The sequence below is a fragment of the Panthera pardus genome, unplaced genomic scaffold (assembly GCF_024362965.1).
Source record: "Panthera pardus isolate Hobbes unplaced genomic scaffold, ASM2436296v1 HiC_scaffold_10, whole genome shotgun sequence".
Classification (NCBI taxonomy): domain Eukaryota; kingdom Metazoa; phylum Chordata; class Mammalia; order Carnivora; family Felidae; genus Panthera; species Panthera pardus.
This window is the reverse complement of record NW_026526655.1, coordinates 107,447,025-107,519,113: the sequence shown is the minus strand read 5'-3', so window position 1 is coordinate 107,519,113 and position 72,089 is coordinate 107,447,025.

Below are 72,089 nucleotides of genomic sequence, written 5' to 3'. Positions count from 1 at the left end.
GTAGCAGTGGAAAAATCACAAAAAGATGTTAGTGAGAAGAAAGGAATTAAGTTAAGCCAGGGCCAACAGAATGATGACTGAGCTTGAGGAAAAGGAAGAAAAAAATGTCAATCGTTTCAATGACTTGAGTGGTAGAGTGAATACTATTTTATTCTCATTCCTTTCACTCTTGGAGCCAGAGTTTGTTGTCATCTCTTCCCCTCCATCTCCATGAAAAGACACATTGAATGTTTGTTCTTGATATGATGGAGAGAAGAAATTGGCAATAAGCTGATGGTGTTTTGGAAATCACCAAGCCATAGGTGAAAGACAGAAAACCACTTTGGTACAATTACATGTATAGAGCGCTTGATGAAATGATGTGATCTTCTGCAAAGAGAATGCAGGTGGAAAAATTAAGGAAGATTATAAAATGTCATAGGTAAAGCCTTCCATGTAGAGCAGAGGAAGAAGGCAAGGGGCAGTGGGAAGAAAATGTCAGGAGTATAAACAGATTCCAGGTCAAGGGCAAAAGAAAAAAAAAAAAACTTTCAACAAGGGTTAAATCAACTCTAATGTTTTGACGAGTTAAAGATCAGATCTAGCAGGAGACCAACAGATTTGTGTGAATAAAATATATGGGTCATTCACGGCATGGTGGTTCAGGCAAGAATCAGGTGGGTGTGAGTGATGGAATGATGGGTGATTATAGAGAGCCAGGGAATGAGTACCACCAAAATTTTGCTAGAATAAGAAATATGAAGACAATGAATGCTATCCTGGGAAGACATGAAGATTTGTTGAACAAATCATGAAATTAAGAGATATCTATGTCCATAGGAGGATGAATAAAGGGAAGGAAAAAGAACAGTTGAAAATTTAAAACATGAACTCTAAATATTTTAGATGTTGGTTGGAAAATTGACTGGTCTCTGTGTTTGTGTAGATATTCATAAATGAACTGCTTTCTACATGAGAGTCTTTGAGCTCTCCTCTGTTAAAATAATTAAACAAAAATTGACATAATTGGGTATTGCACCTGTTTATGCCCAAAAGAAAGCTAAAATCCTCTAAAGCCTGTCATTTTTCAGGAATTAAAAAATATATACTTACAAAAGGGAAAAGAAATAAACCATGTTCTCTAAATGTCAAAATCATGAACAGAAGCATATCCACAAGAATCAATAGCACTGTTGTATTTATAGCCTGTGCTCTCATATGAAGAAACAGGTGGCAGGTTTATAGTGAACTTCATGCTTAGGCCATTTGTTACTTATCAGAGTTTTGCTGTATTTTTGCAAGAGGCCCCAAATTGTCTCAGCCAAGATTGTTAAACATAGAGGCTAAGACATTAAAGGTGTGTGGGCCGTGTCTTCAACTTGTTTCAGAAACGCAAAATAACAGGAATAACCTATTTACTGGCTTGAGAACAAAATGCTCTAGTCATTTCTACTTTATTTTTATTTTGGTTTAGACATCAAAATAAGAACTGACATTAGGAATGCAAAGCCTCAACCCTGCCTGTCTCTACGTTGCTGAATTGCATGCTGCCTGTCCCAAATTCCCAGTTTTGATTTAAGCTGGGGAAGGCATAATATTTAAATAAATACTGGGATTTGCTTTTGGGTTGAATTTCAGACACTGTGCATACCATTCATTTAATGTCCTACTTCATGTCTAGGGTGCAAACCTAAAGCAGTTACCTGATAGTGCGGAATAATACAGTGTTGTTTTTGCATGTAGGGTCACAATTCTTTCTATTATTATTTAAAGTTAAACTTGCATACTTGATTATTCAACAAGTGTACCATTGTCTTAAAAATGTTGTATGTCATCAACATTTCATACTATAGGTATTGATGAATTTCATCTCTGCCCCCACTTGCTACAAGTTAAAAGCAGACCATGGACGCTGTTAACTAATTGCGAACTCACGTGCCATTCCTACCTGGTTGTCTTCACTATTGACATTGGAGAAAGTCTTTGGAATGCTGTCGCTGTGCAGGGCTTGTACTAGAGACTGGGGACAAACACAGGAATGAGAAATACTTCCTGCTCTCTATGGCTCACGACAGGGACAGTCACTGTAGAAGATGAAGTGGAGAGGAATGCAGAAAACCTTCAAGAGGGAAGGAGAGCCATGAATGGTACTTTGAAATATGCTAGCTCGTCAGGCAGGTTAAGATGATTGCACATCCAGGAAGTTAAAACAGCATGCACGTAAGTCCAGACTCTGACAGTTCATGATGTGTCAAGGAGACTGAAAGCCTTCAGAATAGCCAAAGCTTAAAGAACACAGCTCCATGATTAGGAGTAGCAATATGGGGAAGGTGTAATGAGAAGAATGTTCTGGAAATTGAATTTGCCCACAAATAGACTACTAATAATTCTTTCTTCTTTCTTTCTTTCTTTTCTTTCTTTCTTTCTTTCTTTCTTTCTTTCTTTCTTTCTTTCTTTATTTTTTTGCATACTTTAATCTCAGAAGAAAATAAATAACAACACCAAAAACAAACAGAAACCCCACAATACACATCCAAACCCAATGTCAAATGAGGGAAGGGATAGGGCTTGGAGCTCTTATATCCTGCCTTAGGCAGAAAGACAGGAGAAAAAAACAGCCACTAGACATCAGCAGAGGGAACCAGCTGGGCCAGAGCCACTCACGGCTGCTGGGAAAACCAAGGAAACACGAGGGCACCAGGTCTGCAGGTGTAACTCCTCATCGACTTCTTCCATATGAGAGGCGTCCTCCTCAGCCTCAGGGGACATCAGAGGAACCGGACACTGCGGGGTTCCCTCATCTTTATCAGTGCCCAAGCCTAGCAGAGTTGTGTGATAGATATGGTTGGAGGGGGTCTGGGGATCCTCAAGTGAGAAGCCAGAAGAGAGCAGTGCAGTTTCAAACAGCAGTACTTCCAGATCCCCCACAGTTCTGTCATCCTTGCCCACTTCTGCCTTCTGTCACTAGCCTCCATGATGGGGCCATCAGGGTGGATCTCCAGGTGCTTTGGGCCATCATGTAGCCCATTCCGCATTAGTAAAAATTACTGAGAATGGCACTGGTTCTGACAGACAATATGAGAGAGAGAACAAAGGTTCACAGGCCTCTCCAGAGTCAGCCCCTGTGGCTGCCCCTAAAAACAGAATTTTACAAAAAACAAAACAAACAAACAAACAAAACAACATGCAAGAACTGAATGAGCTAGATCCAAAAGATCCACGCACCTGCAATTGTTTCCTGAGGTGGTGGGAGTCAGGCAAGTGTGCTTAGCCAAGAAGAGACATTGGCTTTGCAATCCAGTAGGAGCCTCTGGGGACTCAGCCCAAGTCATGCTTGGAGTGGTCCAGGGTTAGAGCAGGGACCCTTTGTTGAGTATTTTTTTTAGAATTAATGGATACAAAGATATTACTAAAATGAGGGCATGGAAGTCCTGGCTGTATAACAAGTTGGCATTTAATCTGTCTGCCATTGATCATGGTTTAATCATTTCTGTATTCAGGCAGCATCTTGTAATGAAGTCAGACAGGTCAGATTCAGATTACACTGCAGCCCTGTCACCAGCCACTTGACATGGGGCAAATTCTAGGACCTGCTTCCCTCCCTCCCTCTTTCCCTCTCTTCCTTTCCCCCATATTGAAAATTCTATTCTTAGGCATCTTTGATATCATTTGGTTTATTTTTCCAGCTATGCATGCAGATAGATTAAAGGGATCAATTCTATTAAAATTGCTATTAAAACCAAAAGACCCCCCCCCCCACTTTGCTCGTGCCAATTCCCATTTCTCCAAGCAAAAAAATTAACATTATTTTAGCTGACTCTTCTGGTTTTTATTTCTAAATACCTTGCTGAAATGTATCATTCTTAATTTTCATTTAAAATTGTTTTCTAGTGGCATCCCTCCATAAAACATGAGGATTTAGTCTTCTGTCACCTGGCGCTCTGCCTCTACGACATGCACACACACACAAAACACACACACCTACCCTTCTTCCACCTCCTCCATTTTGCCAAAACAGTTGGATCGTAATTAAATAAAAAAATCAGTATTTGAGCTTTTTGATACTGTGGCATATCTCAAAGCACATATTTGCACATGTTATGACATGTTTACTTGTCTTTTCCTGTATCGTTTCTCACTTTCCTGGATTTGAGGTTTGATTATTGTTGCTCTCTAGTTTCCATTTGCCTAGATTTTTGTAAACTTTATAGGCAGTTCAACCTTAAAACACCTCTCTTATGTAATTCTCCTGTCCATTTGTTTAATCATATTTGATGCTATGCTGCTTTTATCTTTTTGAATGAATGACTCCTGAGTCCTCCAGTAGACTTTGGTCTAGACTGGAAGCCTTAAGCATAACACAGAGCCATCCTCCTAGGCAGCACTGTCCAACTGAAATGGAATGCGAGCTACATACACAAGTTCAAAGTTCTAGTGGCCACATATATAAACGTAAAACAGGAAAATTTAATTTTCCTAATATATCCTACGTAACCTACAATATCCAAAATGAACACTTCAGTATATAATCAGTATAAAAATTTGAGACATGATATATTTCATTTAAATGTGTACTACATTTTGAAATCCATAGCATAGTTTATACTAAGAGGAGGGGTCAACACATCTGTTGGCCAAATTTTGTTTCTGCCTGAGTTTGTAAATAAAGTCTTATTGGAACAAGGTCTCCACCATTTGTTATTTACCATCAGTGGCTGTTTCTTATTACTATGGCAGAATTGCTTGGCCTGCAAAGCCTAAAATACTGATGATCTGACCTTTACAGAAGAAGTTTGCTAACCCCTGTCTTAGGGCACATCTCATTTTGGCCCAACCATATTTCAAGTGCTCAGTCCCCATATGTGGTATGTTAAAAATCCCTTCAACATAAAGGCGGTGATTTCACTTTTCTCTCTTGCCTTATAGTCCTCTGTTCTACTCTCTCCTTGCCTCAACCCGCATTTTTCTCCCATATTTTGGCAAATAGAGAACATCTTCTGGTATATTTCTGAAAAAAGCTACATGGAAAGTGAACACTTACGGACTTTCACCTGCTTACTGTGCCTTCAAAATAAATTGGTACACTGGTTAGTTAACAATTCTAGGTTAATTCTCTTTTTCTCTCTCCCTTTCTCTGCCCCTCCCCGATCTCTCTCTCTCTCTCTCTCTCTCTCTCTCTCTCTCCCTCTCTCTTTCAAAATAAATAAATAAACTTTTTTTTAAAAAGGAGGGAGGTGCTGGGTGGCTCAGCTGGTTAAGAGTCCAACTCTGGATTTTGGCTCAGGTCATAATCTCACAGTGTGTGAGTCAAGCCTTGCGTCTGACAGTGCAGAGCCTACTTAGGATTCTCTCTCTCTCTGCCCCTCCCCTGCTTTCTCTCTCTCAAAATAAATGAGTTAAAAAAACTTAAAAAATAAAACAATAATAAAAAAGGAATTTTAAATTGGGCAGTATTTGTCCTAAGCTTCAAATGTAGCTTCTTCCTTTCTTTCTTTCTTTCTTTCTTTCTTTCTTTCTTTCTTCCTTCCTTTCTTTCTTTCTTTCTTTCTTTCTTTCTTTCTTTCTTCATTCATTCATTTATTAATTAATTAATTTATTTTAGAAGCAGCAGTGAAAGAGAGTGGCAGAGGGAGAAGGAAAGAGATCTCAAGCAGACTCCACACTCAATCCAGAGCCCAACATAGGGCTAAATCCCACAACCCTGGGATCATGACTCAAGCCAAAATCAGGAGTCATATGCTCAACCAACTGAGCCACCCAGATGCTCCATAGTTTCTTGATTTTTTATCATTCAGAGCTGATGTTGAAAATCTGGCATCCCTTTTTATTTCCTGATTTTTTTATATGAAACTCTGTGTGTGCACGTGTGTGTGTGTGTGTGTGTGTGTGTGTGTCTGTCTGTCTGGAAGCTTATGTTGAGGGTTTTTATAATGTTTCATTTGATTTCCTATTTGCAAGTATCCATTTAAATTTCTCCCTTTAGCATCACTACCTTTACCTATGCCTGATGTCCCCAAGGCCAGAAACTCTCTCTTTTGTCTTCTCTAGAGGGTGAATATTTCCTCTTTCTCTTATGAAGCAATTGTCCAACTTGGAAGACTGAGAGAGATGGAATAATGCCTTCAGTTATAAGAAGTTATACTGTTCCTAGACCTGCCTTCATCCCTGTTATTATGAGTACCAGCTAGTACTAGATTATGGATATTTTGGATTTCATTACCTTCTTTCCTTCATTTCTTTCTTCCTTCTTTCCTCCCTCCCTCCCTTTTAATATAATTATCATGAGATTTGGGGATAGAATATGCTTAATCTACCTATTTTATTTTATTTTTTAATGTTTATTTATTTTTGAGAGAGAGAGAGAGAGAGCAGGGGAGGGGCAGAGAGAGAGAGGGAGACACAGAATCTGAAGCAGGCTCCTGGCTGTGAGCTGTCAGCACAGAGCCTGACTTGGGGCTTGAACCCATGAACTGTGCATTCATGACCTGAGCTGAAGTTGTACGCTTAACCCACTGAGCCACCCAGGCTCCCCTAATTTACCAATTTAACTAAGAAATCTTCCAATTGTTTTTAAACCCTAATATTCTCATCTTTTAAGTAGAAATAATAGTATCTACCTTACACAGTTGTTATGAAGATTAGATATGGTATTTTCCTGGAACGATATCTGACATCTACAAACTCCATAAAAAAAAACATAAAAATAAATTGAACAACTGTGTTGAATATCTTAAGGATAAGACACAGTAGAAACAGAACCAGATAATGTCAAACAGAAAGAAGTATTATAGTTTTTTTTAACGTTTATTTATTTTTGAGACAGAGAGAGACAGAGCATGAACGGGGGAGGGTCAGAGAGAGAGTGAGACACAGAATCTGAAACAGTCTCCAGGCTCTGAGCTGTCAGCACAGAGCCTGATGCAGGGCTTGAACTCACGGACCATGAGATCATGACCTGAGCCGAAGTTGGACACTTAACCGACTGAGCCACCCAGCCGCCCCAGAAAGAAGTATTCTAGATTGTAATACTCAACTTTCTCTTTCACAACTGAACTACAGATTCAATTGTAATATGCTTGTACTTTCTAATCTCAGTACTTTATAAAACTGTTTGTTTTCTGCTATTAATAGTTTATACTATGATGTATCGACTGATAGAACTCAAGAAAGGAAAGCAAAAAGTTTCATGAAGCTAGGAAATTTTTAAATAACTCTGGATTCTTTCAATTAGCCTGTAATCTTATGTTCGCACAAAATTTCAATGTCGATTCCTTCTCAAGATGTTTAGTATCAAACATATTCACTCTTTTCCAGTTCTCTGTCTCAGGTGCCAGAATGGGGAAAGAGACTGAGCAGACATGCAAGGCTATGCCACTACAAGCAGGCCTGTTAAGGCCGTTCTGCAGTGAACAGTCCAAAACAAGTATGGATTCAAAAACCAGAACATGTGGTATGATTGAAAAATGCACTAAAAGATGAAGAAACTGTTGATCCCTTGGAAGGGCCAACCAGCAGTGCTGAGCAGTCAAGTAGTCAAGGAGAAGTGGAGGTTCAAACAAAGATGGCAGAAACAGAATTGACATTGATAACTAGCAGCTAGATTCAAGACAAATTCCACTCATCCTGCTGTGGACTGTCCTGCTTTACTGATACACAGCAGAACCATAATTTACCCTCACATTCCCCCACTGTCCACTGAACAAAATCTAAAAGATATTGCATTGATTCTTCTGTTCAAAGTCTTGTTGGGGCTCCTGGGTGGCTCAGTCAGTTAAATGTTCAACTCTTGATTTTGGCTCAGGTCATGATTTCCTAGTTCATGAGACTGGGCCCCACACTGGGCTCTCCACTGTCAGAGCCCTGCTTGGAACTCTCTCCTTCTCTCTCTGCCCCTCCCCTTCTCTCTCTCTCTCTCTCTCTCTCTCTCTCTCTTTCAAAATAAATAAATGAACAATTTTTAAAAATTTTGCTAAAAATTCTTAAAGCTTTATTCTCCGTTCTTTCACTTTAGACCAGCTCCATAAAAAAAAATTATAATGTTTATTTGTTTTTAAGAGACAGAGAGAGACAGAGCACGAATGGGGAAGGAACAGAGAGAGAGGGAGACACAGAATCCAAAGCAGGCTGCAGGCTCTGAGGTGTCAGCACAGAGCCCAACGTGGGGCTTGAACTCACAAACCAGGAGATCATGACCTGATCCGAAGTCAGCGCTTAACCAACTGAGCCCCTTGGGCACCCCAGACCAGCTCCATTTTAGGGGAGATGCTACTAAGTCTTTCTGACTGGCCTCTCTTCACTATAAACCATCAGGTTAATTTTGTAAACACTGCTTTACTATGACATATAGTAAATAAACTCCCAGGGATAACTTACTATCAGAAAAAGTTTAAACTCAATCTCACATAGAGTTTCTTGGTATTTTTAGGTAATCAAGAGCCTGTTTCAATATTTTAAACAAACAAGCAAAACTTCACAGATGTTAATAGATGATTTTTAGATTATACTGAAAGTCAGTTCAATTTAATAGTTAAGAATACGTTTCCAGAAATTGATGTCCTATATTTGGATCTCTTTCCACCATTCACTAGCTATATATCCATCGACCAGTCACTTACTTAACTCTGTTATACTGTGATCTCTTAATCTCTAAAACAGAAATCTTAATCTCTAAAAGTTCTCAAAACAGAACTTACTTCGTAGGATCGTTTTAAGAATTTAAATGAAACATAAAAAAAAGACATCTAAATGCTGCTAACTCATTTCAAATGATCAACATATATTAACAATTACTATTAATTGAGAAAACATGCACTAACATGAAGACAGAATATACACTTGTATTTTGTTTACCATAGATGTATCTGCATAAAATTAAAAGAAGGAAACAATAGTTAATGAGCATATGAGATATTTGAACAGCCTGCAAATCATGTTTGTTGCACATCTGGATGCGGAGATTGATTTCAATATTTTTTTGGTCCCTTGGGCTTTAGAACACACATATCTAGCATGATTATATTCACAAACTTTTAATTTGTTGATCAGATTACTTTTGGAATCACTATTTTAAAATCATTTAGGACTTATTATAAAAGCTTGTAGTGCTCTCTCACCATGAAAATGCAGAAACATGAAGATATACAAAATTAGGTGCTCTGGGGCTTTCACTTAAATGAGTTAGTAGAGAGGTAGCATTTGAAGCAATGTCTGGAACACAGTAAAGGCATTAAATCTTACACATTAATTACCATTTCATGTTTAAGAGACCATGTAAAGACATTTCTGCTACACCCTGCTCATTAAAAAAAAATTCCAAAACAATTAGAAAAATAAAACAAAGGTTGAAACTTCGATGAAACTAGAAATTACACATAAAGTCTTGATAATTTTCCAGAAGGAGCTAGCTACCAAATGCACTGACAGTTACATAAAAGAGGGGAATGGGGTGGAGGGGACGGACAAAAAGGGGTGAAGAGGAGTGGACGGTACAGGACGGAATAAGTCATGGGGATGAAAGGCACAGCTTAGGGAGTATAGTCAATGGAATCGTGACGGCATTGCATGGGGACAGATGGCAGCGACACTTGTGGTGAGCACAGCATAATGCATAGAGTTGTTGGATCCCTATTTTGTACACTTGACACTAATGGAACATTGTGTGTGTGAATAAATAATTCCATCCTAAGCTAGAAAATATTTTGAACTCAATGGAAACTGAAATCGGACATCACAACGTTCATAGATTGCAGGCCAAGCGCTACTTAGAGCAACATTTATATTTCAAATGTTTATAGAGGAAAAAAGAAAGGATTTAAAAGTAAGCTGTCACCAGAAGAAAGTAGAGAAACACGAGAATACTGAAATCAGAGCAAGCAAAAGAAAGAAAATAACAAAAATTAGAGCAGGAATAAATGGAAAAAAAAAGTAGAGAAAGTCAACAAAACTGTAAATTGTGTTTTTGCAAATATCAACAGCGTTATAAACCTATAGCTAGTTGAGGGGTCAGCCAACTCTGGCCCATCTGGTTTATAGACTTTTTCTACACTAGTGTTTTATTGGAAACAGCAGTTCCTATTTATGTATCTATGGCTGCTTTCATTCTAAAATAACAAGGTTAACTGGTTGCAATTGAGACTATATGGTTGGTCTGTAAGTCCTAAAACATTTATTACCTATTTATTTACAGAAAGAGTATGCTAACTCCTGATTTGGACTGAACCAGAAAAAAAAAAAAAAAGACGCAAGTTATAAAAATGAAGAATGAAAAAGTTAATGTAATTACCAGCAGTTCGGAATATGGAATACGGGGAAAATATGCCAACAAATCAGACAATTTAGATGAAGTGATAAGTCATAGGGAAAAAAATTGCCAAAACTGACTCAAGACTATAGGAAAAATAGAAAAACAAAACAAAACAAAACAACAACAACAAAAAAAAAAAAAAACAAGAAGAAAAACAAAGAAAACAAATTGAATGAATGATTATATTAAAAACATTTCCCCAAAGAGAAAATCTAGACCCAGATTTCTTCAATGATAAATTCTGCCAGTTATTTAAAGAATAAATACCAATCACTCTCATAAACATGTTCAATGAACTGAGAATGAGAGAACATTTCCCAACTTACTGGTGAGCCCAGTGTTACCCAGATATCAAAGCCAGACAAAGAGATCACAGCAAATGGACACTACAGACTAACATCCCTCATGAACACATATATAACAATCCTTAACAGAACAGTAGAAAACTGAATATAGCAACACACACAAAAAAAGTTTACACCATGACCAAGAAAGTTTAAGATTTATCCTAGGGATGAGAAGTTAGCTTAACAATTGAAAATCAATTAATGTAATACATAAAGTTAATATAATGAAGGAAACACACACACACACACATACACACACATCAGTGTCTCAACTGATGCAGAAAAAAACTGACAGTAGTTCATACAAATTGATGATAAAAGTCTTAAACTAGGAATGTAAAGAAACTTCTACCTGCCAAAGTGTTATGTTATTATAACATCATACGTACTGATAAAAGACTGCTCTTATTACTTTTAATTAACACTGTACTGGAAGTTCTAGGCACCAAAATAACATATAAGGGAACAGAAGTGGAGGGGAGGGGAGGGGAGGGAAGGCAAGGGAAGGCAAGGGAAGGCAAGGGAAGACAAGGGAGGAGGAAAAAAGGAAATGTATCAATATGGGAAAGGAAAAAAGAATACTAAAAAATGCTAGAAAAAATTTTTTTAAAAAAGTTTATTTAGTGGCAGGATATAGGATCAATATATAAAAAATAAAATAAACTGTATTTCTATACACTATCAATAAACAATCTAAAAATAAATTTAAGAAAACAATTACATTCACAATATACTCCAAGAAGAATAAAATTCTTGGGAATAAATTTAACAAAAGAAACGTTAAAATTTATAAATTGAAAACTACAAAACGTTGCTGAGAGAAATTTAAAATAATTTCTGAGTAAATGAAACATATTTCACATTTATAGGTCAGGAGGCTAAAAATTCCCAAATCAGCAATTCTGTGCAAAACGGTCTACAAATTCAATGCACTACACATCAAAATGATATTTTTTTGTAAAAATTGACAAAATGCTCCTAAAATACATGAAACAATAATGTCACTAAAAAGAGCTGAACAGTTTTAAAAAAGTAAAGCAAATTTGGAGTTACACTAAATTATTTTAAGTAATTAAAAACACATTGTATTCAGGACAATGTGATCTTGGTTAATAGGTTTAGACAGGTCAATGGGACAGAATTGAGACTCTGGAATTGAACTCTTATGTTTATCATTTAATTTTGGACACAGGTGCCAAGACAATTCAATAGGAAAAGAAGAGTATACGTAGCAGATGGTGTTGGGATAATTACATACACATGTAAAAACATCCCCTTAGATTTTGGTGCCACCAATTAACCCGACATGTAAAATAGGCCAGCAAAAATATAAAATTTGTAGAGAGATAATGTTCTGACCTTGGGTTTGACAAAGATTTCATAGATAAAACACTAAGCGCATGATTTATAAATGGAAAAAAAATCAGTCGATTGGACTACATAATAATGAAAAAAAATATGTGATTCAAAAGACACCATGAAGAAAATGAAAAGACAAACCATGGTCTCCTAGGACTGGAGGAATAATTTTGTTTTCAAATTATATATTTGCCTTGTATCCAGAATATATAAAAACATACAATTTAATAATAATAAAATAGCCCACTTAAAAAATGAACACAAATTTTGAATAGACATTTCACCAATGGAGATACATAGATATCCCATGAGTGCATAGAATTATGTCCCAAATCAATATTAATTAGAGAAGTGTTAATTAAAACCGCAATAAGTGACCACTGTATGTCAATGATAATGACTATAATCAGACAGATGGAAAGTACAAAGTGTTGATAAGAATGTGGGGAAATTGGGCCCCTCATTCCTTGCTGGTAGGAATGTAAAATGGTATAGCCACACTGGAAAACATTTGATGAGTTTTAAAAAGCCCAAATATGAATTTTCCAAATGGCCCATCAATTCTATTTTAGGAATTTATTCGAGGGGGAAAGGGAATATATATGTCCACACAAAGGCACATTGATGTATATCATAACAACATTATTTATAGTAATCAATAACTAGAAAACATTACAGCAGCTGTCAGAGCATAAACAGATAACTAAAATGTGTATTCATACAATGGAATATTATTCAGCAATAAAAATGAACCAAGTTCTTACATATGCCATACATAGATGCATTTCAAAAATATCATAAATGCAAAAATCTAGGCACAAAATAGGTGACAGGAAGCTTTAAGTGATATGGAATCATTACTTATATGCATCATGGGAGTTTATCATTGTCCAATGTATTTTTCAATACATTATTTTGTTTTTAAGTACTTTAAAATATTTTAAATAATACAAACAATTTTTAAATTTAGGAATAAATTTAATGAGAAATATATTAGAGTTATATGAATGAACCCTTAAAATTCTAATCTGAGGACCAAAAGAAAGAAAAAAAAAAAAAGAAGGACAATAAGACATACTATTTCTTTACATAAGAAAATAATACCCTATTCTCCAATATTCCCTAAATTCATCCATAAATGTAATAAATTCCTAGTTAAATTTACAAGTGGAACTGGAAAGAACTAAACTATTCTTAATTAATACAAATTTTTAAAAAAAGCTCAGCACCTTAATAGCCAGAAACATTCTGAATTAAAGAGTTGTGAGCAGAAATTAGCCGTAGCTAATACCAAAACCAATTACACAGCTACAACAATTAAAAGTAGGATGCTAATGTAGAAATAAATAAAACATCAGAGTAACAAAATGGAAAGTCCAGAAATATAACTTAATAAATATAGAAATTTAGTGTATGAAAAGGGTAATGAAATGTTAGTGACTTAAAAATGCTTTATTAAATAAACGATTTTGAAACACTGAGCAGACATCCAGAAAATAAACATATAGCAAAATTAATTCCAAATGGAACAAACATTTAAATGTGAAAAATAAAGTCATAAAACATTTTAGGTAAAAATATTTTTATGAGTTAGCATGAAGACCTTTCAAACTATGACAGATTTACAAAATTAATGAAGTTTTATCAATTCGAAGCTTAAAAAGGATTCCACATATTTAAGAAACTCAGAGCCAAAAGACAAATTAAAAGTTGAAGAATACCTTTCCAATACATAGTATAGACAGCAGATAACATTTTTATTTTTTTAATGTTGTTTTAAAGGTTATTTATTTATTTATTTATTTATTTATTTTTGAGAGAGAGGATGTGTGAGGGGGGGAAGGGGCAGAAAGAGAACGAGAGTGAAAGAATCCCAAGCAGGCTCCGTGCTGTCAGCACAGAACCCAATGCCAGGATTGAACTCACAAACCATGAGATCCTGACCTAAGCCCAAATCAAGAGTCGGACTTTTAACCAACCGAGCCCCCCACACACCCCAGATAACATTTTTAATAAGTAAACAGCCCTAAGAGTTATTAGAGCAATTTAATGAATCCCCTCAGAAAATGGTAAAGGATGTGAACAAACAGCTCAGGGAATCAAATACAAACGGCTCTTGGTGGCTGAAAAGATGTAGAACTTAACTCAAAATCAGAAATGTTCAAATTCAAATTGTAATGGTATTCAGGATCACTTGGAGTGGTGACTTTCAAACAAGTTCATGACACACTTCATGGTTTGATGAACAGAAATTCTCCTACTTTTCTGGGTGAAGCATAAAACAATAATTCTTGGGACAATTTAGCAACTTTTCTCAACCTTTAAAATGCACATCAGCTTTGGTATGCACTTCAATTTCTATGTATGGTTACTGCAAATACATGCAAATTGACGAAGGGACAGGTCGCATGTGGAGTCTGCGTGTACATTACCAAAAATGAAAACAATCTAAATGTTCATCAGTAGAGTACTGGTTAAAGATGTTATGGTGAGGGACACCTGGGTGGCTCAGTAGGTTAAGTATCTGACTCTGGCTTTTGGCTCAGGTCACGATCGCATGGTTTATGACTTCAAGCCCTGCATCGGACTCTACACCGACAGCATGGAGCCTGCCTGGGATTCTCTCTCCACTCTCTGCACCTCTTCTGCTCTGTCTCTCAAAATAAAAAAATTTTAAGGAAAAAAATAGTATGGTAAATACATGTAACTAAAAGTCATGCTGCTGTGGAAAGGAATGAGGTTCCTCTACTGATGTGGGAGAATCTCTAAGGTATACAGTACAAACTAAAAATAAAACAAGGGATAGAATAATTTGTATAATATGTTGCATTGATTAAAAAACCACAAAAATAAATTTATATTCAATGCATAGAATATTCCTGGATAGACGCAAGAAACCAATAGGGAACATTACCTTGGTAGGAGGGAAGGTTGGGGCTGGTGCAGGGAAGGATAACTTTCTACTATGTATCTTTTCGAATGTACCAATTTTATAATATGTTCATGTATGACTTAAGAAATAAACTTGGGGTGCCTGGGTGGCTCAGTCAGTCAAGTTTCTGACTCTTGATTTCAGCTCAGGTCATGATCTCAAGGTTATGAGATTGAGCCCCTCATCGGGCTCTGCAGTGAGTGTGGAGCCTGGTTGGGATTCTCTCTCTCTCCCTCTCCATCTCTCTCTCTCTGTCTTTCTCTCTCTCTCACCTGCTCTCAAAATAAATAACCTTAAATAAAATAAATTAACTTAAAAATATGAAGGATGGATAATAGAATAAGAGTCTTAGTCCCTTGTTTTAGATGATAACGAAAGGTCTAAGACCAAGAATTTCCAAATATGCCCACATGCCAAAGCAATGTGTTAGACCACTGATGAAGTGACATTAATTTATATGGCTATTTGTTAAAGATGTTGCTACTTATCTCTACTTCATTCTGATGTTCTTCCCAATTTTTCAGTTGTCTTTGATTTTTTTTTCAGAAGACTGGCAGATATGAGGTGTTAGCTTTGTTTCCATGTCTGTTTTTCCCAAGAATTGTTGGTATTTTGTAGTATTTTGTAACTTCTCACCCCGCACAACCCCTCCTGAGGAACAGGAGAGGTGGTTTCCCTTCACCTTAATGCACCTGTGGAGAGTTTCACAACAAACCTCACAAAGCTTCACCTTTGCCCCTTGAAATTTGGAGTGTGTAGTAATGCCATCTTGATCCCTGAAGACTTTTATTTTTGAGAGGATGGTACAAGAGTCTGAAGGGGACTGACAGGGAGCAAGCAGCTCTTGAAATTATTTTGGGCAAAGGTAAATGTTTGAAAGAGGGCTGGCTTTGGATTCCACAGATGGAAGCTTGACTGGGTCATTTTGAGGAAAACTTCCAATTTGAAAAGAGGGTTTGCTGACAGTTAACCTGAGCAGAAATTGTCAGTCTGAAGAGGGTAGGCTTTCAGGTGTGGGAACTTAGGGGGTACGTTGGTAGCCATCAAAGAGGCAGCGAAGCTATATCCTTCCTGGAGCTCCAGCAGCCACAAAGCAAAGCATCCTCACTCAGAATCCAGTCTGCACAGTAGATTATATCTGTCCTAAATGTGTTCCCAGGAGCCAACTGGGAAACAGAGACCAAGGGAGAATTAGAGATCTGAGAAGCTATGTGGGCCACCGTGATAACAATAACTGGAAGCCACTGACAGTGCCAGGGGTAGTGGGAGGAGGTGGGGGCTTTGAGCCCAAGCTCCTGGGTCACTAGGCAGACTCTGTAAGCTCAGTGGTCTTGTTGGAAGGAGATGGGGCTACAGAAGCAATGTCACCTGAGCCAAAAATAAGGGAAAGAAACACTATGGGTTTCCCCCATCTCTTGTCCTTAATATCATCTCAGTGCCTTCTGATGGTCAAGCCCCACCAGAAGTCAAACCCTCACTGGTTATACAGTCAACAGGCTCTAGTACCCTGAATTTCAGTGCACAGAAGGCTGAAGAATGTGACTGAGGCAAAGTGTCCAGAACAACCACAGCAGTAAGATGAAATCTGTGTTCGTATATCTTCCCTGTGGTACCCAATATGGAAGGGAGGAAGAAGAACCTCAGAGAGGGAACACAAGAAGCCAGCTATTCTCATCCTCTCCCCTCTCACCCCAACCCCTCTCCCCACACAAACATAAATACACAGAGCTCCCCCAACCTACATGGAGGGAGCCTTATTTGTGTAATATTAGGCAGACTGCCAAGAATCGTCCAAGTGCACCTGACCAAGGCAGTCGGACCAAGTGCAGATTCTGCCACACAGGTTGGTTCTATCCACTAGACAGCTCATAGGTAATAATAGCATTTTTCTTAATGAACAATGATAAAAATTAGAAGTTGGGTGTATTCTAATGCAAATCTGGCTGTCTCTTCAATATTCACAATCTTTTTCAAGTTATTTAACCTCTCAGAAATGAAATGACTTCTTTGTTAATTCAGGATAGCAATAACAGTCATTTAGGCTTTCACAAGGTTAATGCTCCCCCCTGGGACCAGGTAGATGCTTGATAGCTATTGTTTTCTTTCCATAATTAAATTTATTGGAATATTCTGAATCTCCCCTCCATCTAGGAGAAGCTCATCTATTGGACAAAACCCACCTTAAATCTCTTTTTCAAGACTAAATCTGTGTCAAAGAGAATTTCTGTTTATCCATACATCTCTTTTTACCATGCTCATTCCTTAGCAGCCACATGATAGTTATTCAGAATATTAAACATGGAGGCTACGGAGGGTGAACAGTGGGGAGGAGGCATCATTTACATGATGGGCTCCAATTTTCTCTGCACCTTTCTGTATATAATCACCATTCCTTGAGCATTCACTGTGCACATCCTTCCAGAGCCCAGGACCAGAGACCAAATTGCTTTGCTTCAAAGCCTGGCTCTACAGCTTGACAACCAAGGGGCTTTGGGAAGATCATTTAACCTCTTACATTCACAGTTGTGAGAAGTGAATTCACATAAGATGCTTGGAACCAAGTCTTGCATGTGGCAAGCACTAGAGACTGAATTATTTTACCCTTCGGTTTCACAGAGAAACTTTTAGATTTCCCATCAAGTAAATTAATATTCATGCGGATCCCTTACTGGGATAATTTTCCGCCATTCATTCACTCATTCATTCATTGATTCTTTTACTCACTTTTAGAGATTATTTTGCATCACATTTATTGCCACGGAAGAATTCACATGCACGTACAGTTACCCAGATGCAGGCCACAAATAGTTCCAATAGGTCTTATCTATTTTATAGATGGCTTTCCTACAATAAATGGTAGACACCTGTATAAAAATAAACCCAGACTTGATTGAATCCCACGGGAAAATAGAAATCTTATCTATCACTGTGTATCTTTATGTATTTTAAAATACATACACTATCTTTGTGTGAATTCTTTCCTAATGTAATAAATGTTAGGAAATTTAAGTCTTTTTTAATTTAACATATGCCTTTTATTTTTTGCAGAAAATGGAAACTTAAATTTATATTTTAATATGTTTTTGATATGTTTTCTTTACTGTCTCTTCTTGTAAAGAACTTTGGTCCCTCACTGTTGCCTTGAGTAAAGTCTATGCAGTCCTGCCACTGTCATTCCATGCAATTGGTAGATTGCAAAGGAGAGAAATAAATTGTAAATGAGTTACCCTGGGAGAGTCCCCCATCACAGTGAGCAATCAGTCCTGAGCTGATAGGTCCACAGCCTCACCTCCCTTAGATTTGGCTTCCTATTATTTCACCAATGGTATGTTTTTCAAACTAAACCTTTATACACTCACCTTACAATGAAGCTGTGAGTTTGATTGTCTTGGCCAGTGTCCCTCAGGTATTCTCATGAGCACCTGTCATTTTTAGACCAATATACTTTAAAGCCTTATTTGCTTATTTTCCTTCTCCTCTTCCCCTTTTTTTAATAAAAGGTGATATCACTACCTACTACCCAATACTCCCCCTCCCCATACACACTCCTCTACCAACAAAGGCACATCCAGCCAGGCTGTTGTATGTCCAATTTGTTTATCATGATGAGAAATGTGGAAATCTTTGGCAGAGATCATTAATTTTATAGCTTGTGTTTCGAAAAGTAGTTCCTGGGCTATTTACATCTCTTCATATTAACACCTGAGAAAATGAGTGTGCTGAAGAAAGCACACTTGAACTTGAAAGCAAATTGTGTTTACCGTCTCCCTCTAAATATAATTTATGGCTCAGAACAGATCTTTATGACTCATGATCAAATATTTTCCTGGGGTGGCATTTGATGTTTGCTGCAGTGACACTGAATGTCTTTGGGTCTTTTGATTCCAAGACATTTAGCTTCCTGTTGGATTTTGATACTCAAGGTGAAATTATTACAATCCATCTTGGCAGGGACAATTACTCTCTGAATTAACAGATACAAGTATCATGAGTTGCAAAAGATTTCCAATTTAAGAAAACATTTTTTTTATTTCCTTTGAAAGGAGGAGCTGAAAAGAATCCCAGAAATTATATATTGCCGTCTTATGTATCTTAACTTTTAAATATCAGCATTATTGAGGTATAATTGACATATAAAATCGCAAGAAATTTAAAGTGTAAATCATGGTGATTTTATATATGTGTGCATTGTGATAGGATTCCCCACATCTACTTAATTAATACATGCATCACCTCACATATTTATCTCTTGTATATATGTGAGAACATTTAAGTTCTACTCTCCTAGAAAACTTCAGTTATACAATACAGTGTTATCAACTCAAGTCACTACATTTTACATTGGGCCCCCAGGATATATTCATCTTACAGCTAAAAGTTTGCACCCCTTTACCAACCTCTCCTTATTTTCCCTGCCTCTCAGTCCTCGTCACTGTCTCATCTATTTTTCTACTTTGTTTCTATGAGTTTGACTTTTTTTTTTAAGATTTTTGCAAACAAATGAGCTCATACACTATTTGTCTTTCTCTGGCTCATTTCATTTAGTATAACAGCTCAAGTTCCAACTATGGTGTCACAAAAGACAAGATTTCCTTTTTTCTCATGGTTGAATGATATTCCATTGTAAGTTTATGCCATATTTTCCCTATCCATTCAGCTGTTGATGGACAGTGAGGTAACCTGGGAGTGCAAATATCTTTTCAATATCCTGCTTTCATTTCCTTTGAATATACACCCAGAAGTGAGGTTACTGGATCATATGGCAGTTCCCTATTTAACTCCTTAAGGTATTTCATACTGTTTTCCATAGTGGCTGTACCATTTACATTCCCATCAAGAATATACAGGGTTCCATTTACTCCACATCCTAGCTGACATTTGCCATCTCTTATCTTTTTGATAGTATACATCCTAATAGGTGTGAAGTCATATTAATTTGCATTTCCCATATGATTAATGATGTGAGCACCTTTTCATGCATGAATCGGCTATTTCTAAATCTTCTTTGGAAAAATTATATTCAGTTCCTCTGCCCACTTATAGATTGTGTGGATTTTTCTGCCAATGAGCTATATGAGCTCATTATATACTTTGGGTTCTTAACCCCTTATCAGATATATGGTTTCTGAAAATTTTCTCCCATTCCATAGACTGCCTTTTCACTTGCTGATGATTTTCCTTTGTTGTGTGAAAGATTTCTAGATTAATGTAGTCCCACTTGTTTATTTTTACTTTTGTAGCATTTGCTTTTGCTGTCATATCCAAAAAATCATTGTCAAGACCAATATCAGGTAGTTGACCCCATGTGTTTTCTTCTAAGGATTTTGTAGTTTCAGGTCTCCCATTCAAGTCTTTGATCCATTTTGAATTTATTTTTGTGAATGGTGTAAGAAAGGAGTCTAGTTTTATTACAATACATGTAAATATCCAGTTTTCCCAATAACCATTTGAGGGAAAGAATATCCTTCCCTTGTTGTATATTCTTGATTCCATTATAACAAATAAACTAAATATGTATGAATGGGTTTATTTCTGGGCTCTCTATTCTATCCCACTGATATATATGTCTGTATTTATGTGACCTTATTGTTTTCATTAAGGTAACTTTGTAATAAAGCTTGATATCAGGAAGCACGATGCCTCCAGCTAGCTTCTTCTCAAGAGCAGAGGAAGTTCATGGCATCTTCTGACCACTGAGCATTGCTTTTAATCCATAACTATGAATGAAATCCAGAGATTCCACACACACTTGAGAAAAACAAATGCAACAATAGCAACAAGTAAATGAAAAAATTAAACAAAAAATAAGATGTGTATACCCAAATTGGGGAGGGGAGGCAGATAAAAGATATTTGAAGGAAAAGGAGAACTATAAAAAAAACCTAGTAGAGAAAAAAAATACTATGTTTATTTATTAATTTATTACTAAATAATAAATGCTTCCCAGGCAGAAATATTTACCCTAGAAATGACTGCAGCTGTGGCTTTGGGACAGTCAGTGGAATTGCTCACTCCATCAAAGAAACTAGGGAGCCCTATTTTAATCCTATCACTAATTTCCAACTTAAAGTCTAAGGTGGGTGCATCTGATCCTGGGGCCCTGACCTTCCTAGCATCCAGGAAGGCATTGAAAGTATGTGGAATTTTCAGTTCTGGAGTATGAGGCAAACTCCAAACTGACTTTTTTTTTTTTTTTGAAGTTTATTTATTTATTTTGAGAGAGACAGAGAGAGCATGCGTGGGGGAGGGGCAGAGAGAGGGAGAGAGAGAATCCCAAGCAGGCTCCGCACTGTCTGCATAAGGCCCCATGCGGGGCTCGAACTCGTGAACTGTGAGATCACAACCTGAGCCGAAACCAAGAGTGGGATGCTCAACAGACTGAGCCACCCAGGTACCCCACACTCTGACTTTGAAAGGTGGGATTTCGGATACACAGACAAGCGATTCACATGGTGGCCAGCAGAACAAACCATACACAGCCACTGTGGTGCGTCCAGCTGCAGTTCTAGGGCATGTTTCCATCTTCTTCCGCCTTCAGTGTTTAACTTCCCTCATCTCGAAATGTAAGATTAGGACTCAATTATTGCTGATGTTACTTTTATCTTTTACATTTTGAGATTCACTGATTCAGAGAAATGACAAGATGAGAACAGTTCAGATATGATGTTCAGAAAGCAGACAGATGAAACAAAATGAGAAAAGAATTTTCTGAGTCAAACAAGAAATTCAGTGCCGTCTTGTCATGGCAGAATGACAACAAGAAGGTAGATGAGAGAGAGAGAGTGGGGGTGGGAGAGGGAAGAGAGAGACAGAGAGATTAAGAAAAAATAGTATTCAGAGAAGCTGACTCATGCATTCATGAGGCAGGTGAACTCTGCTTGGAAACTTAATCAGCCAAACTGACGGATAAAAAGAAGGTAACTATAAACATCCCTTACCTTCACATTCAAAGTGGAATGCATCAGACAAAACTTAGATTGCTGAATGCTTTACCTGAGGGGAATAAAGTCTAAGAATGTAGGAAAGGAATTTCATTCATTCACCTACTCATTCAGCAAACACTTTGCCCCGCCTTCTACAGTATTAAGAACGGAACACATGTTCCCAGCTGGCAAGGACTCCGTAGCCTAGAAATTAATGATCACAACAGTATGGCGAGTGTAAAAAAAATCAGTGACACATTAGGACATCAGAGAACAGAGGAAGTGTACATAACAGGCTGCAAGGCACAAAAAATGTTCTCAAGGGACAATTAAGCTACATCTTGAAGGAAGAATAGAAACCACTCACAGGAGAATAGAGAGAGGATGGTTGTTTCAAAACCACAAACAACAACAAAGAACACATGATCTCAGGGAAAAAAACTTGAAAAATTGTTTGACTTAATTTGAGAACTCAAGGTTATTGCAGTTGAGATGGTGGCTACACACATAGAAAAGAAACAAGGCCTAGGACATGAACCACATCATACTGGGCTTCATGTTTCTTGTTAAGTAATTGGTGCTACATTCTGGAAATAATAAGTGACAACAAGATTTGGGGCCAGGAAGTAACAAGGACAGGGTTGAGGAGGAGTTTAGAGGTTGGAAGAAACATGGAAAATTAGAAGTTGGTTTTAATAGTATAGGAAAGAGGCACTGATAGTTAGATCCAAGGCAAAGGGATCAAGAGGGAAAAAAATAACCTGATGGATTTAAGAGAAAATACGGAAGATCAGTTAAGAGCATGCAGAGAAGTATAATCCTGACCATGGTTTCCTCAAATCCTAACCTCAAATGGCTTTCAATCTCAAAGCAGGAAAATAAAATATGTGTGTGTGTGTGTGTGTGTGTGTGTGTGTGTGTGTGTCCGTGAGCACATATGCGTGACTATATATACAGTACATGCGCACAAAAGTATGGAAAAATCTAAGAGAGTATATTATTACATGAGAGTTGTTTTGCGATCAATACTCTGCCACATTTTATAAGTGTTACCATTTTTATAAGGCTAATATATTCAAGACACACTTGTTTTATGGAAAAGGTGGAATTTTTATTGCATCTTTAAGAACAAGTAATATTTAGCTTCCCAGAAAGGAGAAAGGTGGGCTTTCAGCTATGGGGAACAAATCGATCAGGATAATGGGGTTGGAATGAATCTGGTTTGGGCTCGGGATGTAGACAAGATGATACCCGCTAAATAAACAGAGCACATAAGCAGGAAACGGGTGTGGAATGCTAACACCCTCTTGAAGAATCGCTTGTTTGGGTATATGAGTGGTACTGTAGTAGAAGGCATTGAAAGAAGGTTGGTTGAAGAAATAATCTGAAGGCAGAATGGGGTTAAATGAGATAATTGGGCCAGCTGTGTCACAGAAGAAGTGGGCTGAGTGGCTGGGAGGAAATAGGAATCAGGACTTGGGAGGGTCGAAAGGGTTTGTAAGAGCAGGAGAGATATGTAAGAAAGATATGTATTTAGATAGTTGAGCTGAGGTCCAACAGAGAGACAAAAGGAAGACGTCATTTCAGACAGCAGGGTTATCTTGTGTGAAGATGAGCGGGCACAAAATGGCACATCATATTCATGGCACTCTAAGTAATCAGGGCGGGTTGGAATGATGGGACAGGTGTGTGTGCGCAAGCACATGCACATGTCTATTTGGGCTGGACATGCTGGGAAGATGATACCACTCATGTGTTGGGGGAACTTAACAGGACACAAAGTTAGAGACAGGTAGGAGCCAAATCTTAGATGATCTTATACAGAATAAAACCACAGGGTCTAGGCTGTATCTAATAATTCCGTGTCGTTAGAAGATCTGTGATACAATTTGCAAGTTTGAAAGATCTCTCCCTACAGTGGCCAGGGTAGAAAGAGGAGAGAGAGACAGAACCAAGCCATTCTATTTATCCCAGTGGTTCTCACAATTTATTGTGTGTGTGAATCCCCTGAAGATCTTGTTAAGATTCTGATTCAATGGGTCCGAGTGGAGCCTGCATTTCTACATTCATAACATTTCTCACAGTCAGATGATACCAGCCTGCTGGCCCATGGGCAGCATTTTGAACAGAGATGGTGAACAGATCATTTCTCTGGCCCTGGTGACATGATGATGGCCTGACCTATATTCCGTAGCTGTTGCTATATGTCTATTGAGGGCTCCTTACTAGGTGATCTCCTGATCAGTTATATTCTTGAGATGCAACACACATGAATTTCAGTTATTAACTGCTACAAACATCTAAGAATGTTCACACAGACCAGTAGACCATATGTTTTCTCTTCTGTATGAATCAAGGATATGTTCTACTCAAAGCGTCTCTTCATATAAATACCTATTTCATGACATTGTGCCTCCAACTGTTTTTCTCTAATAGAAATGTGAAAACAGATAAAGGAGTAACACCACATTTTTTTTTCCTGGTACTCACAGAACTGTTTTTACTCCAACCTGAAAAGATTGTGCAAATTAAACGCGTCCCTTTCCAACCTGTTTAACTGTTGGAAACGGTTATGTTTAAACACGGATGTGAGGAGGCTTCTTTTTCCTCTCTTGTCAAGACATATCAGTGAGAGGGGTATTCTTACGTGCCCATCTTCTTCCGGTGACACGTGCATATTGTGGAATTCAGTCATTAGGTTTAGGTTACAGAGTTAGTGGATATTTATTTTCTAGAATGAATTCATTCTTGCAAGAACAAAAGGAAAATTGAAACCCTTGGAAAATTTTATGTTTGTCAATTGGGTCAAGCTATTCCCTAAAGTCACTCTTTCCTTCATTATCTGACACAAAGTCTGTGTATTATTTGCAAGAATAGTGGATGTATAGAGATTTAATTTGATTGTAAAATATGTTTTCATGGTCACTTGCGGCCTTTATTTTTTTCCTACCTCATGTTTATTCCTTTTTATCTTCCGGACCTATTTCTTGCCTTCCATGGAATCCGCTTACTCAAAATACCCTTCACATTTTTCTTAAAAACTTAGATGCCTATAAAAGAAAGAAAATTAGTGAAATATTTCTTTCCCAATGGAAAACATCCATTAGATCTGTTGTCAAAAACCTGTGAAGGGTCCATGATTTTGCTATACTTGGAAGCTAACAAACTTGCCTGCCATAGTCTCAGTGTCCTGAGAGAAGATACAAGATTCCTAGATCAGAAACAAAGCACATTTACTCCTGGCATAAGGAGACAGCATGAGCTTCCTATCCGTTTTGGTTTTCTGTGTTGCTCCCACCATAGATCCTCAGGGGTGAAGTAGAACCAGATGCTGTCCATGCAGTAAATTCATGTTATGGCTGAGGAACTCTGAGGTAAGGGCATATGAATATATTTTTTAAGTGTATTTATTTATTTTGAGAGGGAGGAAGAGAGAAAGAGAGAGAGAGAGAGGAGACAAATCACAAATGGGTGAAAAGCAGAAAGAGAGGAAGACAGAGAATCCCAAGAAGTCTCCGTGCACAGCACAGAGCCCGTTGCAGGGCTCGGACACAGGAACCGTGAGATCATGACCTGAACTGACGTTGGACGCTAAATCAACTGAGCCACCCAGGTGTCCCAGGACATCCGAATCTTTTATAATAGGATGCAAGCAAAGTTGCCCAACATTTACCCTGGTGGGAGATAATGATCTTTGTTATACTGGGTAGTAAACAAGCCTGCCAAGTCTCCATCTTCCTAGAAAGTTCCCTACACAAACATTCTTGAAAACACAGTTGCACAGAAAGCTACCAGTACTACTGCCTAAAAGAGGTAATATGATAATATTAAAATAATATTAATAATATTATTATTAATAACATTAATAATAAATAATAATAATAACATAATAATAAAATGTGACATCTATGGCCAGTTGTCTCCCAACGTTCATAAACTGATTTCTGTATTTTCAGATGTAAGACATAGCCCCAAGTTGACAAATATAAAAGAGTATTTTAAAATTTCATTTGGACATCTGTCACCATGAGAAGTAATTATTTTATTTCGCAAAAAGGGCAGCATGATGAGAGCTTTGGAGTTTGAAAGTCCTGAATTTAACTGTGGCTCAGCTACAGCTAGACGAATCTCTGTGGACGATACACCTTACCTGTTTACACCTCAGACATTGGAAAAGTAAGGAGGGCATAGAAGCATTTCTGCAGAACCAATCTCCCAGCACAATGTCTGGAAATTGAAGGAAATCACTAGGTATTTCACCTCTCAACATTCTTCTTTCCATCTCTTACTCTAAGTGTTTACTCCTATAAATAAAAGCACACTAGCCTTCTCACCCAATTCTAAATATTCATGAGAAGACCTCACTGGTCTGCTATTTACTTTCAATTTATTCTCTGACTAACTAATCAAAGCAGAAAAATAAAAGGAGATATAGTCTGAACCAGAGGCATAGAAAGCAGACATGCTGAACTGAAAACCTTATTGCAAAATAATTTTAGGAAAGCCATTGTCAACAGAGACCCAGTCTCACTGTTGTTCTCTTCAGGCACCTCACATATCAGTTGGAAAAGAACGCAAACTTCAAAAGCATGCCCACCTTAAATCCACCTCTATTGCTTAGTCTATAAATTAGTAAAGTTATCACAATGGAATGTCTATATATAAAATAAGTTTTAAAATAAATACCAGAGGAGGAGGGGGGAGGGGTGGATTAAATAGTTGATAGGTGTTAAGGAGGAACACCAGGTGTCGTATGCAAGTGATGAATCACTAAATTCAACACCTGAAACTAATATTGTACTGTATGTTAACTAACTGTAATGTAAAAAAAATTAAGTTTATTCATTTTTGAGAAAGAAAGAGAGACAGAGCGTGAGCAGAGGAAGGGAAAGAGAGAGAGGGAGACACAGAATCCAAAGCAGGCTCCAGGCTCAGAGCTGTCAGCACAGAGTCCAACACGGGGTTTGAACTCATGGACCCTAAGATCATGACCTGATAACAGGTTAGACACCTGAGCCACCCAGGTGCCCCTTAACTAATGGGAAGTTAAATAAAAATTTTGAAAAAGAAAAAAGAAAAGAATATGTATCTATCCTGTTGTAGAGATCCAATGAGATTACACTTGAAACACCTATCAGTCTATTGTAGGTGTACAAAAAACTTTGTTTCCTCCAGAAAACTTCACCTCTTCTTTCTTTCTTTTTTTAAAATCTTTATTTATTTATTTTGAGAGAAAGAGAGCTTGTATGCCCGTGTGTGCAGGTGGGCAGGAGAGGGGCCGAGAGAGTCCCACGAAGGCCCTGCACTATCAGCGCAAAGCCAGATGAGGGGCTTGAACTCACAAACCATGAAGCCTGACGCTTAACCCACTGAGCCACCCAGGTGCCCCTCACCTCTTCTTTCTGTCTAATATTTGTATCACAAAGTTCGTTTTTAGCTATTTGAGGACTTCCTGAGCACCATTGAGAAACAGCCCTGTGTTCTTGCCCTTCTTTCCAACTGCTTTTATGTTTCTTCCTAAATCTAGTCACCAGAATTCTCAAATGAGTGACCAATGTACATTACTTAATAAACTTTCTTTTTTCTTAAGTTTATTTATTTATTGAGAGAGAGAGAGAGGGAGGGAGAGAGAGAGAAAATCCCAAGCAGGCTTTGCACTATCAGCACAGATCCTGAAGTGGGGCTTGAACGCACAATCTGTGAGATCATGACCTGAGTGGAAATCTAGAGTTGGATGCTTAACCAACTGAGCCAGGCGCCCCAGTACTTAAGTTTTCTTAAGTTTTTTTTTAATGTTTATTCGTTTTTTGAGAGAGAGATAGTGGGGGATGGGCAGAGATAGAGGGGAGCAGAGGATCCAAAGCAGGCTCTGAGTTGACAGCAGAGAGCCCCATGCAGGGCTCGAACTCACAAACCATGAGATCATCACCTGAGCTGAAGTCGGATGCCCAACTGACTGAGCCACCCAGGTGCCCAACTTAATGAATTTTATTAAGCCCGAGCCTTCTATCAATCATAATCTTGAAGTAAATTAATTCAAATCAAATGCCAAATAGCCCATGTTGGCCATTCTTTTCAACACTTCATGCCATCCTTTGTGGATGATTATACGGATTATGTATCTTCCAAAAATCTCCATAATGTTTCTAGTCCTCCATGCTCTCTGAGGACATTTCACTCCCCATCAAGAGATAGTCTATTTCCCTCCCTTTGGGCGGGCCTATGTCTACCCTGACCAACAAAAAATGACAAAACCATGCTATACGACCTCCAAAGCTAGAGCATAAAAGGAACATAGCTTTTCCTGGCTCTCTGTGTTGGCTGTTTTCCCTTTGAGCCCAGCCACCATACTGTAAAGAAGACAGACCACAATTCAAGGCTGTGTATGGTGTTCCAGACTACAAGCCCAAGTAATGTCCCAGCTGATAGCCCCATTCCACTGCCAGATACAAGTAAATAGACTTCAGGTGATTCTAGCTTTTAGTTTCTAAGTTCCTCTAGGCTTTGCTTCTTCCCAGTGGAGGTTGCAAACATCATGGAGCAAAGAGGATCTAACCCCACTATGCCTTGTATTAATTTCTGACCCATGAATTCTATAAACTCAATCAATGCTTTACATGACTAACTTTTGAGGTGTTTATAACACAGACCTGGTAACAGGAACATACTCCTTACCAACCTTTGCTTCTGAAAATTGTCTCACTTTCACCCCTACGCCTTCTAGGGTTTCAATTCTCTTCTGCTCTGGCTCTTTCTCCACTCTGCATTGACCCCAAGATTTTCTCCCTAGATCTTTCCTCTCACCTGTACCCTGTTCATCTTGTAGAGTCTATGTCCATGCTAAATATCTTCAAGCCTTTGTCTCAGGACCACGATTCTTTGGGAGCAAGTCTCCTAAGGATTAAATTTTAAGGAGACTCTTTCTCTCAGGATCATGCACATGTCTCCATAAATTTGGACCATAGGAATCTCACTTGCCCTCAGCCCTGACTCTTAATCTGTCTCTGTTAGTTCCCCATTTAAATCCTAGCCTTGGAGTGCCTGGGTGGCTCAGTCAGCTAAGTGTGTGACACTCTTGGTTTCAGCTCAGGTCATGATCTCATGGTTTCTTGAGTCCAAGTTTCGTGTTGAGCTCTGTGCTAATAACACAGAGTCTGCTTGGGATTCTCTGTCTCCCTCTCTCTCTGCCCCGCCCCCTTTCCATGCTGTCTCTGTCTCTCTCAAAATAATAAAAAAATGAATTAAAAAATAAATCCTAGCCTTGTATATGTAATTCAGGGATAAAAATGTGCAGGCTCACAAGTTCGACTTTCTAGTTTGAATCTCAAGTTTGCCATTAACAGGCTGTGTCATAGAGATTATTTTAACTCTAAGTACTTTAGTTTTGTCATCTATTAATGGAGATAGTGGTATTATTTATCTCTTAGGACTAATGGAGAGATTAATGAGTTAATGAAAACAAAGACATTACAACAGTATCTGTAATAGAAACAGTTAGTGTTGGTTATAATTGTCCTTTATTATAATTGCTTTCATATCATATGTACCTCCTCATTATAATAATTTCCACAAATGTAAAATTGAACTTTTGGTCAAAACCTAAAAGTAACACTTCCTCTGAGTCTCTCTACTTGTCCTAACATTATTTAACTCATATAGGCCCAAATTTAAAATCATCTTTGAACTACAGTCTTCCTTCAACCAAACAAATGTGGTAATTTTTTGTGCTAAGATCACCTTACCCTTTTCTCTTTTTGTCTGGTGTTTTCGTCTTCATATATTTGATGAAGTCTTGATTTAGTCTTGATGAAGTCTTGATGAAGTCTTGAAGATTTTGATCCCAAAGTCTCAGTGGGATCACCAACCCTACCCAAACAATTAAAATTTAAAAGATGTTACAAAAACATCTCCGTGACTACTGGTCACTCCCTCAGGCTGTCATACATCACTCTCCCAAGCTGATTTATTGTTCTATACTCTTTTTTTTCTGGGTCTCTCATCAAAAATCATCCAGGTTTCCCTATTTCCTTCTATAACAATCTCTACATCTCAGCCTTCGTATCAATGTTATCTAGCAAGTAAACTTGATTAAGTTATCAGACCTCATTTTTCATTAACATATAAAATGCTTTCTCCAAGTAGATAGTCTTGAATGTGCCATAAGGTAAAATTTCTAATTTAAACATATGTCTTTGTATGTTGTGCTTTGTTGTAGCTTCTGATATACATAACTCCTTCTCATTTTTGACCTTTCAGATTTGCTATGTTTTGTACATAAGTATTATTATTATAGAGCACTTTTTAATATCACATAATATTTCAGAGAAATATAAGCATAGGACTCTGCAGGAAACTAAAAGGATCATCATTATTTTTTTAAAGTTTTGTTTACATGGAAAACTTAGCTGACCAGAATTATCGCCTTTGCACTCCAGGATTCCAGATAGCATGGAAGTTATTGATAGTCTTAGATGGAATTGGACTATTTTCTTATTTCCCCGTGCAAAGTTACATATTTCTGATATTCTGTGAGAGTAAGCAAATCAGACACAAATTGATATGACTAGACCACATAATCATAGAATCATTGAAAAATTCATAGATGTTATGATCTGATGTTCTGGCCAGTTTTACATAAAATATAAAACATGTGATTTACAATTATCTTTTAACTGTCATGAAATTTATTCTGATATTTCATAAAATTCAAACAAGGTCCCCCTTTAACACCCAGTTGAGAGCTTAAGTTATGAACAAGTGATGTTGAATTTATTACTGTTTTATTTACATGTTCTGGGCATCTCGAAGCTTTACAAAAGTCTGTATCATCAGCTATATAATATTGTGATTATAATTTTGGTATTATAATCAAAGGCAATAACCAAATAAGATCATCCCTCAAATCAATTATAATTTTGTCTGAGAACAGAGAAATACCAGCTGGAAAAATAGTTTGCTAAACAAATTGGTGGATTGTTGGAAGTTTTTTTAAAAGAGGTTGAAAAGAGAAAAGTCAGTCATGGAAGCCTACCATTTTGATTTATCAAACTGAAGAGAAAATAAAGAACAATCTTGCAGGGAGATATCTCAATAAGACTATATTTTGCAAAAAACAAAAACAAAAAAAAAAAACCTTTCTCCCATAAGGCTTGGATAGTTTATAAATAATTAATATTCTTTGACCAAATACATTGATACATTACAGATGAACCTTCCCTAAGAGTTAGAGAAGGGACAAGAAACTGTCTTAAAAGGCTGTGACTGATGCATGTCGCAAGCCTCTGTTATTTGCATCAGGAATTTCTCTAATTCAAGAAGCAATTAAAAAACTTGCATGAGAAGCCTATTGGGACACCTGCTTTCAAATTGTAGAAGTAATATCTGATCCTCACCCTCATCATCTGTAATATTTAATATCCACCATTGGACCTGTTAAGAGAAATGCATGAAATCAAATATGTTTGCTCCAAGGACATAATGCATTTGTGATGAAGAAAATGCAAATTGGTACAGAGCCAACTGCCTCATTCCTGATTTCTTATAATTAACATTAACAATGAACAAAAAAAGATCCAAAACGTCTGGGTTCTATTAGATAATTGGAAATCGTGAATTCAGTCTGGCTTATATTTGAAGCACTGTCTAATGGATTGAAGAATGGCCAACAGTCTAGATCTAAAGTTACATGATAAATAGAAGCTTATTCAGCCAGGAGGCTTCCCTGCGTGGTGCCATGGGGATGAGAGTTGGTTGCATTTTATTTGTCATTATTATTAATGATGTGGAACAGAGGATAAGCAGCAGAAAAATTAAATAAGCAGGCAATAGAGTATTGGAAATAGTTGCATGTCAGTGCAATACAGTGATGGGGCCCAAAGCAAGTTGAAAATCTATAATGCACCCAAGAGATGACTAAACAATATTTAATCTAGAAAATAAGAAAATGCACATAAAAACAAACACTTAAATTCAGGAAACACAAAACTAAATCAATCTAAAAAGAATCCAGTTGAAATAATTAAAACTTGACGGGTGTAGAGTAAATCATATATGCAGCTTTAATATTTTCAAGCATCAAGGGGTCTCTTAATACTATACGTACTTCCCCTTTGTTTTAATTAATCACAGGTGTAATGTCAGATTAATATATTAATATTTACTGTAGATGTGTACGTAACTGACAACATATGGTTTGTTATAGATTTTCCCGGAAATATGCTATGAACCAAAGTAAGAAGGACAGGGATTTAGAAAGAATTCAGCTTCTTTTCGGATGTTTTTTCAGGACTCTACCAGTGTGGAAAGTGTGGTAGTGTCATGCCTCTTTTGGACAGGAGAGGTGAGTAAAGTGCCTAGTGAATTATGCCGTCTGCTCTTGCTCTGTAGAGTCTCATCTAGCTATGTATTCTTGACTAAATAAATTAAGATTTATTGTAGGCATGTGTGGTCACTTCCCACAAACTCAGAACCTTTCAACACTAGAGGCCCATTTCAGAATTGCCTTCTATGTGATTCTAATTATCTTTCAGCTGTTCCGTCTATGCAACAATTTTTATGATTTAATACATTTTGAATGGCAAATGAGAAAATAAGGGGGAAAAGTCAGGACTGTGTGCAAGAAAATAAGACTCTTGAGGATAATGATTGGCCCTCACCTCGATACACATTATGGCTGATTGCTCTCTCTCTCTCTCTCTCTCTGTGGGAAGATGGGCCTAAGCCAGGACTAGAGCCACTGATCAACACGAGAGAGTCAATTTATTGACTCCAACTGTAATAAACTTCAAAAAGGTATATAACAAATAACAAAATACAAAACAGAAAATCAAGATGCTGCTGAGTTGGTCATAGATCCACCAAATTGTATTGGCTCAGGCTATAGTAATCACATTAAAACCTTCTTGGAACAGACACAGCCAAATATCGAATCATGGGCTCCCAGAACGGAAAATGAGATTAGGTCATCTGTATTAACCCTCTAACTAGATGCATAAATTCCAAATAAGTGGTCGTGTATCTTCTTATTGCACACTTCAATACCGGAGAATTCACTGCCTCACTAGGCAGTTCATTCCATTCCAGGGCATCTTAAATTATTTGAAAGTCCTGTCTTCCATTAAGCCCAAATCTACCTCCTAATAATTTCCAATTGTAGGTCTTAGTTTTTCACTCTGTGGCTATGAAATAGAAAGGAGCCCAACAATTTCTCTTTCACCCAGGCCAGTAAATATTTGAAGACAGCAATCGTGTTGACCTAAGTCTTAGTCACAGGCTAAATACCATGTTTTTTTTCCTCAGCTCTTCTCTTGATATGTCCTCAATTGCATACCCACCATTTTCTTGGCCTCCGTCTATCTCTTCATATCCAGTTTATCTTCGTCATTCCAAAAGGTATTTTCTAGGATTTAGTCTGCCACTACTCTAAACTGTCCCTCAATTCTCATGAAGCAGAGTGGTACCATTACCATCTGGTGCTGAACACTGAGTTTGTTCTACTGCCAAAAACAACAACAGCTCTTCTAGAACCTCTCTTGTCTCATGATGGTTACCTACATAGGATAACATTTGGTCCCTTCTCCTCTCAAATCTCTTTTTTTCTCATTGAGAGATCACTGGTGCCTCAATAATATTTAAGCAAAACCAAAAACATAAAACTTTATTGTTTTTTCATCAGAACACAATTTAATTAATCCAGGAATGTGAACATCAGTGAAAAAGCTGACTAAAAATTGAATTTGTACTTCTTTATTGCATATATTGCAAAAATCAAAAACTTTATCATTCTTAGGAAAATACTTTTCAGGCTATAAATATGGCCTCCTGACCATCACTAGCCATGCTCTGAATCTATAACCAAACAAAAACCATACTTTGGAGGATTATTGACAGACCCATCTTCTTGTCACAGAAATTCAGACAGTTGATTGTTAATATGCACATTTTGATTCTTCAGGTGTATACAATTGCCCTACTGAATTTCTGATCACTCTAGAAATTGGTATTATTTTTTTAATATAATTTATTGTCAAATTGGCTAACATATAGGGTGGAAAGTGAGCTCTTTGTTTTGGGGTAGATTCCTGTGGTTCATCGCTTACATGCAAGACCCAGTGCTCATCCCAACAAGTGCCCTCCTCAATGCCCGTCACCCATTTTTCCCTCTCCCCCACTACCCGATCTACCCTCAGTTTGTTCTCTGTGTTTAAGAGTCTTTTATGGCTTACCTCCCTCCCTCTCTGTTTGTAACTATTTTTTTCCCCTTCCCTTCCCCTGTGGTCTTCTGCTAAGTTCCTGAAGATCCACATATGAGTGAAAACATATGATATCTGTACTTCTCTGACTGTCTTATTTCACTCAGCATAATACCTTCCAGATACATCCACGTTGCTGCAAATGGCATGATTTCATTCTTTCTCATTGTCAAGTAGTATTCCATTGTGTATATGAACCACATCTTCTTTATGCATTCATCAGTTGATGGACATTTAGGCTCTTTCCATAATTTGGCTATTGTTGAAAGCATTGCTATAAACATTGGGGTACACGTGCTTCTATTAATCAGTGCTCCTGTATCCCTTGGATAAATTCCTAGTAGTGCTATTGATGAGTCATAGGGTAGTTCTATTTTTGATTTTGAGGAACCTCCACACTGATTTCCAGAGCAGCTGCACCAGTTTGCATTCCCACCAACAGTGCAAGAGGGTTCCCATTTCTCCACATCCTCACCGGCATCTGTAGTTTCATGATTTGTTCATTTTAGCCACTCTGACTGGTGGGAGGTGATATGTTAGTGTGGTTTTGATTTGTATTTCCCTGATGAAGAGTGACGTTGAGCATCTTTTCATGTGTCTGTTGGTGATCTGGGTGTCTTCTTTGGAAATATGTCTATTCATGTCTTCTGCCCATTTCTTCACTGGATTATTTGTTTTTCAAGTGTTGAGTTGGTAAATTCTTTATAGGTTTTGGATACTAACCCTTAATCTGATATGTCATTTGCAAAAATCTTTTCCCATTTAATTTCTTATCCCACAGTCTCTTAGTGGAGAGCATATGATGATTTAAAATCAATTGAAGATACAGATAGTTATTAGATTATTGATGGGTGAATGGGGAACCTAATAAATGGTAATTCTGTGTAAAAAAGGAAAGAGGGCTAGGAGAATATACATGTGTAACAAAAAACGCACTTTGTTAACTTACACACTGTCTCCTAAAATCGTTTTCCTGAGAAATGTGTGATGAGATAGGTGTGTCATCTTCGAAGACAAGTAAACCAGGCCATGAATCCTTGCTCACTCACCTACTTGTTATGTGAACTTAAAGCAATTACAATTTTTTTTCCGATACTAATTCCCTTCTTTATAAAATCGAGATAATTCCAGAAATTACTTTCAAAGAATTAAAAAGATAATTAAATAAAATAATGTACTAAATTGATGAACACGATTTGTGGTATGGAGCTCTACATATAGGCACTGTAACTTCCTCTTCCTCCTAATACCTAAAATATGATTCATGAAAAATTTTAAGTTTACAGATAAATCTATAATAACTCTGATTACTTTTAATTCAGACCTTACCCTAGGACTAGATGAATGCCAATGAATTGTAATTTGAGGGGAAATGAAAGTGGTTTTGCCTGAAAGCATCTCTTCCACCTCACTGCCATTTTGTCATGTTCCCTTGTGAGTAATTTTTCAAATCTCTCTGTGAGAGCTGAATCACCAGGAAGTGTAGGGGAAAGTGTAAGAAGGTAGATAAGGCAGAGACACAGGTATGAGTCACTGATCATCCAGAGAAGGTCAGCTCAGGAAAGATGCTTCTGCATGCCTGGTAAATGGGAAAGCTACAGAATGGGTGATAATGGGGAAAAGAGACTATTTGGTCCTTTTTGGAAAGTCCCCAGAAAAAAACCTGAAGTATTTACCTACTAGCATGGACCAGACCCATACCTAATTGGCATCAGATGGGCATTCCAAAGGTAACAGAAGAAAGGGGAAGAAAGACTCATGTTTGAGAAAGACTTCAAACTTAACCAGAAGAATAATACCAAGTGTCAGGGCACAAGACTCATGGCAAAGCATTGGCTAGAATAAGACAATCAGAAGAGAGTCATGGGGATTAAGAAATGTGCTGGGAAACAGGAGTTAATATGAAATGAAGGATTCAAAGCAGGGGTGCTAGACTTGCATTGCTAATGGTCAGTGGTCTCTGGGTATGGGGAGTGGGATCCTACAAGGGTCCAGACAGAGAGAAAACAACAAAACAAATACTCTTTTAACCATACCCCATGTTGGCCATGACCAAAGAAACATGGTAGTTCAATTTCTTCTATCTTTTCATTAAGACACTTTTTTTTTCATGACCTAGAAATACTAGGAATGTAATAATATGCATGGTTGGGCTAAATGCCTCCACTGTAATTATCCCAGGCATGTTAACCATAAATAATGAAGTTATTGGTTGGAGCGGAGTCCATAAAACAGAAGGGTAGTGATTAGTGCATCAGTGCCTGAAGCAGCCACAACTGTGTGTGGTCTTTTGTTTTGCTTTGTTTTATTTCTGACTATAGATAATGGTGGTCTCTGATTACTTTCCTTGCTTTAAATAAACTCAGTTCCACTTATTTGTTTCATTGTGGGATTTTTTTTTAACCAACAAATAGACTTGATTGCTATCTTTTTGGCTGCTGAATTCTGGTTCATATTTCCCATACATGAAATAGGTAAGAAAAACATACTTTCCTTGAATAAAAATTTTAAAAAATGTATTTGTAAGCACAAATCACATCTATCACTTTAATCACGGTGTGACTAAATCGGATGTAGTTTTTAAGGATTCTTTTTGCTACAAATAATGTGTAATTTTAGTTCTTAAAAGGCTGTCTTAAAAAGGTCAGCTGTGAGTTGCGGGTCTTTTGTCAAGAGCCTTTATTTCAGATGTGTATGTTAGCATAAAATGTGTAACTTCGTTGTGTTAATAAGCACACATGCATTGTGGCAGAGTAGGACAAGACCATGCTATAGGCTCAGACTAACCCTGATTCGGTTCAAAGCCCCTGAACTTACCAGCTGACCTTGGATAATGTATTTAATGTCGCTGAACCTCAGTCTCCTTACCTGTAAAACTTTTACACACATAAAACTGGTGGCTTCTCTAGCAAACAGAAAGTGTTTATCATACAGTGGCCAATATTATTATCATCCATATGTATATATCATGTAGTGGTCAATATTATCATCATCAATATGCATAAACATTTAGCATAATGCCTGTACATAGATACTATTTAACAAAGAGTGCAGAATATTTTTGTCTTTGTATATTTGGGGTAGACCATTAGATACAACACTATATATATACTTATATAGTGTCATATATATTCTATACGACACGTACAGAATAAGTGATAGCATGCACAGCATGATATGAATAAACTAAAGACTATTCTTCCACAAGAAGAGGTGAGGGTCATCTAGGTTAGGAGCACATGCATAGGAGGCTCTTCATAACCACCTGATAACAGGGATGATTTAGAATCCACGTAAAGCTACTGGTACAAAGTTAAACTCACAATAGTGGCTTAATAAATGTTAGCTGTTATTGTGTTCTCCATAAGCAGTATCAGACCTAATAACTTTATTCGTTGCTTCAATTGATCCCCATATCAATACCGAATATTTATGCTTCTTAAGTGGATTACCTTTACTTTAAGAGGCCAGCTTTCATTTTCAATAAACCCCCTGCTATTTTGTTTTGTTTTCCTTTTTTCAAAGTGTGTAGGCCCTTATTGATACAGGGCTTATCTAAAACAAACAACATGAGTCTGTACAAAGGAGAGAGTCAAGTGAAAGGAAAGAGATGTCTGTGTCAGAAGCACAGTAAATGCGGGCAGATTGGGTGTTTGCTGCAGATGCTACTTTGCTGACACGGGGAAGCACATACATCATTCTGTCAGTGCGTGGTGTTTCTGAGCTCGACAATCACCAGGCAAGCTCACGGTGAGGTACAAATGCCTGGAGATAAATATGAAGGGGATATTTCTGTTAAGGAATTTCTTCCACTGAGCACAATTCCAAGAATAAGGACCATAACGCCTTCAACCTAAGAATTCACCTTAGCCAGATTTCAATATCGTATTTTTCAGAAATAATAATAAAGAAGAAAACAAGTTATTTTAAAAGTATCTTGTTATTGTTTTACTTGTTTGGTTTTGTAATTGGCCAGTGTTCATGCCTGGGTAAAACTGGTATGAGATTTGGATTCTGAAACTAGAGCAAATTCACCCAAGACTCACTCCAAAAACATACATATACACTCCAAACAGAAGAACAAATAGAAATTTTCAAGTACTATTTGACACAAGCTTAAGAATAAATCTATTCCATGTACCACAGATTTAAAGTCCTCAGGCATATGTGCCTACTGGAAATCAAGCATTATGTCTGAAATAAACCAAATCCTTCTACCTTTCTTTCTTGAATTCTTTTGTTGATTTAAGTTTGCCAGCTATATGCAGGAGAGCTCTATATTATGCTTGGCAATTGAACATATCCTTGTGAGATATTTTGTGACAAGGGTGTAGGCCACCATTATGATTAAGCAGAAAAATTATGGTCCTCTGTATGGACGTTCGGAGGCACTGGCCCTCTAACTTTCCCACCATTGTTTTGTTTTGTTGTGTTATGTTGTGTTTTTTAATTTTTTTAACGTTTATTTATTATTGAGAGACAGAGCATGAGCAGGGGAGGGGCAGAGAAAGGAGGAGGCACAGAATCTGAAGGAGGCTCCAGGCTCTGAGCTGTCAGCACAGAGCCCGAGGCGGGACTCAAACTCAAACCACGAGATCATGACCTGAGCTGAAGTTGGACGCTTAACCGACTGAGCCACCCAAGTGTCCTTTCCCACCACTGTTTTGACAAAGTCTGAGACCCTGTTTTTAAGAAGCAACTACAAACTCCAGTCCCCTTGGAGAGTGAGCACAATGACTTAATCACTAGAAGTGACTCTTGACCAATTTTCCTGATAATGGATTTGAGCCCGAATAAAGAAGAGAGAACAAAATGATGGCAAATAAAGAAGGAAGGCCATTGAGAAAGTCAAAGTTATGAAAAGGATTAAAGGAAAACTTCGCTATTGTCTCACATGAAGAAATGGTCCATAACTAGATATCAGGAGCCAATATATGTGTGCAGAAACACAAAGAAATGTAAGCATAGTTATTGTAAATTCATGGGTGAAGGTCTTTTTTCCAGTCTATTCGTAAAAAGGAAAAAAAAAGGAATTTCCCAGGCTGATTAGACTTTATTAAAGGAATGATGACACTCCAAAAAAGCTCATATTTTGACCAGAAGTCCTTGAATTCTAAGAGACAAATCAGACTCAGTATGTGGAAAACAGGGTCACTTGAGGCATATTATTTTCCTTTAAAGTTTTCTGTTTGACTTTTACACTTGGTTGTCTCTGATGGTGCTGCTAGGCTTGAGAGTATGAAATGTATGGCTCTAGGGAAAAACCATGGTAGAAGAGAAGCCTAACAAAATAGCTAATTCAGGAATGATGTGTGGTACTAGAGACTCAACGGCCACCAAAGCGGCACTTGTTTCTGTCCTTATCCTGAAAAGCTACCTTGAAACACACTTTAGAATTTACTCTAGGTATCTATAAGGATCCTGAAATTGCCCAATGATATGGAGGAGCACAATGAGAAGTTTTTAAAGCTAAATGAAGTAGACTATTCCTAGACCTGCTCATAAGAAGAGCCTGAAGATCAAGTCTTTACCATAATTTTGTGTTTCAAATGAATTTGAAGCTCTTTGTATATGTCAGTGGTCATCAGCTATTCTTTGGTAGAACACACTCTTTGCTCCCGGAGTACGACATTTTGTGGAGATATGAAAGAGTATTGATAATCAATATCCAGTAAGTCGCTGAGATTGAACAAAGCCTGAATATGGCTAAAAACCTCTTTGGCCCCTGCATCATAGGATCATGGTGACAAAGGGTGTTATCTTGCTCCTTCTGCTCAGATGCAGCTGACATTTGCAGTGGAAGAGTGACTGGCCAACAGCCTTGTAAAGCAGAAGCATAGCTGTTAAATTGTGATATTTGTGGCATCAGAGGTACCGTGGTCGGGCCTTGAGCACCATCCCCCTGGCAGCAGTATACCCAAAGGAGAAGGAAAATTTCTCACCCCAATCCAGAGTCAAATCTCATTTTTGTGTCTATGAAGATAAGATAAGATAAGATAACATTTAGACTATATTACTCCTCTGCATGATCCTTCTATGATCTGCTAGAGCCATCACACCTCTTTACATTGCTTAGTGGTCATAAGCAGAGTTAGCCTGACTTTTGACTGACAATCCTTTCCTGGTGCGTCATCTCATGAGTAACTTTGCTCAAAATGTCTTGGTGTTGAAAATATGATTTGCACTCCCCAACATCATCCTTTGAAGCATTCCTCCACTTGCTCTCTTCTTTTCTTGAATTTTTCTGGGGTACATGCCTAGAAATGGAATCATTAAGTCATATGGTAACTACGTTCTATAACCTTTCAAGGGGCAGCCAGACAGTTTCCCAAAGGACTGTAACATTTACATTCCCACAAGTAGTGAATAAGGGTCCCAGGTTCTCCACATGCTTTTCAATACCTGTTATTAGTTGTATTCTTGATTATAGGCACATTAATTGGATATAGAGTCGTATCTCAGTTATGACTTACATTTCCTTAATGGTTAATGATGTAGCATATATTTTCAGGTGCTTATTGACCATTTCTATATCTTCTTTGCAAAATATCTATTCAAATCCTTTGCACACTTTAATTGAGTTATGTATCTTTATTTTTGCATTAAAGAATTATTTTTGTATCCTGGATACTTGTTTCTTGTCACATACATGAGTTTCAAATATTTTCTTCTATTCTGGTGGTTGTTGTTTCACTTTCTTGATGATAGCATTTGCAAAACAGAAATTTAATTTTGACTAAGTCCAAATTATCTATTTTTTCTACTTGTCGTTTGCATTTCTGAGGTCCTATCTAAGAAATTATTACCCAATCCAAGATCATGACTATTCATTCATATTGTCTCCTAAGAGTCGTATAATTTTAGCTGTTCTATTTATGTCTATAATCCATTTTAATTAATTTCTGTGTAAGATATGATGTTGGGATCTAACTTCATTCTTTTCTTTGTGGCTATTCAGTTAACATCAGCATTATTTGTTGAAAAGACTATTCTTTCCCCATTTAACTGTCTTGGCACCTTTGTTGAAAATTGGTTGACTATATACGCCAGGATTTATTTCTGAACTTCAATTGTATTTCATTGAACTATATATAGTTTCATTAACCTCGTAATACATTGCTTTGATTACTGCCACTGTATATGTTTTCAAATCAAAAGAGTGAGGAGTGACTTTTAATAGATACAGGATTTCTTTTTAATAATTTTTTTAATGTATTTATTTATTTTTGAGAGAAAGAGAGACAGCTCATGAGCAGGGGAGAGGCAGAGAGAAAGAGACACAAAATCTGAAGCAGGTTCCAGGCTCTGAGTTGTCAGCACAGAGTTCAACACAGGGCTCTAACCCAGGAGCCATGAGATCATGACCTGAGCCGAAGTCAGTCGCTTAACTAATTTAGCCACCCAGGAGCCCCTGGGATTTCTTTTCAGAGTGATGAAAATGTTCTTGAATTATGTAGTAGTAATGAGGGTACAGCTCTGTAAATGTACTAAAACCATTGAATTCTATACTTTGTATGTGTAGATTTTATGGTATTTAAATTATATTTCAATAAAGATGTTTAAAAAGACAGGGAATACTTCACAGAGAAGTTGAGGTCTGATACAGTTCTGATATGAGAATTTGGCAGATGAGAAGAAAATGGAATTGCAGGAGAAGGATATAAGGGCACAAATGCAGAGTGATACGAGGTCATACCAAGTGTTCCAGCAACCCCAAACAGTTTTGTACTAAGTGTAAAGTAGAATAAAATATGGGTGATGGCATTGAAGAAAGAATAAAGAGTCTGTTAGGAATCCCATTCTATTCAAATAAAAGGAGTTCAGATTTTAATTTGTTAACTGATATAAATATTTGACCACGTTCCATCTATATATGTACTTATATAGTTATTAATTATAAAATATAATATATATTGTTGTTGGATTAATAGCACATTTATGCATTTTACAATATTCTATTTATTTTATTTTGTAATGTGCATTTATTTATTTATTTAATTTTGAGAGAATGGGAGTGTGAGCAGGATAGGAGCAGAGAGAGAAAGTCAGACAGAGGATCTGAAGTGGGATCCACACTCTCAGCACAGAGCCTGATGTGGAGCTCGATCTCATGAACTGTGAGACCATGATCCAAGTTGAAGTCAGATGCTTAACTGACTGAACTACCCAGGCACCCCATTTCACAATATTTTAAAATTATTTATAAACCATAAAATATAAGCAAGAAAAGGTAAAAATAAACACAATTTCTAATATTCATTTATCTCATTCCAAATAATAAAGGTTACTCCTGGGTTATTTGGGTGTAGCCAAATAAATATGAAATACTTGGTTATAAGGCAGGGGAGAGTATATTTCCATTTAATTTGCAATATTAAACCCAGGAAACATATCAAACTCCAAAGCGGATCCATTTTTAATAATAGAGCTTAGTCAACCTGAGATGCTTTTTGAGAAATATTTGAGGGCTTGGAGACTTATCTGGCACACTTTCAATAAAAGTCACACATTTCTTAATCTGAATCCACATGCTTTAATCCTGCTATTTCTTTAGTTATCTTCTTCATTTTTAAGGGCCAACCAATGGAGAAACAGAACAGGATACACTCTGCCTACTTTTCTGGCTTCAGTAGAAAATGATTTGCATCATGATGCTACTTAAACTTTGCCCTTTACGATTACCTAGTTAAAAACAAACAAACAGCAAGGTAAATTCCTGTTTCTCCTTGATTATTGGAAGAAAGGACAGTTTGCTAAAAGACTGGAAGGAAATGGTCTCCAGTCTTCTTTTACCTTTCCTGTGTGTGTGTGTGTGTGTGTGCTGGAGGAAGGTCTCATATTTCACGAACCAGCATACAAAACTCTTATTATTTTATTTGGTCCTATTTTCAATTTGTATTACAGTAGAGGGAAAAAGAGTTTCCAACTTCCATGTTATAAATGAAGAGATTAAAGGTAAGAACTGGAGGCAGACGGTGTGCTTACAGGCAGAATAAATGCTCCTCACCTTAGAAATCAATCAATCAAACTGGAGGCAGAAGCACACGGTGGCCTCTCAGCCCAAGCCTTGTCTGAGGTTTCCTGAGAGCCTTGTGGCTGGGCTGATGCTTGGTGTGCCTGCTCCCGAAGCCACTAGAGGCAGGGCACCCCAGGTGGAGGGGCCACCATCCTTAGTCACGACACACAACGGGACGCGGACCTCTGCTGCTCCTGGTAGGGACCTCACCTGGTGCTTGAAGCCTGCTTTGGCAGAGAAAAAAATGGCAGCAAGTAGGTGGGCTGCTCTAGAGGACACCAGTGACCAGGTGGAGGCCTAGGTCACCAAACTGAACGTTATGAAAAACGAGACAGAAGAGGCTCCGCTAATTTTGCATGGTGTTCACCTTGCCTTTCGCAGCAATAACAAGAAGGCCATCACTTACACATAAATAAAGGTAAATAAAAACTAACATTTGTTAGTCATTCTGCACAATACGTACTTACTTAACATCAACAATCTGTTGTAATTCTTACCTAAACTTTGCCATTTAGGTTTTCTCTCCCCTTACCACGTGGGGAAACAAAGTTTAAAAGATCATAAAGTGGAAAGCAACTTGCCAAAATGTAGACCCAAGTTATTTTTATACTAAAGAAGTATTTCTATATCTATTAAATAAGCACCTATTGAGCAAATACTAATTTAGAACAGACACTAATTTAGAAGTTATATACATGAGCATGTGGGGAAGCAACACCAGAAAAATGTCAGAAGAGTTTCTGATGTCTTCCCCCAAATACCACCAACTTTGACAATAGCCCATTGACAAGAGTATCTTTGTGGAAGTCAGTGAGCCCACCATTTAAGTTCCAGAACCCCACTGTAGAGAAAGAACGCCAACTAGTATGTTTTCAAAACTGTAAGAACAGTTTCACTGCACCAGGGGCATCCCTCCTCTAAACCAGCTCAGCTCAGAGCAGACTCTTTCTCACTCTGTGACTGTACCACGGTGTGTGACATGAGCATGTGACTTCCCCAGCTGTGTTGCCACTTCATTCTTGTCCTGTTCATGATGCTGAGGTGTCTGTATGATTTGGGGAAGGGAGAGTGGGCAGTGTAGAAGTGCAGGAAGAACAACAGCCATGGTTCTCCAAGGGCATGAAAGGAATAGGAATCCCACTAACCACTATGCAGACTCCCTTGAAAAGCTCACCATGAGCTTCTTGGGATGCCTTGGCTTAGACTCCCTCCCCCTCAGTGGCCCATAGACACCCCATATGCTCCACATGCCTCATTCACACACACACCCACCCTGTGACTGACTCCATGTGCCGTGTCCCCAGGGGCATGACTGCAAACCTTTGCAGACCGCTAATGAGCATGCACAGAAGGCTGGCTGCTGAGGGAGAAAGAACACAGAACTGAGAACTTAGTGCTGCTCTAGGGAAAGCATACAGAAGGCTGTCAGCACCCAGGCTGACTTTGCAGAACTGAGGGGAAGCATTCAATCTTAATATATTGTTTCCCTTATTAGGGAACATATGTGGAGTAGGCACACCATAGAAAAGGTTTTAGAAAACCTCAGATTTTCCAGTAAGGGTGACAGAGGGTATTTCTCTCCCGACACAGGCCCACAAAGAGTAGAAGGGGTCACTACTTCCTTAAATGCAAAGAAAGCAAGGCAAGACTTCAGCAAACATGAAAAATTAAGCGAATATAACACCACCAGAGGAAAACAATAATTTTCTAGAGAACGAGAAAGGGATGGAAATCTGCAATTTGCCCCATCATAGTTGCCCAATTTGCCCAAAATAGTCATTTCAAGGAAGTTCAGTGAGGTACAAGAAAACACAGAAAAACAATTCAGTAAAATCAGGAAAACAACACATGAGCAAAACAAGAAATTTAACAAACAGATAGAAATCATAACAAAGATCCAACCAGAAATCCTGGAACCAAAGAATACAATTAATAAAATAAAAAGTACAATAGAGCATTGACATCACTCTTGATCAAACAGAAGAAAGAAACTGTGAAGTCAAAGATAGCTCATCCAAATAGAGGAGAACAAAGGGGAAAAAATAATGTCAAAGTGTGAAGAAAGCATGTGGATTACAAGATACCATATAAGAAAGCTACATATATAATGGAGTCCCAGAAGAAGAAGGGAGCAAGAAAGAACACATAAAACTCATTTAAAGATAATGCTTGGGGTGCCTGGGTGTCTTAGTCGGTTAAGTATCTGACTCTTGATTTCAGCTCAGGTCTTGATCTCATGATTTATGAGATTGAGTCCCTAACCCACCCTCACGTAAGACTGTGTTGAGCCTACTTGGGATCCTCTCTCTCTCTCTCTCTGTCTCTCTCTCTGTCTCTCTCTCTCTCTTCCTCTCTCTCTGTCCCTTGACCACTCATGTGTGCTCTTTCTCCCTCTCAAAAAAAAAAATGGCTAAGGGGTGCCTGGCTGGCTCAGTCAGTAGAACATGTGATCCTTGATCTCAGTTGTAAGTTCAAGCCCCATGTTGGGCATAGAGCTTATTTTAAATTAAAAATAATAAAATAATAAAATAAAATAAGTGGACAGGGATGTCTGGGAGGCTCAGTTGATTAAGCATCCGACTCTTGATTTCTGCTCAGGTCATGATCTCACAGTTTGTGGGACTGAGCTCTGTTTTGGGTTCCACGCTGACAGAGCACAGCCTGCCTGGGGTTCTCTCTTTCCCTCTCTCTCTGCCACTTTCCCACTTGCTTTCTCTCTCTCTCTGTCTCTTTCAAAACAAAAACATAAGTTAAAAACAATAAAATAAGTGAAAATAATGGCTACAACTCTCGAATTCTGGGTAGAGTTTTGGAGATCCAAGCTCATGAAGCTTGTAATTCTCAAAAAAGATTCAACAAAAAGATAATCTCCCTCAAAACATAATAAAACTGTCAAAAAATATTAAAAGCAGGAAGATGAAAATAATTCCTCACACGTAGGGAATTTCCATAAGGCTGTCACTGGATTCCTCTGCAGAAACCTTATTAGCCAGCACAGAATGGGATAATATGTTCAGAGGAAAAGAACCGGCAACCAAGAATACTTTACCTGGCATAGCTGTCTTTCAGAAACTGTGGAGAGATATAGAAATTTCACAGACAAATGGAAAAAGAAACTCCATCAGTTCTAGACCTGATTTATAAGAAATACTAAAAGGAGTTCTTCATGCTGAAATGATAGGACACTAATCAGTAACATTAAACACTTGAAAATATAAATCACTATGGTAAAGGTAAGTATAGAATAAAATTAGATTATTTGATTCTAATCACTAATTAGATATAATGCTAAGAGAGAGGGAATCAAACCATGAGACTCTTAATGTTAGAGAAAAAACAGAGTTGATGGAAGGAGGTGGGGGGGTGAGCTAAATGGGTGATGAGTATTAAGGAGGGCAATTATTCGGAGGAGCACTGAGTGTTATATGTAAGTGACGAGTGACTAAATTCTACTACTGAAATCAATATTACTCTATATGTTAACTAACTATAATTTAAATTAAAAAATTGAAAAAGAAAAAAATACTCTAATACTGAAATATGGTGGTGTGTTCATTATTAAACTGTGATATAAAGATTAAAGGACAAAAGCATTAAAAATAACTACAGCTACAAAATGTATTAATGGATACACAATATAAAATATGTAAATTGTGATATCAGAAACATAGAATGTGGGGGATGTATAAAAGAGTGTAATTTTTCTATGTGATTAAAATTAAGTTGTTTTCAGCATAAAATAACTTTTACAACTACAAAATAATTTGTGTAAGCCTCATGGTAACCACAAATCAAAAACTTACAGTAGATACACAAAAGATAAAAGGAAGGGAATGAAACCATACCACTATGGAATGTCATCAATTCATAAGGAAGACATAAAGACAATTCATAAGGAAGACATAAGGAAGGAATTCATAAGAAAGGAATAAAAGGACCACAAAACAGCCAGAAAACAGTAAGTTGGCATCAGTAAGTCCAAAACTATCAATAATCACTTTAAAAGTAAATGGACAACGTTTTCCAATGTAAAGCAATAAAGTAGCTAAATTGTTAAAAAAAAAAAAAAAAGACCTAACTATATGCTGTCTGCAAGAAACACACTTGAAGTACACACATACAATGAAAGTGAAGGGATAGAAAAAGGTATTCCTTGTAAGTGGAAATCAAAGGAAGCAGGAATAGCTATATTTATAGCAGAGAAAATAGACTTTAACCCAAAAATTATAACAGGAGCCAAAGAAGGTCATAACATGATGAAAAGGGAGTCAATTCGTCAACATGATGTAACAATTGTAAATGTGTGTGCTCCCAACACACACACCTAAATATATTAAGCAAATATTAACAGATATGAAGGAAGAAACAGACAACAATATACTAATGGCAGGGGATTTCAATACCCCCTTTCAATAATGGATAGATAATTCAGACAGAAAAACAGTAAGAAAATAATAGACTTCAATGACATTTTAGTTCAAATGAACATAACAGACATATACAGAACATTCCATCCAACATCAAGATAATACACATTCTTCTCAAGCACACATGAGAACATTGTCTAGGATTTATCACATGTTAGATCACAAAACAAGTCTCAGCAAATTTAAGAAAATTGAAATTATACTAAATATCTTCTCCAACCACAATGGCATGAAACTACAAATAAATAACAAGGGGAAAACTGAAAAAAGAATTTTAATGGGGAAAATAAACAAGATACTACTAAACAACCAAAGTGCCAAATAATATATCAAAATAAAAATTGAAAAAAAAAATCCCAAAACAAATGACTATGAAAACACAACATTCCAAAACTTATGGGATGTAACAGAAGCAGTCCTAAGAGGGAGATTTATAGAGATAAATGCCTACATTAATAAAAAAATAAAAACCTCAAATAAAAAACCTACTTTTACAACTTTACCTCAAACTCTATAGTTTCTCAAAGAACTATAAAAAGAACAAACTAATCCCAAAGTTATCAAAATGAAAGAAATAATAAAGATTAGAGCAGAAATAAATATAATAGAAATTAGCAAAACAATAGGAAAGGTCAACAAAACCAAGAACTAGCTTTATTAAAAGTTAAAAAATTGACAAATTTTTAGCTAGACTAGCTAAAATATAGAAAGATTTAAATAAATAAAATAAGAAATGACAGAGGAATGTTACAACTGATACTCAGAAATGCAAAGAATCATGAGATTATTATGAACCGTTTTATGCCAACAAATTGGATAACCTAGAAGAAATAGATACAATCCTAGAAACTTAACAATCTTCCAAGACTGAATCAGTAATAAATTTAAAATCTAAACAAACTAATAATATGCAAGGAATTTGAATCAATAAACAAAAACCTCCTGACAAAATAGGAACTGATAGCTTTACTGGTGAATTGTATCAAATATTTAATGAAGAATTAATACCAATATTTCTCAAACTCTTCCAAAAAAAATTGAAAAAGATAAAATCCTTCCTAACTCATTTTGGAAGATCAGCATTACCCTGAAATCTGAGTCAGGCAAGGAAGGCATAAGAAAAAAAATTACAGCCCAGTATCTCAGATACATATAGATGCAACAGTCATCAACAGAATACTAGGAAACCAGATTCAACATCATGTTAAAAGGATCATAACAGCATAACCAATTGGCTTTCTTTTTTCGCTTGGATGCAATGATGGTTCAACATCCACAAATCAATAGGTGTGATCACCACCAACAAAATGAAGGGAAAAAATCATCTGATGATATCAATACATTAAAAAAAAGCATTCAGGAAAAAAAAGCATTTAACAAAATTAAACTTCATTTTATCATTAAAACTCTCAACAAATTAAGCATAGAAGGAATGTATTTTCACATAATAAAGGCCATACGCAACAAGCCCACAGTTAACTTCATACTCATTGTGAAGAGCTGAAAACTTGTCTTCTAAGATCAGGAACAAGACAAGACAAATCTGTTCACTCCTACCACTCTATTTACATAGTACTGAAATTCCTAGCCAGAAACATTAAGGGGAAAAAATCCAAATCAGAAAAGAAGCTTTAAAATTGTTTCTGAAAATTATACATATCCTTAGAACTTATAAACAATTCTATAAAGTATACAAAACCAATATGCAAAAAAGACTTACACTGCTATACACCAGCAACAAATTATCAGGAGAAATTGAGAAAACACTCCCATTCATAATAGTTTCAAAAACAATTAAATGCCTAAGAATGAGTCCAACCAATGGGATGAGGGGCCTGTACACTGTGAGTTGTAAGAATTTGATAAAATTTATTGAAGGAGACACAAATAAATGGAAAGATATCTCATATTCATGGACTGGAAGAATTAATATTGTTAAAATATCCATACTACCCAAAACAATATATAGATTCAATGAAATCCCTATCAAGATTGCATTGACATTTTTCACAGAAATAGAAAAATCTATCCTACAATTCATATGAAACCACAAAAGACCCTACAAAGCAACCCTGAGGAAGCACAGCAAAGCTGGAAGGTATCACACTTCACACTATATTACAAAGCTATAGTAATCAACAAAATATGGTGCAGGCATAAAAACAGACACATAGATCAATGGAACAGAATAGTAAACCCAGATAGAAACCCATGTATGTACAGTCAACTAATTTTTGACAAGGGTGTCAAGAACATGAAATAAGAACAGGATAGTCTCTCTAATAAGTATAAGGGAAAACTGGATATACACAGGCAAAAGAATGAAATTGGGCTTTTACCTTTCACCACTCACATAAATTAATTTGAAATGGATTAAAAACTTAAAGAGAAGACTTGAAACCATAAAACTACTGGAAAAAAATATAAGCTTGACATTGGTCTTGGAATACAGTTTTTAGATATGACACCAAAAGCACAAGCAACAAAAGCAAAAATCAAGTGGAATTATATCAAGCTAAAAAGATTATGCACAACAAGAAAACAATCAACAAGGTGATTGTTGTACCTCATGAGAGATTGCTATCAAAAATATAGAAGAAGCTCATGTAACTCAATAGCAAATATATATATATATTAATAGAATTCTATATATTATAGAATTATTAATTATTATTAATATTATATATTATATATATCAATTGCATATATTAATTTAATGTGTATTAATAATGTGTAATTAATAATATATGTAATTATAATAATTATATAATTAATTATATAATTTTATATAATTAATTATATAATTATTATAATTATATTGTTATATTATTAATAATATATAATTAATATATATTATATAATTAATATAGTATTAATATTAATATTATATTGTAATATATTAATATAAACATTAATAAAATTAATTAATATTAATGGTATATATTGTATTGTATTGCATTATATTATATTATATATTATATATATTAATTGCATATATTAATATAATGTGTATTATGTATTGATATACATTATATAATATATATTATATATTAATATATATATTGTATAATATATACTATACAATATGTATATTATTGGATATACATATACATATTATATTTATTATACACATATACATATTATATGTATATGTATAATTATATTATATTATAAATACATATAATATACTTATATAATATGTATATTAATATATAGTATATACACATTATATTATATATTATATATTATTAATATATATTAATATGTAATACACATTATATTAATACATGTAATTAATATAATATATTATCCCATCTATAATATAATGTATATTAATATATAATTATATTATATATTGATATATAATACAAATATATATATAATTTAAAAACATGAACAGGACTTGAATAAGGATTTTCACAAAGAATACATGTAAACAAGTACATGGAAAGTCGCTCAACATCACTAACCATCAGGAAATTTCATATCATCTCATGCCTGTTGGAATGGCTTTTATCAAGAAGAGGCAACAAACGTTGATGAAGATGTGAAGAAAATAGAACCCTTTCACTAGTGGTGGGAATGCAAATCGGTACAGTTGTTATGGAATACAGTAGAAAAAATAAAAATAGAATGACCATATGGTCCAGTAACCCCCCTTCTGGGTATACATCCCAATTAAGTGAAATCAGCATCTAGAAAAGATAGCTGTGCTTCCATTATCATTGCAGCATTATTCACAATAGCTAACATATGGAAACAACCTAAGTGTTTATGAATGGATGAATTGATACAGAAGATGTGGTATATATATTCAATAAACATTATTCAGCCATCAGAAAGAAAGAAATTCTGCCATTTGCAGCTATGAACCTAGATGCCATTATGCTAAGTGAAATTAGACAGTCACAAAAAGACAAATACTGAAATACTGTATTATCTTACTTACGTGTGAAATGTAAAAAAAAAAAAGAAAGAAAGAAAGAAAAGGAATGAAAAAAAAAGAAAAAGTAAAAGAAAAAGAAAAAGAAAAAAAGTTGACCTCATAGAAACAGAGTAGAATGGTATGTTAACCAAGGTTTGATGTATGGGGGGGGAGGGGGAAATGCTGGCAAAAGAAATGAGCCTTTGGGGGCGCCTGGGTAGCTCAGTGGGTTAAGCATCCGACTTGCAGTTGGTGAGTTCAAGCCCCATGTTGGGCTCTGTGCTGACATCTCAGAGCCTGTAGCCTCTTCAGATTCTGTGTGTGTGTGTCTCTCTCCCCCTCTCTCTGTCTCTCTCTGTCCCTCCCCCACTTGCACTCTGTCTTTATCTCTCTCAAAAATAAATAAACATTTAAAAAAATTTAATTGTATGGAACCACTAAGGACCCCGAATAGCCAAAGTAATATTGAAGAAGACCAAAGTGGGAGGCATCACAAACCCAGACTTTAGCCTCTACTACAGAGCTGTAATCATAAAGACAGCATGGTATTGGCACAAAAACAGACACATAGACCAATGGAATAGAATAGAAACCCCAGAACTAGACCCACAAACGTATGGCCAACTAATCTTTGACAAAGCAGGAAAGAATATCCAATGGAAAAAAGACAGTCTCTTTAACAAATGGTGCTGGGAGAACTGAACAGCAACATGCAGAAGAATGAAACTAGACTACTTTCTTACACTATTCACAAAAGTAAACTCAAAATGGATCAAGGACCTGAATGTGAGACAGGAAACCATCAAAGCCCTAGAGGAAAAAGCAAGAAAAAACTTCTCTGAGCTCAGCCGCAGCAATTTCTTACTTGACGCATCTCCAAAGACAAGGGAATTAAAAGCAAAAATAAACTATTGGGACCTCATGAAGATAAAAAATTTCTGCACTGCAAAGGAAACAATCAACAAAACTAAAAGGCAACTGACGGAATGGGAAAAGATATTTGCAAATGACCTATCAGGCAAAGGGTTAGTATCCAAAATCTATAAAGAATTCACCAAACTCCATACCTGAAAAACAAATAATCCAGTAAAGAAATAGGCAGAAGACACGAATAGACACTTTTCTAAAGAAGACATCCAGATGGCCAAGAGGCACATGAAAAGATGCTCAACATCACTCCTCATCAGGGCAATACAAATCAAAACCACACTGAGATATCACCTCACCCAAGAGTGGCTAAAATGAACAAATCAGGAGACTATAGATGCTAGTGAGGATGTGGAGAAATGGGAACCCTCTTGCACTGTTGGTGGGAATGTAAACTGGTGCAGCCACTCTGGAAAACAGTGTGGAGTTTCCTCAAAAAATTAAATTTAGATCTATCCTATGACCCAGCAAGAGCACTGCTAGGAATTTACCCAAGGGATACAGGAGTGCTGATGCATAGGGGTACTTGTATGCCAATGTTTATAGCAATGCTTTCAAGAATAGACTAATTATGGAAAGAGCCTAAATGTCCATCAACTGATGAATGGATAAAGAAATTGTGGTTTATATACACAATGGAATACTATGTGGCAATGAGAAAGAATGAAATCTGGCCTTTTGTAGCAACGTGGATGGAACTGGAGAGTGTTATGCTAAGTGAAATAAGTCATACAGAGAAACACAGATACCATATATTTTCACTCTTATGTGGATCTTGAGAAACTTAACAGAAGACCATGGGGAGGGGAAGGAAAAAAATAAAGTTACAGAGGGAGGGAGGCAAACCATAAGAGACTCTTAAATACTGAGAATAAACTGAGGGTTGATGGGGGGTGGGAGGGAGTGGAAAGTGGGTGATGGGCATTGAGGAGGGCACCAGTTGGGATGAGCACTGGGTGTTGTATGGAAACCAATTTGACAATAAATTTCATATTAAAAAAATTTAAATTAAAAAAAAAAAGAAATGAGCCTTTGGTTATAAGATGAATGAGCTCTGGAGATATAAGTTGCAGCATGATGATTACAGTCAATAATACTATGTTGGGTACTTGACATTTGCTGAGCGAGTAGACCTTAAGTGCTCTTGTAACTAGGTGAGGTGATGGATGTGTTAATTAACCTGATTGTGGTAATCATTTCACAGAATACATGTATGTCAAATCATCATGTTTTACATTTCATATATATATATATATATATATATATACACACATACACACATTAATTCAATATATTTATATTAATTCAATATATTAAGTTAATTAAAATTATTATTAATAAGTATCAAATAAATTAATTATTGAATCAATAAACAATTACATTTAATAATTAATCACTATGCATATAATATATAATTTATTTAATATAATTTAAATATTAAAGTTATTGAATTAAATTAAATGTATTAAATACAATTTTGAAATATATAATGATACATATAATTTCTTATCAATTCTACTTCAATAAAGCTGATTTTTTAAAATTGATAAAACTAGACATACAGGTATGAACAAGACAGACTACATCCATCACTTGTGTAGCTTACATTCTTGGAGCATAATAAACAAATAAAAGCAGAAGTATGTAATAGAACCTCAAATGAAAATAGCCATTATGCTGGAAAATAAAACATGGAAAGGAGTCAGAAACTGATTGAGTGATGAGGACACTATTTTATGTAATGGTGATGAGGTTTTATGGGGTGATTATGGGGTTCATGGGGTCTGGAGCCAACAGCAAAGAATTATTGAAGACGTCTTTGGTGCAAAAAGGTGATTGCATTAAAGCACGGGGACAGGACCTGTAGGCGGGCAGAGCTGCCCTGGGACCATGAGGAGAGACTGGTTTTATACTTTGGGGTTGTGGGGAGGAAAGTCCAGGGGAAGTTTCCAGTGAGATTTTCATATGCTAAACTCCCAGGATAGTGGAGGCCTGGCTAGTGTCAAACTAGGGTTGTTTACCCTCTAGCAGAGCATTAGCATTAAGACATAGGGAGTTACTCTGCCTGCCTCAAGTATTTGTCAATGGGCTGCAGTTTATAAGGAAATTTAGTTCTATCTGCCATTTCCTTCTGCCTTTGTTTCCCACATCCCTATGGAGGGGTGATGGAGACTTAGGTCCTGCAGGATCATGATCTCTATCAGTTAACCATTTTTTCCTCCTTTTCCTTTGTTGTTCAGCAGCCAGGAGTGCCCTAGGAATATCCCACATATCCCACCTGGGAGTGGGGGGGTGAGGGGGTGTTTGAGACCTGTCAGCTTGCCTTATGTTCCCTCATCAATATGATCAATAAAAAAAAAATGTGACCAAGAAGATATTTTTGCAAAAATTAGAATAAAACCAATAGAGACTTGCCTAAGGGGTGTTTTTGTAGAGGTAGCAGTAAGTGCAAAGACCCTAGACCCTGAAGAAGCAATTAGACTGTCACATTTGAGAAAGAGCAAGAAAGTTGGTTTAGCTGTGGTAGAACAAGAAGGGAGATGGGGAGATTGGCAGATCTAGACCACATAGGATTTGACAATCAAGGTAAGAACTCAAACTTTAATTTTAACTGTGGGGTAAACCAGTGGAGGGTTATGATCTCATTTGAAATTTAAAATTATCATTCAGAAGTAGAAACAGAGAGAACCATGGGAAGGGGCTCTCTAGATAAGAGATCATGCTGTCAAAAACAGGAAAGCAACGAAGGTAGTGGGAAGTAGCACATTCAGATACCTAGTAAAGGAAGAACTGACCACATCCATTGATTAGTTTAATTTGTGGTGAGGAAGACATGGGGGAACCAAGAATAGCTCGTTTCTACTTATTTTTTTTGCTTGTCTGAGCAACTGGGTAAATGGATGTAATAAATGATCTGGAGAAAATGGGGGAAGGAGCAGATGTGTGGATTTGGTAGATTAAGAATTCTATTTTGGGGGCAGCCAGGTGGCTCAGTCAGTTGGCGCCCAGCTCTTGATTTAGGCTCAGGTCATGATTTCTCAGTTAGTTTCCTGAATTCAAGCCCCGCATCCAGTTCTGTGCTGATAGTGCAGAGCCTGCTTGGAATTCTCTCTCTCCCTCTCTTTCTGTCCCTGCCCTCAAAATAAATAAATAAACAAAACAAAATAAAAAATGTATTTTATTTTGGGCATGCTAAATCTGAATTGTCTTTTAGCCATACAAGTAAGGATGTACAACAGGCAGAGGAATATGCCTTATTTCAACTGATCCCAGTGTTCATTGTTCTTTCATACTTTAACATCCTTGTAAAATAGAAATGTCTCACACAATTGATGTTCTTTTCAGTGACTGGAAGTCAGGTGGTGGTGGTGATGGCATTGACATTGTCTGATCATGGACAAACTTACCTCCAGCTCTTCATATTGTCATGACTTCAATTAGATGCTTGCTGTGCAATGTTAGTCCTTTACTACAGAAATGCCTTTCTTATTGTTATCAGAAATAGTTGAGTCTCCTCAGCATGTAAATAGCACATTCAGCCATAGTACTGGAAGTGATGCGCCAAGACATCAATATAGATAAGAAGACATTGCAATTAAAGCTTACCCCTGTGGCATGCCAACATTTAGGAGTCACAAAGACAAGGTGAGGTCAGCAAAGGAAACCAAGAGTCCTCAATGGAGTAGAATGGAAAATGGAAGAAAGAGGAATCAGAATAAGAGAAATGTATTTATGGAATAATGAAATAATCATCCAGGTTAAATGTTGCTGAAAGATCAAATAACATAAAAACTGAGGACTGACCACTGAACTTGGTAAACTGTGAGACTTTAGTGATCCTGACAAAAACAGAAACACTTTTTGGGAGAGGCAGAGACACAGTGTAATTGGAGTGACTTTAGAGAAGATAGGAGATGAGGAAGTAGAGGTTATCTTTTGTGACTTTGAGGAGTTTTACAAAATAAAGGATAATACACACACACACACACACACACACACACACACACACACACATTCACAAATAAGGGATGAGTTAAGGAAGAAACTTTGTTTTAAAGTGGAAGATCTGTTCAGAAGCCGATTATAATGTCCTAAAGAAAAGAGAAAACCATAATATTTAAAAGAAGGGAGTAATTGTGGGAACAAAATCATTAAGTAGACAAGGGGATGAGTTTCACCCTATAGGTTTGGCCTTGAAAAGAAACAGGAACAATGCTAGGTTTACATATCAAAGAACTTTCTTCACAATGTGTAGAAGGGAGATCATCTGCCTGTGCTAGGGGTAGGCAAACTAATATAAAGGACAATGGCATGGATTAAACACTACAGTGTTCCAGGCTTCCAACTCCCTCTTCCGTCAAATGCTTGCTACACTACTTGCCTTTATATAAGCTTGTGACACTACAGGGACCCAAGGAAAGTGTAGTTTGAACAGTTCAAAATTGTCTACCACATGCAAGATGCTATGATTGCTTTCCATCAGACTGCTGTCAGCAGGATCTTCTCATTCCTGTGCCAATGTATCTCTGTACACCACCCCCACCAGCACCCCAATTTATTTTACTGGCAACAGTAAAAAAGTCTTGCTGGAGGAGAAAACCATGTGCTTCACTTCACATGGCTTGCTACTTGCCAGTAGCTCATATATCAGGACAATTTGGAACACAGTTGGTGCCCTGGATTTCCTGGTGTGACTTTCTTCAGGGTGTGATGGCTGTCCCAGCACCACCTGGCACCCCTTGAAGCCACCAACTGTTGTGCTTAGTAGAAATCCATGAAGCCCTAGGACTCAGGAGGCGATGTCGATACCAAAAGTCTGCAGAAAATTAGAAAATGTAAAAATATTACTGGGAACAGATAAGTAAAGTATTTGAGATTTCATTCTTTAGTGACTTCGGCTTGTAGTTCGGTCAATTGGTCTCCATTATGTCCAATAGATACCTGTGCAATACTTACATTTAAGGCACGACCTCAACCTTGTGTGTGTGGGGGGGCTTACAGACAAGTGACAACATTGATAGACAAACAACTAAATGTCTCAGACAAGCCAAATTAAGAGGGAGCTGTTTCAGAGTTCCACAGTGGAAGGTATCAACCACCATCGCAACCTCAAACAGGTATCCTGGGACCCTCAATTCTCTACTGGTTTTTAAAGAGATGGGGAAGGTACATTTTAGAAATTCCAAAAAGATCGGTTGAGCATCCAACTCTTGATTTTGGCTCAGGTCATGATCTCACAGTTTCATCAATTTGAGCCCTGCATCAGGTTCTGTGCACTGACCTGCACAGAGCCTGCTTGGGATTCTCCCTCTCTCTCTACCTCTCTGTCCCTCCTCTGCTCATTCTCTTTCTGTCTCTCTCAAAATAAATAAATAAACTTAAAAAAAGAGAGAAGAAATTCCAGAATGAGAAAACAAGCATTCTAAACTCTCAGAGTTGTATAATGGCAACATTTGTGGAGATTTATAAATTTTTAAATTATTACTCTTCTGAAGATGGATTGGATCACAATGGACTAAATTTTCTGTCATCTTGGGGAAGGGTCAGAGAGAGAAAAAGAGAGGAGGATCTGAAGTGGGCTCTATGCCGTTAGCACAGAGCCTTATGCAGGGCTTGAACTCACGAACCATGAGATCACGACCTGAGCCAAAATCTGATGCTTAACCAACTAAGCCACCCAGCGACCCTCATTTTTCTATCATCCAACCAAGGAAATTGTCAATAAAAGATGTGTATGAGGTGTGATCAACATGGGGATACATGGCCTGATTCCTGTTTAAGGACAGGCATCTGACCAGCTTCGCAGGTGCCATCAGGAGACAGCTGTCCACCATTCTGGGTGTGCTTCAGCCACGGGAGTAGCCTCACCTGAGGACATGCTTTTCCTGGAGTGGCCCACACGTGTTGATTGAGCAAGTTAGGGATACCCAGGTCCTGCCCTTTTACCCAAAGTGAAAGATTCCATCAGCCAATATTCTCTCCAGTGCTTGCACCAGTTGGCTAGAACTTTGTGAGCCTGCATTACAATTTGATGTTTCCTTTCATAAGTATTGATCCCCATGAACACCTTACACTTCAAACTCTGTCAGTGGATGCCTCTGGAAAACCCAAACTATGGCAAGAAGGTGGGCATTTAGCTGCCTTTTGGCTATGTGATATCCTGTTGGAAAATATCTATTGTTTTATTACCTTATTTTTGTTTTTAGTTTTAGTCGATCTTACTTGGTGGATAAAAACTCCTCTTATAACAATTTAAACTGTCTTTTACAGCATTTTTTCCATTAGTATGTCAGGTAGGTTTTTTGGTTTTTTGTTTTTGTTTTTTAAGTGAAAGGCAGCTGAGATTAGGGCATAGAAGGACTGAGGCAAGGTGGGGAGGTTGTTTGAGGGACTCAAAAGCTATGAAGCAGGAAAGGCCTGAAATCAGTAGCAAGGGCAGGAATGTGGTCATTCCCTGAGTGGGGTGGGCTCAAGGGACTTAAATGGTGGAGATCAAGGTGGGGATAGAGTGTACTGCCTGGCAGGGTGAGAAAGATCCCCCCTCTCTCTCTTACTGCCATGGGACAGTGCCTTACACATAGTAAGAAATAAAAAACTGATAGCTATTGCTTTTTGTCGTTTTCATTAACATTGTTATCAAAAATAAAAGAATGAGTGGGAGAAGTGAAGATCAGCTTCACTCTGATCAGCTTAACTCTGCCTAGAGCCAGTCTTCCTGCCTGAACAAACCACGAAGAAATTGCTTAGCATCAGTGGTTAAACAAAAATAAGGAATAAATGACCAAATTTTCTTCCACATCTTTACACCAATGCAAACATGGGGACGTAAGAAAAAGAAATTAGGAATGATAATAAAAACTGAGATAATTAGCATTTGAGAATAAGTGATGATTTGTTGTTTTAATTGCAGCACAGATCAGAATTGATTCGGGCCATCTGCAGAGCGGGGAACACAAACACTAGAAGAGGGGTGTGAATACCAAAGTGCTTTCAAAGGCATCAAGATAAACAGATAAGAGGCTGGTGAAATATTGAACTTGAAATAAATATTCAAAGGATTAAAAGCCATGGCAGGGGGGACTCCTCCTGCCATATGGATAACTAGGTATGCTTAAAGAGAATATGCTTGTATCAATATAGGCCAATATCTGTTCTTTTGAGACATTAACCAGTCTTTTTTCTACTAAATAATTTTATATATGTTATCAAGCAAGTGGACTCCAGAATATATATTTTTTCTAAGCCCAAAGTCATGATAAATAAAACTGGAAGCTTCTAGGACACCATTTAGTCCAATCAGGTAATTTTAAAACTGGCAGCTGGGTGGCTCAGTCGTTAAACGTCCAACTCTTGATTTAAGCTCAGGTCATGATCTCATGGTTTGTGAGCTCGAGCCCTGCTTTCTCTCTCTGCAGCCCCTCACCCCCTGCTCATGCTCACTCTCTCAAAATAAATAAACTTTAGAAAAAATAAATAAATAAAACTGATGATAGATAGTCCAAAGGAAATAAAATGGTTCATATTAGGTGACAGATACAGCAGAATCAGAATAAGAACTCAGGTCTGAAATCCTAGGCCAGCATACTTTGTAATATCCCAGGATACGATGTTTCATTTGATTGCAATTAAGAAGTACTTCCATTTATTTATCATAGATACCAAAATTCTCTTTGTACCATATAGTTGTATAAGAAACTAGGGGTGGGGGGCAGTGAAACAACAGATCTGTAGCTTTGTTGATTTCTGTGTTGTAACTATTCATAAATGTGTTCACCATGAACAATTTCAAGCTACCAAAATGATATCACTGGACACTAGAGAAGAGATGTGCATAAACAGCTGTAATGAAAATCATCCAGTGTTTAACTTAGTCTGTGACAATCATCTATAACCCCTCTTGCTTTCTCAGATTCCTTGTGTGCACAAAGAAAGCCTTCCTTTAAGTCTACAAATAAAGTTGGCTGGAAAGACACAAAGGTTAGCTGCTGCAAAGAATCTGTAGAACTGATCCTGCAATTTTAATTACTTGCTTTTGAAATCCTTAGTAGGGGTACCTGGGTGGCTCAGTCAGCTAAGCGTCCGACTTCAGCTCAGGTCAGGATCTCGCAGTTCGTGGGTTCGAGCCCCGTGTCAGGCTCTGTGCTGACAGCTCAGAGCCTGGAGTCTGTTTCAGATTCTGTGTCTCCCTGTCTCTCTGACCCACCCCGTTCATGCTCTATCTCTCTCTGTCTCAAAAATAAATAAATGTTAAAAAAAAAAAAAAAGTCCTTAGTAAATAGGTGGGAAGGACAAAATTGCCTCCCTAGCTTTAGGAATTAGGTTGGATACAAGGTAATATGCTAGCGAGTCATGTCTCAATGTATACTTTAGAGTATCAAATCTATAAAAGTTGTATAAGTGAATATTTTAAGCTAATCACAATGTTTATCACATAATATAGCCTTCTTATTCTTCCCCTCAATGGGTGAGAACCAGAAGTCTGTGTCTAAAGCATACTGGCCAGAAAAGAACTAGAATCTTGTCTCTTGACTTCCAAAAACATTCAAATCTACTCCTTGCTACTGACCTGAATAGACCTTTGTTACCAACCAAGAATAGCACTAAGTTTCTCTGGAACCATTTGTGCCAGAAATCAGGGGTTCTGCGATGTTTCTCACTATGGGAGAATCTTAATACCAACTGTGCTCTAGATCAGTAGCTCACACCTGTCTCCAACATTTCCCTCTTGAAATCTATTCTGTCCATGTGTTATTCTTTCCTTCGTCTTCACCCCTTGATTCACTCATAAAACATGTATTACATACTAATAGAATCTCAAAACTAGCACTCACAGTGTCCATAGCCCAAAATAGAAAGCAGACAAGTCAAAATAATGACAAAAATAATATCGAATAATACAAAAGAATAAAAATAACAACGAATATAAACACACATGAGGGGACCTGAAAGAAATGATCTGATTTTCTGTGGCAGGCATTATGTTTTATGGGGTTTGGGATCCTATAGGGTGATTATAAGTTTGCCAATAGACTGGGAAATGCATTCCAGGAAGAAGAAATAAAAACATGTATGACTATCCAAATGTTTTTGTTTTTTTTAATCAATGGGCATACTCACTCCTGAAATATACACCCTTTTTATCTTTTCTTCTTACAGTCCAGGCTGCTAACACCAAGTAGTATCATTACTAAGACATCAGGGAACAGAGACCTCAAACACTTAGCTTTTACATTATAAATAAATAAACAAACAAACAAACAAATGCCTAACACTTGAAAGATTCTGAAAACGAAAAACCTCCAGATGTAATGTTAACACCTCAGAAAGGATTTGAAATCACTGGGACAGGGGACCAAAGAAGAGTTAAAAAGAAGGTGAAATAGAGCAATTGTTAGGATCTCCAACAGAATCATGTGCCTGTCCCCTCTTCTCCTTAGGGAGAACTCCAAGGAGGAAGTTTGGAGATCTGAGACCAGTGGTCACCTCTACCTTGTTTTGGGATACAATCCTGAGATATATCAGCCTTTGGGAGGTTTCTCTCTCCATTGTGGTTTGGAAACAGAAAAAGCAAGATATCTGCTGGGGAAGAAAGGACCCAAAGTGGTAGCTCCATGTCTCCTATTGTCCCAGAAAAGGATGAGGGAACGGTTGTGTTTCCTAGTTTCTTAGTAGAATTCTCATTATTTATGAAGGAGAATATTGAACACTCCTATGACACCATCAGGACATTGGGTTGCTGGAGGGATGAACAGAGTGGACAGAGTAGCATCAGAAGAAGTCAGGGTGGGGAGATGGGCTATAGATCAGACAAGACTTGTCGGAGAGCAGACAAGACTAAACACCTCAGAGAATGGGGTCTTTGAGTTAAAATAACTGAGAAACTCTGAAGTAATTGAGTTTGCTAGAACTCACTAGAGTAGATTTTCTGCTTTCTAAAAGAATAAAAGATTCAGATGAAAATGTAGTTCAAATAGAGATCAACAGGTACTTTGAGTGATGTTTCTGTTTGCATGCAAAGAGGTTGAAGATAGGGATGGATCACACAAATATTAAAGGTGTTGAGATTCATCAGGAGATCAGCTTTAGGCATGAGAACATGGGGAACTCTGGTTACTCCAAGTAAACTTGGTTAAAATTACTTAAAAAAAAAAACAACGAAACAAAAACAAGGGTGCCTGGGTGGCTCAGTCAGTTAAACATCCAACTCTTGTTTTCAGCTCAGGTCGTGATCTCACGGTTTTGTGAGTTCAAGCCCCGCATCGGTCTCTGCATTGAGAGCATGAAGCCTGCTTGAGATTCTCTATCTCCCTCTCTCTCTATTCCTCTTCCATTCATACTGCCTCTGTCTCTCTCAAAATAAATAAAATAAACTTGAAAAATGTAAAACAAAAACAAAAATCAAACAAATAAAAAAATATTTAAAGACTCTAGAAATGGTCTTAAGGGCAACAGCAAATGGAGAAAGATATTTTCAAGCAAATATATGAAAGTTTGTTAAGAGAGGTAAGAGTATGTAGTATTTAAAGCAATACTGCTACATCCCTCCAGGCTCTTGGCTCAGAAAGAGGAGACTCCTCTCCAGGATACTGCAGCCAAGAACACATGGCTGCCTCCCGACTCAGGACCTGGCCACAGGGATTTCTTACTGGAAGAAACAAGACCTCAACATTTCTTATCCTACTGCCAGCTGACTGTTGCTGAGATTGTCTTGGGTGATGTGAGAAATGAGACCGCTGACCCAATCAAAGGAGGGACACGGAGACTCAGAGCACAGTGACGTGAAGCTTTAATCAACGTTCTTGCAAGAGCAGGTGTCTGATGCACAGGCAAACTCCAGGCAGTTACAGCAGGCAATTGACCTCCTAGTGTGAAGTCCCTCCCCTGAGACCTCTTTGGCTGACACTACAGAGGTTACCCAGAAGTCACCTATGCCCATGTAAGGCAAAAAGTAGTCTGATTGGAACAAAGGTACATTTCCTGAGGTGACACAGAGACTTCAGTTCTTTGGCGCATGCTCATTGCAAAACCTATGAAAAATAAGCCCGTGAAATGGACAGGGGAAGAACCAGCAAGTGAAGTGTCTACAGGTTTGGGACTCCATTGTCAGACGGAGACATTCGCACACATTCTCAATAGGTTGTAAACCTATTGTTAACTAGACAGCACAGCTTGTATTTGGTATTTCTGAAAATGAATCATCTCACTTCTCACAGATGAGTGCAACTGAGAAGTGTGGAGGTCCCTATTTTGCCCAGTCCACACTGCTGGAACAGTAGTTCTGCCTGAGGCATGATATGCTGAGGATACTGAGCCCATGAGAGCCCTTCCTCTAGCTTGTGGGACAGTACTTACAGGTTAGGAAAATGCAAGCCAGGAAGTTGACTTTTCCCCTCCCCCAGAGGACTCAGATCAGACAGTAGGGGTGTCACTCAGAGAAGATTTCCATTGTCCCTACCTCCAGCTCCAGAGCCTTTGGTCCCAGACTTTGCCTTGAGGTAAAAGAGAAGCATAAATCATATACCTCCTAATGTCCTCCTAAAGGAACTTACTTCATTCATAACACAGTGTGGAGAGTATTAACCCAAGGGCATTCTCGAGAATGCAGAGCTTGTGGTGAGGGCATTTGGGAAGAGACCTATGGATCTAATGAGGATATGGCCTAGGTTGTAAGCCAGCTAGTTTGCAGGAAAGAACCAGAGAATAGGAGAGCTTGAAGCAGACAAAAAGCATGATGCAACTATATCGTGTTTATAGAAGACAGACTTGAACTCACAGACAAATAGGTTGAGAAGAAAAGGGTGGAAAAGCATACATCATGCAAGCAGCAACAACAGAAAATCTGCAGTGACTCCACTAATATGGAACACAATAGAGTTTAAAACTAAAAACAGAATTTAAAACAGAGTTTTAAAATATGTATTATAACATGAGACCGCTTGGGACACCTAGGTGGCTCAGTCGATTAAGTGTCGAACTCTGGCTCAGGTCATGATCTTGCAGTTCATGAGTTCGAGCCCCACATTGAGTTCTGTGCTGACAGCTCAGAGCCTGGAGCCTAGTTCAAATTCTGTATGTGTGTCTCTCTCTCTCTGCCCCTCCTCTGCTCTCTCTCTCTTTCTCTCTCAAAAATAAACAAAAACATTAAAAAATAATTTTAAAAAGAGACCTCTTATAATGACAAAAAACTCCAAATACATTAGGAAGAAATACTAATTGTAAGCATATATACACCTAAAACAGAGCACCAAAGTACACATAGTAAACCTAACATAAATGAAGGCAGAAATAGACAATTCAACAATAATAATTGGAGCATTCGACATCCTACTTTTAAAAATGGCTAGAAAAACTAGAAATAAGATTAACAAGTAATAGAAAACTTGAATAAGACTATAAACCCCCTAGTCCTAACAGACATCTATAGAACATTCCATCCAAAACAACAGAAAATATATACTTCTCAATTACACATGAAACATTTTCAAGAATAAGTCATGCCCTAGGTCATAAAACAAGCCTCTATAAATTTAAAAGCATGGGAATAACACAAAGTATGCTCTCATACATGAAATGTAACTAGAAAATTCATTAGTTATTTACCCTGAAAGAAGATACAATCAGAAGAAATATTTTAAGCACTAATCAGTTTTTCCATAATTGGGAAGATAGATCAGAGTGGATTAGATAAGAAAAGGGAGACCACATAGATGACTTTGGCCAGTCTCTTTGGCAAAGAAGTCTGAACCAAGGCAGTGGAGGTAGGAAATCAGAAGGAACTCACAGAACATAACTTTATCACACTGCCTCCCTCTGTATTTTGAACCATAGTTTTTCATCCAGTTTCATTTATTTTTTTAAGTTCATTTATTTTGAGGGCGGGGGGGGGGGGGCAGTGAGAGAGAGGGAGAGAGAATCCCAAGCAGGCTCTGTGCTATCAGGGCAGAACCTGCTGTGGGGCTCGATCCCATGAACTATGAGATCATGACCTGAACTGAAATCAAGAGTTGGACAGTTAACCAACTGACCCACCCAGGCGCCCCTCAGCCAGTCCCATTTAAACTGTGATCTTCACAAATGGGATGTAATACTTGATAGCCAAGTGCTTTTTGAGAGAGGCAATACTATTAACAAGAATTTCAGCCTCCGTGAAGTGTGACCTGCCCAATTAGAAGAATACTGCTACGAACAACAAAAATGCACAATAACTTTGATTAGCAGTGATGGCAATAATGCCCATGGCAAGTACCATCAGCAAAAAAATAAGAGAGAGAGAAAGCTTGTCATATCAACAATGCTGGGAAATATGCGGGCCTATTGGTTCTTCATTAATAAAAGGTGAGGAAGTAAAGTGTACATTGGAATGAGAGACTTACTGGGGAAAAAAATAGTATGTCTTTTGCAAGAGAATTTCTCTGTCTGACTTTGTTCCTGTAAATTGAGGAAAAAGACACAAATTGGGTAAAGTGCTTTTGACTATGCTTTTTTCTTGGTTTAGAGCAGTAGATTCTAACCCCTATGGAAACATGCATGGAGGTGAAAGACAAAATAGCACTGGATGAAAGGTGACACACACTCATAGCTGACCCTACCTGTGTGGGCAAAAGAACAGGAGAAGAAAATATGGGGCTGGGCAGGCATGACCCTGGAGCGATATTCAGGGTGCAGATCCAGAAAAAAATGAAGAGTCAAGGGTGAGTGGAAAATCATGACATAAAAGGATTATGTAAAGGGAAGGTCAAGCAAACTTGGCATTGAGTGGCAGATTGAGTGGCCCCATGAGTTATAGGGGATCAACAACTGTCCTGCAACAACTGTCCTATTTCCCATTGAATGGATCAGAATCTCTGAGGAAGGACTGAATTAAATTATTGTGCCAGCTGCAGTCATCAAAGGGAAATAAGTTATATGAGCAGGCAATAGACTCTGTTCCAGTGCATGTGATGAAGGCTTATCTTAGGGGAAGTCTCCATTCATAGCAGAGCAAAGAGAATAAATATGAGACTAATTAAAGTTACATCTCCAGATGTGTGACAAAAACCCATATTGACTGAGAAATTGCTCAAAAGTGCATAAAGAGGTGATAATTGTGACACAGCTAAGGGAATTGGCTTTTAGCACCAAACGGTGGTGAAACCTAAATAGTATAAAATTTAAAAAGAAAAATCCGTAATGAGATCATGAACCCAATTGGACTATTTAAAATAGTCCTTAAACATTACCTCTTCATTTCTCTGTTCTATACCTTGGCTCATACATCTACACGGTCAAGACACCGACACCACCTAGGACCTTCACTTCTTGAGAAGTCTTCCAATGATTCCTATTTTCAAAACGTGCACATACCCACTTCTGAATTAAATGAGAAAAATTTTAAGCTCCTAAGAGCAGAGAGTCATCCTTAATAGGTGTTTTTTTTGTTTTGTTTTTTGTTTTTTGTTTTTTACATAGAAAGAGCCCCCTAGTCAGCCTGTCTCTTGGGAAGGTGTTAGACGTGTGGTTTCCACTACTAAAAACTGCTGGTTCCTTGCCATGCCTTAAAAGGTGAATGCACATAGGAAGGGTTTCATAAATCAACAGAACACAACTAAATCCAGTCTCCTAAATGCCTATTCCTCCAGCGTCTGCAGGATGTTGGTTATCAAGGATGTTGCAGAGGTGGGAGAGGAAGATAGAACTGAAGCCAATAAAAAGACACAAAGCTTTCTGGTTGTTTGTTTGTTTCTTTGCTTTTAGAGAGGTCAGGGGGCAGAGGGAAAGGGAGAGAGAGAATCTTAGGCAGAGTCCACGCTGAGGGCTTGATCTCATGAACTGTGACATCATGACCTGAGCCAAAATCAAGCATTGGATGCTTAACTGACTGAGCCACCCAGGTGTCCCAAATCTTCTTGTTCTTACCAAGGTTCAGTGATTTTTTTTGAAACAAATAGTCCTCATATTGTTGCAAGACTTTAATTAATTGATTAATATCCTCAATGACTTGATTTTGACTTTTTTCTTTTTTTGCTAGGTTTTATCCCCCTCTACGGAGGAGGTTCCTATTGCCTGTTATGGACTGAATATCTGTGTCCCCCAAAAAAGTGATATGCTGAATTCCTAATGTGATGGTATTTGGAGGTGGAGGCTTTGGGATGTGAGTAGGTCATGAAAGTGGAGCCCTCATGATGGAATTCTGATCCTTAGAAAAAGAGACACAAGACCTCCCTCTCTCTCTCTATCTCTCCCTCCCTCTCCCTCCCTCCCTCTCTCTCTCTCTCTCTCTCTCTCTGTGTGTGTGTGTGTGTGTGTGTGGTGTGTGTGTGTGTCATGTGAAGACACAGTGAGAAGTTGACCATCTGCAAGCCAGAAAGTTAGTTCCCACCAGGAACCAAATCAGTCTTAGTCTTGGACTTCTCAGACTCCAGAGCTATGAGAGAGAAATTTCTGTTGTTTAAGTTGGCCAGTCTGTGGTATTTTGTCATAGTAGCCCAAACAGTCTGAGATAGTTCCCCATTCCAGATTTTATCTACAATATTTAGTCTGATCTTTATTTTCTAGTCAGATAAGACTGGTATAATGATCCTCACACTTGATTTTGGACACAGAAGTAAAGAGTAGACAAAGGAAGAGGTTGAAGAGGAGGAAGTGAAGGAGAAAAGGAGGTGAGGAGGGGGAGAAGAGAAGAGAAAGCGGGAGCAATCAACTGATACTGAAGTGTGTGGCTTGCCAAAAATCAGACACCTAGCAAGTGGGTAGTGCTCACATCTGGATTTGCATCTTTTAACTTACAGAACTCTTGCAGTGTATCCAAAGAGGAAAAAAATGCAATTTTTTTTATTGAAAACTAAAACAGTTTAGTTGGAAAGACATATAGAATAGAAATAATTGCCAGTAGCTGGTGATGTTTAAGATGTGACTTGGCCCAGGGAGCCTGGGTGGCTCAGTCGGTTGAGCGTCTGACTTTGGCTCAGGTCAAGATCTCGCAGTCTGTGAGTTCGAGCCCTGCATCGGGCTCTGTGCTGACAGCTCAGAATCTGAAGCTTGCTTCAGACTCTGTGTCTCCCTCTCTGCTTCTCGCCTCCTCACGATCTGTCTCTCTCTCAAAATAATAAACATTAAAAAAAAAGATGTGACTTGGCCCAAAACATGATGAATCTGATCAAAATGACAGAGACAATGAGCAGATTTAAGAATTACGAACATCTCTCTGGCTCTTCAATTGGGCTTGGGCCCCAAAGTCACACAACTTGCTTATGGCATCTGCCATAACACCATAAACACCTGGGTGTTAAGCTTTGCCTCTTCTTCGCCTGGATTGATATAGAATATGAGATCACTATGATAATGTTTTGTTTTTCCTTCCAGACACACTCCTGATTTTTGGAAAGACCTGACTTCATGCAGGAGAATCCCTTCCCCACAAACTCCTTCCTAACTTGTCCCAGAGAGAAACAGAGGATATTCTCTCAGTATTCATAAAGACTCAGGTCTCCTATTCCCGGGTCCAATACCGTACATATTATCCTATCCTCTTAAGTAACCCCTGTTGTTTTAGGCTATCATGGGTCCAGAGTTAAACACTAAAATTTCTCTGGGTAAAGAGAGCTCTGATCCAAATTCCTAGTGATCTAGAAAGGCCAAAGTCTGTTCAATGAAGCAGTAATGAGATTGCCATTTTGGATTATTTTAGGTAATTATGGTATGGGACAACAAAGTTTTAGCTATCTTTGGCAGCTTCCAACCCTGAAATTGAAGGTGTCTTTAAAAGATAACGTCTCAAGAATTTAAACAGCATAAACTCAGAGATTTAAAATATCACTGAGAAAGTGCGTTTTAAAGTCACACGTTTCTTATGAAATTTACTAGGCTTACCTTCCAGTATTCATTGTTATTAAGCTTCTCACTCAATCGGGTCACAATAAAGTCATAATTTAGTCAAACATGAATCGTTTTAGTCTATTCGGGTTTCCTGCTAGAAGGAAATTCAGTACTTATTAGTCCCAGGTGTTTAGTGTCTAACCCTAAAAACCACCATGAAGTGACAGCCCAGGTTCCCTGGAGACAAATATCCAGTGTACCTGAGACTCCACAATTGAAAGTCATTTGTCATCAGGAAAGAGGTTTTGAAACAAAACTGCAAATATTATTTCTTTATACAATCACGGTGCACATTAACCTGGAGTAGTGTGCGTGGATGTGGTTATTCATTTTTTCCCCAGTTATTTACTTTGTCTCTTGACAAGGTGCTCTTCTAGGGTTGGGGACCCAGAATGGGTTATATACATTTCCTGTCCACTAAGAACATACAGATTCCTTTTCCTATGTTGCTGCCATGCTAAATAGGTACTAATTTTCACCACTGTGTACTCTGTGCAAATTCCTGAGTTTGGTCTGGAGGAAAATAGGGATAATGTTGGTTTAATGATCAGCATTTGTTTTGTTCCTGTTTTATGTCAGTCACTCAGCAAAGTTGATAGCTAGTTTGTGTGTTCATTTTTTCTTTTTTCATGTGTTATATTTTGGAATCCCCAAAGCAAACTTTCCAGTGACAAGCAGAGAGTGGTATAGAGGGAAAAGCATAAACTTGGAGGTTAGATGGTTGTGGGTTCAAATCTTACTCTACTGAATAATATTTCTGTGATCTGGGCAACTTGCCAAAATGTTTTGAGACTGTTTTCTTGATTGTAAGAGAATTGAGAAGATTGTGTCAAATACTGTATTTGAAGCCTTTAACAACATTCCCAGAATATAGAAAGTTTTTTTAAGAAGATTAGTTATTTCTCTTAGTTATTATGATATCCATTTTATAGTTAGAAACATGAAGCTCAGAAACATTCAACAATATGTCAATAGTGGCATAACTAGTAAGTGAAGGGGAGGGTTAAAACCCACATGGTCCAGTTCCAAAGTCCTCCTCCAGTTTCCAAGATGCCATGTTTCTTCTGCACTTAGCTTCCAATTCCTTTCCCATTTTGTTTCTTCCACCATTCTGTTAAATCAACCTTCCCTAAACTCGTTGCATATCAGCATGACCCCTCAATATCTCTTGGTTTCTAAAGTATCTGATATTATAAGCTTGTTCAAACTATAGTAATTACTGCTTTTATACCTGTCTGTCCAGGTATATGTTCAGATAGACTTATTTCCCAGAGGGAAAAGTACTCATGTCCCTATTTCCATGGCTAGATAGAATTATTAGAAGTTGTTTATTGAATAAATTGTATTCACATTGTAAAAGAAAACTTAATTGAAAATATAATTGAAGAAATGATTAATAAATTCCATTATATACTTACACATCTTCCAGTTAATTTTTTTCTCTACAGATAAAGTATTGTGATTGAATTCACAGACTACCTTCATCTGAGTGTGCACCTTCAACAAGTTATTTAATCTCTATTTCACTCTTCCTTCTTCTTCTTTTTTCTTTTTAATTAGGAATAGTGATTTCCAATTCATAAGGTTGTTTGACTATTGACATATGACGGCATTTAGCGCAATGTCTTGTACAGATTTTCTAATAACATCCTCCTCATTATCTTTTCATCTAAAATTCCAACAGCATCTAATTACTAACCCAGAACTTGTGATTGATAGATAGGCTTTAAAACTTTATTTTCTTAAATCTCTTTTTACCTGATTTTTAATAGCATCTGTGAATTTAAAAACAAAAGCAAAAAAAAAAAAAAAACAGAGCTAGGCTAGGTATTGTATTTTTCTTGTAGGTGCTTCATTATAATACTGCCAGAGTATTTATTATATTCTTAATCACAATGCTGTGATGATTCTCCTAGATAAAAATCTTCCTTCATTTGCTGTGGCTGCCCAGATGATGGTGGGAAGAATGATCTGGAAGCCACATCTAAACACTTCAAAAGGGTGTCATGGCTGATTATTGAAGTCTACCTTGGAAGGAGAAAAAGAGAATAGCATCATATATACTGAGAGCTGCTCATCCCTGAATATCATAACTCATCAAGAAGTCATGAAAATGGAGGTCTTGGTAGCTAAGGATGATGTTTGATTCTTTCAGACACTAACCCCTACATTTTTTCACTAGCAGAGCTCTGACCTCTTGCCATTATTTTTAAGATGTTTATCTGTTTATTTTGAGAGAGAACGTGTGCACACATAAGTGAGGGAGGAGCAGAGAGAGAGAGAGAGAGAGAAAGAGAGAGAGGATCCCAAGACGGTTCCCCACTATCAGTACAGAGCTCAATGTGGGGCTTGATTCGAACTGTGGAATTATAACCTGAGCCAAAATCACGAGTCGGACACTTAACTGCCTGAGCCACCCAGGCACCCAGGTGTCTTCCCATGAAGGAGGCAAATGCTGATGGAGAGTTCAATAGGCTTCCAACCTGGGTTAGCCCAAAGTCTTAAGTACCCACTGTACCTACTCTTACTTCCTGCAACCTGCTTTATTGTCAGACAACACTGTTCTTCAAACCATTCCCTATACTACTCCACATGATAATTTGCTCTTGAATTCTTAAACTTGGTCTCAACGAACCCTGATTAACGCTCTATCAGCAGTCCAGCAAGGTATGTCTTCAGTTTATCCCTCAACACAAGTACATAAGCAGTCAGAATATTTTGACCACCACCACTACTATAATAAATGATAATGATGATAATAATAATAACAACAACAACAACAGTAATTGCTACCCTACTCATCAGATCGTTTTCAACATTATATCATCAGCATATTGGATTAGCAA